The sequence below is a fragment of the Eschrichtius robustus genome, chromosome 14, assembly GCF_028021215.1.
Source record: "Eschrichtius robustus isolate mEscRob2 chromosome 14, mEscRob2.pri, whole genome shotgun sequence".
NCBI classification, from domain to species: Eukaryota; Metazoa; Chordata; class Mammalia; order Artiodactyla; family Eschrichtiidae; genus Eschrichtius; species Eschrichtius robustus.
In genome coordinates this window covers 70552628-70623433 of record NC_090837.1, presented here as the reverse complement: position 1 = coordinate 70623433, position 70806 = coordinate 70552628, and the positions used below count along the sequence as shown (strand labels likewise).

Here is a 70806-nt window from a genome sequence, read left to right as displayed (position 1 = left end):
GGCTCCAATGAATAGTTATTTTGCCTTTAAGATGACACTGCCCCTGCATTACTCTTTTCTTTTCTTAATTTTTAAAAAATCTGTTTAATTGAGATACAATTTGCATACAATGAAATGTACGCATTGTAATGGTTGAATGAGTTTTGAGACACGTAGCCACCCATGTAACCACCACAATCAAAATACAAAATATTTCCCTCACTCCAGAAAGTTCCCTTATGCCTCTTTGCAGTCAACTGCCTCCACACTCCTGGCCACAGGCAACCACAGGTATGCTTTTGGTCACTATCAATTAGTTTTGTCAGGTATTTGATTTTAATACTATATTTATTGTTTAAAGTCACCTCTTGTCTGTCCCCCTTCTTCCGTGATCCTCTACAGATAGAGCTTGGAAGCTGACCTCATTCTTCTTTTATGTATCTCATTTTCTTTCCTTCTTTTCTTTATTTTTTTTGACATGTATCAATAATTCATTTTTATTATTTTTTAAATTTTATTTATTTATTTATTTTTAAACATCTTTATTGCAGTATAACTGCTTTACAATGGGGTGTTAGTTTCTGCTGTATAACAAAGTGAATCAGCTATACATATACATTTATTCCCATTTCTCCACCTCTTGCATCTCCCTCCCACCCTCCCTATCCCACCCCTCTAGGTGGACACAAAGCACTGAGCTGATCTCCCAGCGCTATGTGGCTGCTTCCTACTAGCTATCTATTTTACATTTGGTAGTGTATATATGTCCACGCCACTCTCTCACTTCATCACAGCTTACCATTCCCCTTACCCATGTACTCAAGTCCATTCTCTACATCTGCGTCTTTATTCCTGTCCTGCCCTTAGGTTCTTCAGAACGATTTTTTTTTCTTAGATTCCATAAATAAGTGTTAGCATATGGTATTTGTTTTTCTCTTTCTGACTTACTTCACTCTGTATGACAGACTCTACGTCCATCCACCTCACTACAAATAACTCAATTTCATTTCTTGTTATGGCTGAGTAATATTTCATTGTATATATGTGCCAAATCTTCTTTATCCATTCATCTGTCAATGGACACTTAGGTTGCTTCCATGTCCTGGATATTGTAAATAGAGGTGCAATGAACATTCTGGTACATGACACTTTTTGAATTATGGTTTTCTCAGGGTATATGCCCAGTAGTGGGATTCCTGGATAATATGGTAGTGCTATTTTTAGGTTTTTCAGGAACCTCCATACTGTTCTCCATAGTGGCTTTACCAATTTACATTCCCACCAAAAGTGCAAGAGGGATCCCTTTTCTCCACACCCTCTCCAGCATTTATTGTTTGTAGATTTTTGATAATGGCCATTCTGACTGGTGTGAGGTGATACCTCATTGTAGTTTTGATTTGCATATCTCTAATGATTAGTGATTTTGAGCATCCTTTCATGTGTTTGTTGGCAATCTGTATATCTTCTTTGGAGAAATGTCTATATAGGTCTGCCCATTTTTGGATTGTTTGTTTTCTGATATTGACTGTATGAGCTGCTTGTAAACTTTGGAGATGAATCCTTTGTCAGTTGCTTTGTTTGCAAATATTTTCTCCCATTCTGAGGGCTGTCTTTTCATCCTGTTTATGGTTTCTTTTGCTGTGCAAAAGCTTTTAAGTTTCATTAGGTCCCAACTGTTTGTTTTTATTTCCATTTCTCTAGGAGGTGAGCCAAAAATGATATTGGTGTGATTTATGTCATAGTGTTCTGCCTAGGTTTTCCTCTAAGAATTTTATAATGTCTGGCCTTACATTTAGGTCTTTAATCAATTTTGAGTTTACTTTTGTGCATGGTGTTAGGGAATGTTCTAATTTCATGCTTTTACATATAGCTGTCCAATTTTCCTAGCACCTCTCATTAAAAAGGCTGTGTTTTCTCCATTGTATATTCTTGCCTTCTTTATCAAAGATAAGGTGACCATATGTGCATGGGTTTATTTCTGGGCTTTCTCTCCTGTTCCATTGATCCATATTACTGTTTTTGTGCCAGTACCATACTGTTTTGACTACTGTAGCTTTGTAGTATAGTCTGAAGTCAGGGAGCCTGATTCCTCCAGATCCATTTTCCTTTCCCAAGGTTGCTTTGGCTATTCAAGGTTTTTTCTTTTTCCATACAAATTGTGAAATTTTTTGTTCTAGTTCGGTGAAAATGCCATTGGTAGTTTGATAGGGATTGCATTGAATCTGTAGATTGCTTTGGGTAGTATAGTCATTTTCACATGTTGATTCTTCCAATCCACGAACATGGTATATCTCTCCATCTGTTTGTATCATTTTTAATTTCTTTCATCAGTATCTTTTAGTTTTCTGCATATAGTTCTTTTGTCTCCTAGGTAGGTTTATTCATAGGTCTTTTATTCTGTTTGTTGCAGTGGTAAATGGGAGTGTTTCCTTAATTTCTCTCTCAGAGTTTTCATCATTAGTGTATAGGAATGCAAGAGATTTCTCTGCATTAATTTTGCATTCTGCTACTTTACCAAATTCATTGTTTACCTCTAGTAGTTTTCTGGTAACCTCTTTAGGATTTTCCGTGTATAGTATCATGTCATCTGCAAACAGTGAAAGTTTTATTTCTTCCTTTCTGATTTGGATTCCTTTTATTTCTTATTCTTCTCTGATTACTGAGGCTACAATTTTGAAAACTATGTTGAATAATAGTGGTGAGAGTGAACAACATTGCTCCTGTTCTTAGTGGAAATGGTTTCAGTTTTTCACCATTGAGAACAATGTTGGCTCTGGGTTTGTCATATATGGCCTTTATTATGTTGAGGTAAGTTCCCTCTATGCCTACTTTCTGGAGAGTTTTTATCATAAACATGGGTTGAATACTGTCAAAACCTTTTTCTGCATCTATTGAGATGATCATATGGTTTTTCTGCTTCAGTTTTTTAATAAGGTGTATCGAATTGATTGATTTGCATATATTGAAGAATGCTTGCCTTCCTGGGATAAACTCCACTTGATCATGGTGTATGAAACTTTTAATGTGCTTTTGGATTCTTTTTGCTAGTATTTTGTTGAGGACTTTTGCATCTATGTTCATCAGTGATATTGGCCTGTGGTTTTCTTTTTTTGTGACATCTTTGTCTGGTTTTATTATCAGGGTGATAGTGGACTCATAGAATGAGTTTGGGAGTGTTCCTTCATCTGCTATATTTTGAAATAGTTGGAGAAGGATAGGTGTTATCTCTTCCCTAAATGTTTGATAGAATTCACGTGTGAAGCTGTCTGCTCCTGGGCTTCTGTTTGTTGGACGATTTTTAATAACAGTTTCAATTTCAGTGCTTGTGATTGGTCTGTTCATATTTTCTGTTTGTTCCTGGTTCAGTCTCAGAATGTTGTGCTTTTCTACAAATTTGTCCATTTCTTCCAGGTTGTCCCTTTTATTGGCATATAGTTGCTTGTAGTAATCTCTCATGATCCTTTGTCTTTCTGCAGTGTCAGTTGTTACTTCTCCTCTTTCATTTCTATTTCTATTGATTTGAGCCTTCTCCCTCTTTTTCTTGATGAGTCTGGCTTATGGTTTATCAATTTTCTTTTTATCTTCTCAAAGAACCAACTTTTAGTTTTACTGATTTTTGCTATTGTTTTCTTCATTTCTTTTTCATTTATTTCTGATCTGATCTTTATGATTTCTTTCCTTCTGCTAACTTTGGGTTTTTTTTTGTTGTTGTTGTTCTTCTTTCTCTAATTGCTTTAGGTGTAAGGTTAGGTTGTTTATTTGAGATTTTTCTTGTTTCCTGAGGTAGGATTTTATTGCTATAACCTTCTCTCTTAGACCAGCTTTTGTGACGTTCCATAAGTTTTGGGTCATTGTGTTTTCCTTGTCATTTGTTTCTAGGTTTTTTTTTTTTTTGATTTCCTCTTTGTTTTCTTCTGTGATCTCTTGGTTATTGAGTGACATATTGTTTACCCTCCATGTGTTTGTCTTTTTACAGTTTTTTTCCCTGTAATTGATATCTAGTCTCATAGTGTTTTGGTCAGAAAAGATACGTGATACAATTTCAATTTTCTTAAATTTACCAAGGCTTGATTTGGGATCCAAGATATGATCTATCCTGGAGTATGTTTCATGAGCACTTGAGAAGAAAGTGTATTCTGTTGTTTTGGGATGTAATGTCCTACAAATATCAGTTAAGTTCGTCTTGTTTAATGTGTCATTTAAAACTTGTGTTTCCTTATTTATTTTCAATTTGGGTGTCTGCCTGTTGGTGAAAGTGGGGTGTTAAAGTCTCCTACTATTGTGTTACTGTTGATTTCCCCTTTTATGGCTGTTAGCATATGCCTTTTGTATTGAGGTGCTCCTCTGTTGGGTGTATAAATATTTACAATTGTTATATCTTCTTCTTGGTTTGATCCATTGGTAATTATGTAGTGTCCTTCTTTGTCTCTTGTAATAGTCTTTATTTTAAACTCTATTTTGTCTGATATGAGAATTGCTACTCCAGCTATCTTTTGATTTCCATTTGCATGGAATATATTTTTGCATCCCCTCACTTTCAGTCTGTATGTGTCCCTAGGTCTAAAGTGGGTCTCTTTTAGACAGTATATATACAGGTCTTGTTTTTGTATCCATTCAGCCCGTCTATGTCTTTTGTTTGGAGCATTTAATCCATTTACATTTAAGGTAATTATTAATATGTATGGTCCAAGTACCATTTTCTTAATTTTTTTGGGTTTGTTTTTGTAGGTCTTTTCCTTCTCTTGTGTTTCCTGCCTAGAGAAGTTCCTTTAGCATTTGTAGTAAAGCTGATTTGGTGGTGCTGAATTGTCTTAACTTTTGCTTTTCTGTAACGGTTTTAGTTTCTCCTTCAAATCTGAATGAGATCCTTGCTGGGTATGGTAATATTGGTTTAAAAATTTTCCCTTTCATGACTTTAAATATGTCCTGTCACTACCTCTGTCTCGCAGAGTTTCTGCTGAAAGGTCAGCTGTTTACCTTATGGGGATTCTGTTGTATGTTATTTGTTGCTTTTCCCTTGCTGCTTTTAATATTTTTTCTTTGTATTTAATTTTTGATAGTTTGGTTAATATGTGTCTTGGCGTGTTTCTCCTTGGATTTATCCTGTATGGGATTCTCTGTGTTTCCTTGACTTGATTGAATATTTCCTTTCCCATGTTAGGGAAGTTTTCAAGTATAATCTCTTAAAATATTCTCTCAGACCCTTTCTTTTTCTCTTCTTCTTCTGGGACCCCTATATTTGAAATGTTGTTGTTTTCAATGTTGTCTCACATGTCTCTGAGACTGTCCTCAATTCTTTTCATTCTTTTTTCTTTATTCTGCTCTGTGACAGTTATTTCCACTATTTTATCTTCCAGGTCACTTATCCTTTCCCTGCCTCAATTATTCTGCTATTGGGGCTTTCTAGAATATTTTTAATATCATTTATTGTGTTGTTCATCATTGTTTGTTTGCTCTTTAGTTCTTGTAGGTCCTTGTTAAATGTTTCTTGTATTCTCCATTCTATTTTCAAGGTTTTGGATCATCATTACTATCATTATTCTGAATTCTTTTTCTGGTGGACCGCCTATTTAGTCTTCTTTGTTTGGTCTGGTGGGTTTTTGCCTTGCTCCTTCATCTGCTGCATATTTCTCTCTCTCCTCATTTTGCTTAAGTTACTGTGTTGGGTTCTCCTTTTCACAGGCTGCAGCTTGTAGTTCTCATTGTTTTTGGTGTCTGCCCCCAGTGGGTAAGGTCGGTTCAGTTGGTTGTAGGCTTCCTAGTGGAGGGGACTTGTGCCTGTGTTCTGGTGGATTAGGTTGGATCTTGTTTTTCTTGTGGGCCGATCTGGGAGGTCTCTGGTGGACCAATGTCCTAAACTCAGCTCTCCCACCTCAGAGGCTCAGGCATCACACCTGGCCATAGCACCAATGCCCTGTTTGCCACTGGCTCATAAGAAAAGGGAGAAAAGAAAGAAAGAAAGAAAGAAAGAAAGAAAGAAAGAAAGAAAGAAAGAAAGAAAGAATAAAACAAAATAAATTTATTAAAATAAAAAAATTATTAAAAATAAAAAAATGCAATAAGAAAAAGAAAGAAAGAAAGAAGAGAGCAGCCAAGCCAAAAACGAAATCCAATGATAACAAGCACTAAAAACTATACTAAAAAAGAAAAAAAGGACAGACAGAACCCTAGAACAAATGGTAATACCAAAGCTATACAGACAAAATCACACAAAGAAGCATACACATACACACTCACAAAAAGAGAAAAAGCGAAAAGAAAACATTAATAAATTAAAAAAGAATAGAACAATCAAATCAATAAACAAATCTACCAATGTTAATAAGCTCTAAATACTAAACTGAGATAAACATAAAACCAGAAATAAATTAAATGCAGGAAGCAAATCCGAAGTCTACATTTGCTCCCAAATTCCACCACTTCAATTTTGGGATGATTCATTGTCTAGTCATGTATTCCAGAGATTCAGGGTACATCTAATTAATTGTGGAGATTTATTCACTCCTCCTGAGGCTGCTGGGAGAAATTTCCCTTTCTCTTCTTTGTTTGCACAGCTCCTGGGGTTCAGCTTTGGATTTGGCCCCACCTCTGTGTGTAGGTTGCCTGAGGGCGTCTGTTCTTCACTCAGACAGGACAGGGTTAAAGTAGCAGCTGTTTAGGGGGCTCTGGCTCACTCAGGCCAAGGGGATGGAGGGGTATGGCATGTGGGGTGAGCCTGCAGTAGTAGAGGCTGGTGTGACATTGAAACAGCCTGAGTTATGTCCTGTGTTCTCCTGGGGAAGTTGTCCCTGGATCACTGGACCCCTGCAGTGGTGGGCTTCACAGGCTCCCGGGAGGGGAGGTGTGGATAGTGACCTGTGTTTGCACACAGGATTCTTGTTGGCTGCAGCAGGAGACTTAACATTTCATGCCCGTCTCTGGGGTCCACGCTAATAGCTGCAGCTGGCACCCATCTCTGGAGCTCATTTAGGGGGTCCTCTGAATCCCCTCTCTTTGTGCACCCCAAAACAATGGTCTCTTGCCTCTTAGGCAGTTCCTGGATTTTTCTCAGACTCCCTCCCAACTAGCTGTGGTGCACTAGCCCCCTTCAGCCTGTGTTCACACAGCTAACCTCAGTCCTCTCCCTGGGGTGTGACCTCCGAAGCCTGAGTCTCAGCTCTCAGCCCCCACCCACGCCCACAGGTGAGCAGACAAGCCTCTCAGGCTGGTGAGTGCAGGTTGGCACCAATCCTCTGTGCGGGAATTTCTCCCCATTGCCCTGTGAACCCCTGTTTCTGTGCTCTCCTACGTGACTCCAAAGTTTCCCCCGTCTCTGTCAGTGAAGGGGATTCCTAGTGTCTGGAAACTTTTCCTCCTTCACAGCTCCCTCCCAGAGGTGCAGGTCCCATCCCTATTCTTTTGTCTCTGTTTTTTCTTTTTTCTTTTGCCCTACCCAGGTACGCAGGGAGTTTCTTGCCCTTTGGGAAGTCTGAGGTCTTCTGCCAGCATTCAGTAGGTGTTCTGTAGGAGTTGTTCCACAAGTAGGTGTATTTCTGATGTATTTGTGGGGAGGAAGGTGATCTCCACGTCTTACTCCTCCGCCATCTTGAATGTCTCCCCCCTCCTGCATTACTCTTAAACTGTTCTGTGAATGTGTTCTATCCTCCACTGTATAATAGCTTATTTAATTTTTTAATTTTTTTTTAGTATTTATTTATTTATTTTGGTTGCACTGGGTCTTAGTTGCAGCACACGGGATCTTTTAGTTGCTGTATGTGGACTTCTTAGTTGCTGCATGCGGATTCCTAGTTGTGGCAGGCATGCAGCATCTAGTTCCCCAATCAGGGATTGAACTTGGGGCCCTGCATAAGGAGTGCAGAGTCTTACCCACTGGACCTCCAGGGAAGTCCCTATAATAGCTTTTTTAGCGCCAGAAATTTTATTTTAAAATTTTTATTTTCTCCTTGGACACTATAATATGTGAACACAGTTTGATACTTGGTAGTCAACCCTTTGCTTCCTGCCCTCTTTCATCATTTGATCACTGTGATCCTGAACTGGATGATAATTCTGTCTGGGTGACTGGTTTCCTGTCCCTTCTGATAGAGTCACTCTTTCTCATGCTGCTGTTTAACATGTTCTCCAGAGTTTTCTTTTTGACCTTTTCTTTTGTGCTTCAAATATCTCTTCCATGTAAATGACACCAATACCTTCCTCCTTTATTCTATTCCTATAACTACCTACATGCCTTCAGGAAAGCCATCATTTCACTTGGCTAAACCAACACCACATCCTTACTTCAACTAGTTATATCACCATGGAAAGGAGAGGCTGGATGTCAGAGACCTTGTTCAGGTAAAATGTCTAAGATTTGGTGCCTGAAGTGACTGTGGAGAGTAAGACAGAGGGAGAAGGCAAAAATAATTATAAGTTTCAAGTCTAGATGATTTGGAACATGGTAATATTAGCAACAGAAATGAATAACACTATGGATCAGTAAGAATGAGTCTGAACTTAAATCATTTTAGGATTTAAGATAAAACTAAAGATACTTTGAAACTTAGATTAAATTGGAAGTTGAGGCTAGGCCTGGGAATGTTACCACTTGAGCTTCTCTGGATATTTTTAAATCTCTCTGGTACTCCTTGATTTTATATTTTTAGCATCATCTACTTGATCAGGAGTAAATTTATCATGCTTTACCCTGACATTTTTAATAAGATAAATTTTATCATCTTCTAATCCCAATCTAGTCTGTCTACCATACCAGTGGATTCAATTAATTCATCCCCAGCTTCTCAACCTTTTCCCCAAATGAAAAGCTATATAAATGTACAAAATGTAAAACAGGTAAATAAGAACCTGCTTTGTTGAAGCTGAGATGGGTGTTCTCACCCCAAGTCTCAGAAGCTCTAAAGAGACACTATTACAACTATGGAGAAGGTTACCCTTCTGACTGACTAGAGAATAGGGCAAAAGCTCCCCAATATTTTTGGTTCTTGGTGGCCTTTGTATGTCAGCAATTTTTTTCATGGAGCTTCTAGGCCAAAGGAAACAGCTAAACATTCCATTTATTCAGTAGCTGGGTCCACGCAGCTTATAAGTACTTCTGTCCTAACAATTTAGTAGCCATTTGAATAGGTAGTATATATGTTGGAGAAAAATTATATTTTAATTTCTTTCTCAACCAACTACAATTACTTGCTGATGGAATAGGTATGCTTGTTGGGCCCTGTACAAATACTGAAATCTTGGATTCAGATTAGATGCCATCATCTTCATTTCCTGTTTCACACTGACTTTTGTGTGGCATTTGCTTTTAATCACAGGAATAGATGAAAACCAAGCTTCACTTCGATGTGATATCATCAAAAGGAATGCAACACAATCTAATTTTGAAATTGTGAACCACCTTGAGCTAGTAGTTTGTGTGGTTTCTGACCAATGTCAACTATTGTTTCCCTTAAAAATTAAAAATATCTGACAACAAACCTGTGAGATCACTGTGGCACTTTGATGCACCTTAGCTAATACAGTTAGGGAACCATGAGAACAGAGCAGAGTCAACTATCTGATTTATGACTCTAGCTCACTTAACTACCTCTGACCCTGGGCTGGTCATGTAAGAATTCTCCACTACAGCTTTCTTGCCATAATGGAGGATGTCGGGATTTGTTCATCCCTTGTGGTTTCTTCTTGCTTTCAGTGTCTGTGATTAAATGCATTCTTATTTCATCATACTGCTAAGGAAGCTTGGAAGGAATTTACTACCTTAAATAGAAAATAGTCATTTTTCTGGATCCTTGTTTTGAAAGTGAGGACAAACCTGGTCTTGAATTCAGCCACCTCTCCCTTACCACCACACTCCCAACCTCTGTTAGTTCTGCAAGCTCAAAATTCTTTCAGAGGAGCTATCTAAGGAATTCCACGCATGTTTAGTATCAGGCCTGAGACAGAAGGGGAAGAAATGAGCTTATATGTTCTGATGCTTTGAAACAAGTGAAATATCTCCATGCACACATTCTTGCTTAATGCATCAAGATACTCTCCAAGACTCCCTTTTCCGTTTTGGGCCTACTAGTTTGGGCCAGATTAAAAAGATAAGGTGTTTCCAGTCAACATCTAGAAAACTATGAAGAGCTTGGAGAGAATTAAGGCTGATTTGTTCATCAATTTTGAATAGAAAAATGAATGTGTGTTCTTTGGAATTTGGAGCAGGTCAAGTGAAAAGAAGTGATAATAATTTCTTACTCATTACCCAATGGTAAGTAGAAAAAATTACTTTGTCACTGGTAGTTTTCACTGAACAGAATCTCTTAATTATTTACAAATCATCCCTTTTTTGATGCTTTCAGGTTTTCTTTGAAAAGTGTTTCCTGGGTTACAATGTTACTTGTTCGTATTTCTTTGTTATAACCTTACATTTTATCTTTCACAAGTAGGTCTTTAATTTATCTATGGTCTATCTTTTTTTTTAAATTAATTAATTAATTGATTAATTTTAATTTTTTTTTGGCTGTGTTGGGTCTTCGTTTCGTGTGAGGGCTTTCTCTAGTTGCAGCAAGCGGGGGCCACTCTTCATCGTGGTGCGGGGGCCACTCTTCATCGCGGTGTGCAGGCCTTTCACTATCGCGGCCCCTCCCGTTGTGGGGCACAGGCTCCAGACGCTCAGGCTCACTAATTGTGGCTCACGGGCCCAGTTGCTCCGCGGCACGTGGGATCTTCCCAGACCAGGGCTCGAACCCGTGTCCCCTGCATTAGCAGGCAGACTCTCAACCACTGTGCCACCAGGGAAGCCCTATGGTCTATCCTTGAATGTGGTGTTAGATACCTAGTTACTTCTCTCTATATGCTGAGGTAGGTTTCCCACGTCCACTTGTTAAACAATCTCCCCTTTCTTCAATCTTTACAACACTTTCCTTATGGTATATTACATCTGTTTATATGCAGGGATCTGTCTATCGGATCTCTATTGATCTATTTTTCTGTTCTTGACCCTTAAATGTACTGTTTTATTTTATGGCTTTGTAGTATGTCTTAATATATAATAGTGTAAATCCCCATCCTTTAGTGTTCTTTTAAAAAGGTTGATTCAATCATTCCTGGACTTAGGGAGCAACAGAGAGCATTGGAGAGGTAAGAAGTGGTAGATGGACACAATAGAAATAATAGATTAGCTGCTCACAGTGTCATGAAGGTATCTTAAAAATAGAGTGAGGAAAAAGCAAGAAACAGAGTGAGATATATAATTTGATAACGTGCGTAGAAAGACATGTACTTATATAAAATATACCTAACTTTAAGAATACATAAAAACAAAAGAAACTCATTAAACACATTAGAAGGGTTACCCTTGTTGAGAGAATAATAGTTGAGGATTTTGAAAGGAAAATTGTAAAAAATCCAAAATGCATAAAATAACAATGGGTTTATAATAGAGCAAGCCACATTTGAGATAATAGTATAATGATAATTTTTGAAAACAAAATGCCATAAATTACCTGACTTTTCAAATTGGAATCAGGGAGAAAGCCAGTTTTTCCCATAGCATATTTTTTGGTGGATAATGAAAACAAAAACCACGGGCAGATCTCAGTTCAACTCTATCAGTCAATTCCTGTAAACAAGCACATCAGGGAGGAAAAGCTAGAAATTCTCACCAGGAGGAGGTGGAATCATTCAATCTTGTCTTTTATGAGTTATTGATATTGTGTGGGACCTGTTGGTAGGAAAATCTGTCCCAGAAAACTCCAGTCCTTGACTCTGGTAGGCCCTAAGCATAAACACACATAGATCCCTGCCTGAGTCACTCAGCACTCCACCCTGCTTCAAAGAAAAGAGCACTTTGTCCAGGAGCACAGTGCCCTGACCAAGAGCTAAAAGTGTCCTCTTTTCTAATTGTCAATTATCTCTATACTCCAAGATAAACATTTCTCTTTTAACATCAGACTGGCCTGGAAGATTCATTTAGGACAGGGCTATTTGAAGGGCTGGAGGAGGGGGAAAGGGGAGGAGGACAGAGAAAGCAAAGAGACAAAGTTTGAAAACAAGACATACAATCTACTTCTTATGATATGTCTCAAATACATTCCTAATTAGAGAATGGCTGTGCATTAGCCTGAGCCTTTAGGGAAACAGGAGGATGACACAAGAAAGTCTCCATTTTTAAGAACTTCTGTGGGATGGGAAGTTCTGAGAAGAAATTTTTTTCCCAACAAAGTCCCCTTTATTGGTTGGTAGACCAGAAGCATTTCATATCTCTATTTCTCTTTCTAGCTGCCTCTCTATCCACCCCTTCCTGTCTGTCTATCTATCTATCTATCTATCTATTATCTATCTATCTATCTCTCTCTCTCTCTCTCTCGCTCTCTCTCTCTCTCTATATATATATGTATATATCTATGCATATGTATATTTATGTATACATACATATTTATGTGAATTTGTGTGTATATATCTCTCTATACACACACACATACTTACACATAATTGTGTGCACATGTATACTTTTTAAAAAAGATGATAGCTTTCCATTTTTGCTATGAGAACAAAACTTAGCTCAGAAACTTTTCAAACAAAGACCTATTTTCTCTAGTTCATTTACATAATGGATAGGATTACAGTCGACTTGACTGCAGTTGACAGCAAAGTCAGAGATAATTTAATTCAGTACCTCCCCGAACCTGTTGTGTTTCCATGATTCAAAAGAAGAGGTAAAGAGATCTAGTAAGAATAGGAAGGTTTACTCCTGTGTAACAAATAAGTAAGGCTAAAACTGAAGGATTTTTCCTGAAGTTAATCCTCTGGGAGTATCTGCTTCAGAGGATAAAACAAGGTCATTCAAATTACTTTTGCCCATGTTCTCTCCCTTCCATTTTCTCCCGAGTGACCCTTTCCTCTCCCACCTCTCCCCTACCTTACATCTCCCTTTGCCTGACATACTTAAAATCCAGAAATCCATGTGCTAATTAGTGTGGTTATGATCTGCAACCTGTCCAACGATGCCAGGAAGTGAGACGCAACTTTTTCAAGTTCAGTAGCAACCAGCTAATGCGAGTCAAAACAGAGAGAAGTGTTCAGCTAATTTGGGGGAAGGGGTGGTTGGGATTTGTATATTCAAAGTTCAGTGATGACAGGTCACATTCAAGGGGGACAATCTGTGTGTTAAAATGAGCCAATAAAGTCAGAAACTTTCTAGGCTAAGCAGAGAGAAGAGAGATTTTTTTTTTGGAATGAGCTGTTAAAAGTGGAAACCCAAGAGAATCAGGAAACCTGTTTTCAATCAGACACAAAGATTATTTCTACTTCTTTCAGCTCTAGAAAGACTTTTTAAAAGGGTTTGGGGGAGTAATGAATACTTGGTTTTTCAATTATTAGCCTAGATAGACAGTTAGTTTGGGGATGGTTTTTTTTGTTGGTAAAGGAAGAAAGAAAATATGTGGATTTTTGTTCACCACTGGGTAAATTTTGTCTCTGGTGCTCCCGCCCTTTTGGCATGGTCCTTTGCCCTCTAATGCCCAGCTAGCATTCCATATGACTCTTTGGAGTTTGGACTGTCATTTACATGGGTGTAAATAAGGGCAAATTTCTTTGCTTATTCTGGCTTAGTGAAAAGGGAAGAACAGCTTTGCATGACTGGCAAGGACTAATATTAGGGTTAATAACTAAATGACAATGACATTTCAAGAAACAAAATCTTTGACCTTAAAACTCTAGTTACAGTTATGTTTCTGGGCTGTCACTTTGAACTATGATTATTCACTAGAAAGAAATATTTAGAGATATTTTCTGTATGATATATGATGTTTCTGAACAGTACATATATTATTACTGAATAATAAAGAGATAGTCCACCTTTCCTAATATAGGCTCTTAATATTGGGTAAGCTGCTGAATCTATCTGATGATATCCACAATGCAGGATTGTTAAGAAGATTAAATAAGATATGAAGTTCAGCTATCACAGAGTGTTTTCTTAATTACCATTCTTTTCCAGTTTCTTTATCCATAGACTGAAGTTCCTTCAAAGGGATGAACTATGTCTTAAATAGATTTTTATCCTGAATTTATAATACAACATCTGGTCTATGGAAGGAGCTTAAGAAATGTTTATAGAATTTTTCATACAATCCTGCAGGCTGTGAGTTCAGATTTTTCCATGAGTCTCTTGCATGCCCCATTCAGTTTTTGTATTTTCTGTTATTATATCAGGTGGATATCTAACTCCCCCCCCTTTTTTTTCTCACAGGATTTGATTCTATTCGTGCTCTCTGTTAAACTAACAGCAAACCTCTTCACTTGTCTCGATTTTGTCTTTACTAAACCTCTCGATTCTGAGACTCCATAATGACCACAAATTCTGGTATTGGCTTAATAGAGCAATGACCACTGGCCAACCTATCAATGTGATTGATATTGATGTAATAATAGTAGAAAACTAAAGTATTCCTTCACTTAAGAGCAGACTTCTGTAGGCTGTTCACCGCTTGATCCTGCTGTGGCTACATTGTTGGGAGTTCTAGCTCATGCCAGTCAGCAAAGGAAGAGTGAGAAGTAGACAAGACATTTCTTATGCTGCTTCTGTTTCTCCCAATACACACACATACACACATGCACACACACGTAGAGCTGGCCTTTGTTGCTAATTATGGCATAGTTTGGGTCTTGTGGAATAAAAACTGCCAGCCAGGTGAGTCATATTCTGATTTATTGAATAAACATTTTCCATGTGAGAAGCAGAGAAAAAAAAAAATGAAACTATTGCCTGTTCAAGCTGGAAAAGGCTAGTGTTTCCAAGATACTGAACTGCAGTTCTGAGCTGGGCTGGCTGCTGCAGGATCACCTGGAGAACTTTATAAAGAAACTGGCTTTCAAGTCCACCCTTGGAGATTTTCAGCCAAAGCTCTCTTGATGCTGCTTGGATTTGACTAGTTTCAGCGAACACGGCTTTTTCCCAATCTGTTAGTTTTATAACAGAGAACCTGAAAGCCCAGGAAAAAGTGATTTGTCCAAGTTTCCACAGGGGTAAGAGAAAGAGCTGAGAGGGAGAAGGAATGAATTTTTAGTGAATGTGAGAGTTTAATGGGAGCTGTATTCAGTGCTCTATACAGTTGGTTTCATGGACTTGGGAGAGAGGCATTGGCATTTCCATTTACAGAAGAGGCTCAGAAAGGCTAAATAATTTGCCCAGGCTCACACATCTAGAAAGTAGTGGAGATAGGCTAAAACAAATTTATCTTATTCTGCAGCCTCCCAGTTTGGATCTTGTCTCCTGAACCCTAATCCATGATAATACAATAGGAATTTACTTATTTTAAGATAACTGAACTGCTCAAACTGAGTAGATTATTATTATATTGGCATGCCATCATTTAGTTTCATGAACCTACTCAGAACCTGTGCTGATTCTGTTTGACTCCTTTTAGTTGACAGCATCAACCCCACCCTTTGCAACTAGATCCACTTCAAAATATATCTTCAAATATTTATTGAAAAACGACTATGTGCAATAGACAATGCTACGAACTTAGAGGTAAATATGAGGGATAAAATTTTGGTATTTATAGAGCCTATAGTATTTAGGAGGATATGAGAAATTAATATACAAATAAAATGTGATGAGAGTTACACCAAGGTAAGTAGAAGGTGCTTTGGGAATATGTAGCAGGGAAATTTAACCCAGACTCAGGGCCGAGGGAAGCCTCCCTGAAGCTGACAGGTAGAAGATGAACAGAAATTAACTAGGTGAAATGTGGTGGGGCAGGAGCATGGGGAGGTGGGGGCAGGGGCAGCGGTAGGGTAGGTATTTCAGAAGAGGAAATAGCATGTGTGAATTCCAGAAGTCTAGACATTGTGCGAAGAGTTTGCATTTGACCAGTTCAAGGAACTGACTGAAAGAAGCTTATTATTTCTGGAAAGAGAGGGAAGAGAGACTAGATGTTAGGGGAGGTAGGAACCTCCAGATGGAGAAAAGCCATGAAAACCCTATTAAGGTCTTTGGATTTTATTTTAAAACATGGCTAAGCTACTGAAGTTTCCCAATCCTGTAAAAATGATCTGGGGATTAAAACCAGGGTGTAATATTGGGTTGGCCAAAAACTTTGTTTGGGGGTTTCTGTACCATATTATGGAAAAACCCGAATGAACTTTTTGGCCAACCCAATATTAAACAGGTTTATAGTTTGGAGGATGATTTGATGGCACTGTTAGTGATGGATTGGGATGGATTGAGCTTGGAGGCAGGGAGGCCAGTTGGGAAGCAATTTAATTTAGAAACCAATGGTGTTTTATTCATCCTTGTAGTTTTAGCACCTAGCACATTACCAGGTACCTAATATGTACCGCATAAATTTTGCTGGAATGAATAAATGTGGAAATAAATATTGGTTAGGACAAACCATTCCCCCAATTTTTCGTGCTCATTTTGGCTTCTTATCTTTGTCCCAGCTTTTCCCCCTCTCCAGATATATGTATATTTTTCCTATCTATCTCGATAAATGCTAACCAATGCTAATGCTTCTAGGTTCAGCTTAACACTAGCTGCTTCCTTGACAATTCTCAGTTTCACTGATTTCCTATTCCTCTCAATTCCAATATGGCTTAGAGTCTGTTTAAAGCTTTGATATCTTGTCATGAATGATGTTGTTTCACATGGATGGGTCTTCCACTACTTTTAAATTTAGCTTAAGATTTAAAAAAATATATTAAGTCAACAACCTATCTATATGTATGTATATATGTATGTATGTGTGCATGTATGTATATATGAATCATTAAGGCTAGGAGGCTTGAAAGAGCTAGGCTCTTTCACATTCAATTGTGGGAGTATAAAATTTCTTCCTGAAAAATAAATATATATATATATCAACTCTCTTAAGATACTCATACTATTTGACTCCAATTTTTCTGCTGGAAATCTATGCTAAGCAAGTAGGCAGAAATGATGATAGAGATTCATGTTCAGATACATTTACCTCTGACTAGCAATTTTAAGAAATTAAAGGCAATATAATTATTTAAGCATGGGGGGAGGGAAAGGCTAAATAAGTATCATAATCATATGTAAAATATTATGTAGAAATATGATAGTTGGAAAAATTAATATGGAATGGTAATTGAAAAAGTTAAGTTATAACTCAGTAATAGAGATATTTTTATTTTTATATATTTAAAATTTTTTTACAATGATGATATAGTTAAACTCACAGTACAAATATTATGTCAAAGCACTGCAAAAATATTTAATTTTTTCCTGCTTCACATTGCCCAAGTTGGCCAATAGGGCTACCATTCAACATTCAGAAAAACTCTCACAGGCCTTCCTGGCAGCCAATGCAGAAGAAGAAGTAAGCTTCTAAGCTGGGTTCTTCTGATGAAAAGGAAGTGGCTTTCTCTTCCTCTATCCCTCTCCAGGACAGCCTCTGGAAGGTTGCCATCTTCACATTTTCATGAGCAACCCACCTGTCTAAGTATTGGGCTTTTCACTTCTGGTTTACCTCCTATAGATGTTCTGAGAAGTGAAACTCTGACACACTGTGGTAACAGCTGGATGACACAGCAACCTGGGAGTATCTCCTAACAGGATTCCAGAGCCCAGGCTTGCTACACGGTCTGTCTTTTCCATCCTGGCAATTGCTTATGCTCTAAAAGGAAGTATCGCAGGTCAGGCCAGTATCCTCTCTCCCTCTCTGGAGAATTATATTAGGCCTGGTTTTTATCCTGTTTAACAGCAGCAGGACATTCCCATGAAGCTCTACCCAGGGATAGCCTGGCCTACTTTGGTGGGAAACAAATGCTAGGGGAGTTGTTATCACATTTGTAAATATGTGGGATGAAAGGCTCTGAAGTGAAAGTGTAATATTGATTATATCTTTTTTTTAAAAATTAATTAATTAATTAATTAATTAATTAATTAATTAATTTGGCTGTGTTGGGTCTTCATTTCTGTGCAAGGGCTTTCTCTAGTTGTGGCAAGCGGGGGCCACTCTTCATCGCGGTGCGCGGGCCTCTCACTATCGCGGCCTCTCTTGTTGCGGAGCACAGTCTCCAGACGCGCAGGCTCAGTAGTTGTGGCTCATGGGCCCAGTTGCTCCGCGGCATGTGGGATCCTCCCAGACCAGGGCTCGAACCCGTGTGCCCTGCATTGGCAGGCAGATTCTCAACCACTGCGCCACCAGGGAAGCCCGAGTTTACCTTTTCTTGATATTAGTTTAACCAAATTTCATCTGGAATAAATACACTGGGGTTAGGGTGGGACTGGGGGAGAAGCACACAGTAAAATACTCCTCCCTACCCTGAGATATACTAGGGAATATTTAAGTCGAAGAATTTTTGGTTTTTATAGGGACAGTTATGCACATATATATGTAGCTAAACAATGTGGGGAAGCCTAACACTTTAAATGCCAAATGAGTACAGGTTATTATATGTTCTTTTGTAATTCCACAGAGTGGCTACTTGATATACAACTGATATCATTCATTGAGAAGCAGTTTTTCTTGGTGGAAGTAGAGAAATAAGAGTACATAATAAAATGGCTTAGTTTTGTTTTTAAATCACCTTGAAAAGGATTAGCTCATCCCTGAAGAAGGATAGATGCTTAGGAAAGATGACAACAACACAACACACCCTCAACTCTTTGTGGCTTAAAACAGCTAATGTTTAGTCATCACTCACTTGGCATTGCTGAAGCATCTGCTCAATCTTACCCTTACTCTGGGACCCAGGCTGATGGGGCCACCACTATCTGAAATATAGCCAATTGCAATCTCAGAGAGAAAGACAGAATAATTTTGCGGGGTCTAAAACTATCAATTAATGCCCTTCTCTGTGAGTGACATAAGTAACATATTCAAATGGCTTCAGATAGAACATGATCCTAGGAAGAGTAATTCTGTGTTTCATTGGAAGAGTAGAGAAATAGAAATATTTGGTGAATAACAGCACTAATTACTACCACAGATAGACAGCATTTAATCAAGGGAGATGAGAGGGGAAGGAGGGAGCACCTAAGACCTATTGAGACAGTCAATGAGAAAACTCAACTTGAAGAGAAATAAAATGAGCTATAATTGCAAAAGTGCTTGGAGCTAGATTGGGAGTCTTAAATCAGGGTAAGGAGTTTTGCCTTTTGCACATGAGCCATTGATACCCAAACTTGTTTTTGCCAATGGAGACAATTTGAAAGCAAATCCGTATAGATCCCAAATATGTAAAATAGAAAGAAAAGACGGGATTATCTTTGGTAGAAGAAGGGATGAGAGGACATGAAAACCTTTCCACTTGGCTTCCCACTCCCTCTCTCAATGGAACTGCCATGGCTCTTGGCAATAATTTAATAAAAATCAGAACTCTAGGAATTTAAAGCACTGTCTAGCACATTTAAATATTGTGGAAATGGGAAGTCTGCTGTCAAAACCATGGCTGGCAACTGTAGATTAAAAAGATAAAAAAATGGATTAAAGATAGATTGGAATGATGGAGAAACTCAGTAGAAAGTTCAATAAAGATGAATAAAATAATAAGATCTCTGAATCTGGGTGTTGACAAGGGTGGATATGTCTCAAAGAAATATTTGACAAACTGGTGACTGATTAGACTTGAGGGTTCATGGCGAGGGCAGAGTCAAAGAAAACGACTTGCATGAGGCTTGTGAACTGGGGGAATGATGTAGTAACGAATGTTAATATCAGGATCAGGAAGAATTTTAGGATTTAGCCAAAAAGTATTTGTATCGTGCCTATTGTAAGATATGGAGTACTTTGAAAAAATGTAAATTTAATGTTAAATATATTAGTTTTAGGTGGCAGAAAATTATCCTCAAATGCCTAATACACAGTTTGAAATGTGACATTTGTGCTGAGGAGGAGCCGTGGCTGAAGGTGCGGATTGGGAGATGTTCACATAGAAATTAGGTGTAGTTTATATAAAATTGATCATTATAAGCATAGGCTCATATATCTCTGGTTCATATAGAGATGCAATGAATGGTGTGAATCTTATCTTTAGAGTCACTGAACTATATGCTAATCTCTATAAAGTTTGGTATCAATGAGGACAGTGAGAAGGACTTCTCAAGCTCACAAACTCAAGTATACTGAAAAACTGTATTTTTTTCCTATGGGTAGTTTGGATGGCAAGTTTATCTTTATGGCATTGGATAAGTAATTCAGAATTCAAATGGCTTGATCTTATTCTTATTTGAGACAGTTCCCCACATTGGAGCAAAGGGTCCTATCTTGAAGCTCGAAGCAGAAGAGACAGTCCTCCTTGTATGTATTCAATATAGTTTTAGGACTTCAGTGGGATAATAAATTGGCAAATAATTGGGACCAAAGAGCCCAATTATATGTTCCCAGGGATTAAATTATCAAAGATCCTAAGGAACTATCAAAGGTTCCTAAGGAACCGTTCTTTCCTCTGAGAATGAGGAAAGAGTGTTCTCTTTCCTCTGCCTGTCAGCTCCTCAGCTTGGCTCAGGGCATATAATTCTTGGCACCTCAGTCATCTGATCCCATGAAAATGAACAGTGGAGGGACAGAGGCCTAATTTCTCTGGGGGCTTCTTCCATTTAAGATTCCTAACCCTTTGGATTCTAACCCAAGAACTTCTATTGACTCATCCAGGGTCATGGACTGATTAACCCATTGATATATGTCCTGGGTGTGTGATAGGGGATACACAGGGCTATCTCCACATGGTTCCATCATTTCACAGTGGTGAGCCTGATGGGATTAGAGATTTAAAAACCTCATTGTTAATACTATAAAAGATAATACACCAATAAGTAAATATCAAATAACTCATCCAAAGCATTGCTGAATGACCAGTGATTGCCTATGGGAAATAAAGGAAAGCATAATCTAGAACACACCCATCTTATCCTGAGTCAAATGATTAAATAGATTAAGCATCAGATGATAGGGTATTGGGAAATGAGAACTTACTTTTCATGGAAATCTTATTTTATAGAGTGGGTAGCAGAATTTGGGAACGTTTTTCCCTTGTGTAGGAACAAGCTATGTGGAATAAATCTATAGAGAAATCAGAGATGCTTAGTATGTGTATGTACCCCAACGTATGTGAGCATGATGCCAAAGAGAGAATAATAGTCTGAAATCAGAAGACTTATAGTCTTGTCTCTGAGACTTCTTAGTTGTGTATTCTTGAGCAAGTTATCCCCTCTTTGAATTATGGTTTACTCATGTATAATATAAGAGGTATGAATTAAGTATAATTATTTTCTAAATTATTATTGTTATTATTATTCCAAATTAATCTAATTTTCAGATCTGAATTTATACTATTAAGTACCTAATTTATGTTAAGAGTTTTACATATATTATCTCACTTAATCTTACAACAATATTCTGAAGATTGTATTAATTATCTCATTATAAAAATGAGAAAACTAAGCCTCAGAGAGAATAAGTGACAGACACAAGGTCACACAGCTAGTATGGGGGTAAGCTGGGATTTAAATTCAGTTTTGACTCCAAGTCTCATGCTCTTAACCTCCATGTAATGAAGATTCCCCTATGAGAATCTATGAATCTTTAGAAATCATAGCCATAAGCAGCATATTCCTTGGTTCTTGTTCCAGTCAGAGATTAGCTGAAGAGATTTTGTTCTTTTGAACCAGAATGTTCTTAATGGTGGAAAATTTGTCCTTTGAACTTACACCTATCCTTTGTATCATCACAATTTAGAATAACTCTTGACATATAGGCTCTTAGATTACCATACCACTCTGCTCCCCTTTTTTCCCCCCAAATTTTCCTCCAGTGAACATCCTAGCCACAGAAAGGCCATCATCTGGTCAACTTTAAAATTGCTCCCAGTCATTATTCAGTTTCTACAGCACCCAAAAGGAAGGTCAAGGGAGGCTGTTGCTGACACTCTTTTCCTATGCCCCCTAATCAGAAGGGGGTGATGTCTCCCAAAGAGCCTAATCTTCTCTTAAGGGCTTGTTATGAGCTTGCCAGCTGTGACTGCCTCTATACCTTTGTGTATAGCTATCTGTATCCCATAAACTGAGGCTTAGATGAGGTTTGGGTAAAATGATTTGCTAATCTGCATATTTGTTTGTCCTATAAACTATTCCCCTTAACTAAAAAACAGTACTATTTTACACCTTTAGCTATAGACCAGACACATCATAGCCTGCTTTACAAAATCACAAGTTGAAATGAGAACACTTGGTTTCCATTCACAGCCTAGTTAGGGTGTCCCTCACATTTCATAAGCCAAAGTCTCTCAGAATGATGGAATCTCGGTTTGGAAAAAGGCTTAAAGGTCTTCTACTCCAACTTTCCGTTGACTGAATATCTTCTACTTCAGAGGTACTCTTTTCCAGGATACTATAAATGGAACCTAACCCACCTGGTCCTCCCTAGGGGAACTGCTGGGTTTTGAGTTGGGCTGCTGTTTGGGTATTGGTGGCAGTGCCCACTAGTATACAATTTGGAAGGAAATGGATGTGATTCAGCTGTGAAAATTACAAATTAGATTTTGGCTTTCAGACCACTGTGTATTTTTAGAAACAGAGAAGAATATAACAAACACTATTTTAGGTCTAGTAAAGATTATTAATATTATGTTCAGCAGAATAAAAGCTTTTCTGGTGATTGGTTTTCTTCTCCTAAATATAAATTTTTCTAATAATGCTAATTTCCTCCAAGATAATATTATACATCATTTTTATTCATGATCTCTCTCTTTTTTAAAAAAGATTTCTTAGAGATTAGAAGCATGAATTTGATGAGCTCACTTTATAATAGCTACAGGCCCTAGTTTTGCTAACTGAAAGTTGCTTGAGAGTAGGAATATTTTTCTTCATGTTTACATCACCACCCATGTAGTAGAGTACCTGGAATCCAGTAGGAGCATAAGGCATGCTTGTAGAGTGAGTGGATAATCAGAAAATGTATGTACTGATAATGGAAGTTAATGACAGCTGCCTTCTTGATGTGTGCTCACATGGTCTTTCCTTGGTGTATGTGCAGGGAGAGGGAGAACTCTGGTGTCTTTTTGTCTTCTCATAAGGGCACTAATTCCATCATGAGTGTTCCATTCTCATGACTTCATAAACCTAAATATCTACCAAATGTGCCACCTTCAAATACTATCAATCATGTTGGTGGTCAGAGCCTCAGCATATGGATTTGGGGAGATATGAACATTCACCACATAACAGGTTAAATATCTCTCCCAAAATCACTCCTGTAGTATTTAGACAAGTAAAGGCTGAGGATTCAGGGCTTCCACTCACCACACCCAGGCTCCCAATAACACAATTCAGAACCTCCTGAGGGAGAGAAGGCTTCCCCTGTTTTACCTTCTTTTTTGGCTAATGGACATCCAATCAAAGGGAATGGGCTTGGGGGGGAAGATCCCCTTCATGTCTCTAGAGACTCTGACACCTGTTCACCTTCTTCCCATTGTCTCAGTTATTCCTCCATGTTCTGAGGTATCAGTGGTCAAAACAAAAGCTTAGGGTGATTCTTAAGTTCTTAAACTTTTGTTTCTAGTAGGAAATAGACTCATTATTAAAATGTTCCTCAATTAACTTGATCAAATAATTCCAAGTGGGAGATCATTTTCTTCTCTACAAAAATGTGTGGGGAAGGCTTGTTGATAACTATTATACTATTACACTATTGATAGTGCTTCCTTGAACATTTAATTATTGAGTTAGGGAAAAAGAATGATTAGTGCACCTCAGGACAATCATTTCTCATCAAACAGATATTCTGCTGGTTTCCTTTGTGGAAATCACCTCCTGGGCTTAATCCCATGTTACTTGATGTGTTTTGCCTCATGCCTAGGCCTTAATATTGTGAAAGTTTCTTTTAAACTAGAAAAATACCACAGAGTAATCTGTGGTTAAAAAACATAGCAAAAGTTGACTTTATTGAGACATTTTTGCCTTGGTCTGATAAGCCATGGTATCTAAGTAGTCCTAGCCAGAAGCAAAATGGGAATTAGGGTAATGTTATTCTTTCTTGTCAAGCTCCCATCGCTTTTTCCATTCATATTCCAGAAAACTTTAAATCTCATCAAAACTTCCCTGTCCCATGACATGAAGAAGTAAAATATGACCTCAAAAACACAAAATGTGGGGGAGAGTAAAAAAGATAGATCTTTTAGAATGTGTTTGAACTTAAATGATATCAGTTTAAAACAAATTCATATAGTTATAGGTCAACATATATGAACCCTATGGTAACCACAAATAAAAAACCTACAATCAACACCAAAAAACTAAAGAGAAAGGAAAACAAGCATACAACTAAAGAAAATTATCAAACCACAAGGGATGACACTAAGAGAAGAAAAAAAGAACAGAGAAAAACTACAAAAACCACCAGAAAACTAGTAACAAAATTACAATAAATACATACCTATCAATAATCACTTAAAGTCAATGGACTAAATGCTCCAATTAAAAGACATAGAGTGACTGATTGGATAAAAAAAAAAAAAAAACTCATTCATATGCTGACTACAAGAGATTCACTTCAGAGCTAAAAACACACAAAGACTGAAAGTAAGGGGATGGAAAAATATATTTCATGCAAATGAAAACCCATAGAAAGCTGGGGTAACTATACTTATATCACATAAAGTCTGTAACAAAAGACACAGGAGGGCAGTATATAATGACAAAGGGATCAATACAAGAAGAGGATGTAACATTCTTTAATATATATCCACCTAATACAGGAATACCTAAATATATAAAGCATATACTAACAGACATAAAGGGAAATTGACAATAATACAATAACAGTATGGGATTTTAACACCCCAGTTACATCAATGGACAATGGACTTACAACAATGGACAGATCATTCAGACAGAAAATCAATAAGGGAATAGTGTTCTTAAATGACACAAAAGACCAGTTGGACTTAATAGATATCTACAGGACAGTCCATCACAAATACACATTCTTTTCAACATTATCCATGAAACATTATCCAGGATAGAACAAATGCTAGGCCACAAAACAAGTTTCAACAAATTTAAAAGGACAGAAATTATATCAAGCATTTTTTCTGACCATCAATTACAGGAAGAAAAATGGGAAAAAACCACAAACACATGGAGACATATCAACATGCTACTAAAAAACCAATGAGTCAATGAAGAAATCAAAGAGGAAATCAGAAAATACCTCAAGACAAATGAAAATAAAAAACACAACTTTCCAAAATAACTGGGACACAGCAAAAGCAGTTCTAAGAGGGAAATTTACAGAGATACAGGCCTTCCTCAAGAAACAAGAAATATCTCAAATAAGCAACCTAAACTACCATCTAAAAGAGTTAGACAAAGAAGAACAAACAAAGCCCAAAGACAGTAGAAGGAAGGAAATAATTTAGATCAGAGAGGAAATAAATAAAATAGAGACAAAAAAAAGAAGAAAAATCAATGAAATCAAGAGCTGTTTTGTTTTTTATTTAAAGATAAGCAAAAGTGATAAGCTTTAGACAGACTCATAAAGAAAAAAAGAGGGGAGACCCAAATAAACAAAATAAGAAATGAAAGAGGAGAAACTACAACTAATATCACAGAGATACAAAAAAAAATCATAAAGGAATACTACAGTTTTATGAAAACAAATTGGACAACCTAGAAGAAATGCATAAATTTCTAGAAACATACAATGTTCCAAGATTGAATCTGGAAGATATAAGATAATCTGAACAGACCAATATCTAGTAGTGAAATTGAATAAGTAATTTAAAAACTTCCAGGATACAAAAGTCCAGGAGCAGACAGTTTCACAGGGTAATTCTATCAAACATATAAATAAGAGCTGATACCCATCCTTCCCAAACTCTTCCGAAAAATTGAAGAGGAGGAAATGCTCCCAAATTCACTCAATGAGGCCACCATTATCCTGATACTGAAACCAGAGAAAGACACTACAAAGATATAAAATTATAGGCCAATATGTCTGATGAATATAGATGCAAAAATTCTCAACAAATATTACTCAGCCATAAAAAGGAATGGAACTGAGTTATTTGTAATGAGGTGGATGGACCTAGAGTCTGTCATACAGAGTGAAGTAAGTCAGAAAGAGAAAAACAAATACTGTATGCTAATGCACATATATGGAATCTAAAATAACGGTACTGATGAACCTAGTGGCAGGGCAGGAATAAAGACGCAGACATAGAGAATGGACTTGAGGACACTGGGCAGGGAAGGGGAAGCTGGGACGAAGTGAGAGGCATTAACATATACACACTACTCAATGTAAAATAGATGGCGAGTGGGAAGCTGCTGCGTAGCACAGGGAGATCAGCTCGATGTTTTGTGATGACCTAGAGGGGTGGGATAGGGAGGGTAGGAGGGAGGCTCAAGAGGGAGGGGATATGGGGATATATGTATACTTATAGATGATTCACATTGTTGTACAGCAGAAACTAACACAACATTGTAAAGAAATTACACTCTAATAAAGATATTTAAAAAAACAAAAAACAAAAAACAAAAAAGCCCACAAATATTAGTAAACCAAATCTAACAACATATAAAAATGATCATACACCATGATCAACTGGGATTTATCCCCCAAGGATGCAAGGATGGTTCAAGTCCACAAATCAAAAAATGTGATACATGACATTAACAAAAGGAAGGATAAAAATCACATGATCATTTCAATAGAGATATAAAAAACATTTGAAAAAATTCAACATCCACTCATGAAAAAAACTCTCATCAAATTTGGCATAGGGTAAGTCCATTTATGACAAACCCACAGCTAACATCATACTCAATGGTGAAAAGCTGAAAGCCTTTCCTCTAAATTCAGGAACAAGACAAGGATGCCCACTCTTGCTACTTCTATTTAACATAATATTGGAAGTCCTAGCCACAGCAATCTGACAAGAAAAAGAAATAAAATGACTCCAAATTGGAAGGGAAGTAGTAAAAGTGTCACTATTTGTAGATGGCATGATAATATATATAGAAAACCCTAAAGTCTCCACCAAAAAACTATTAGAACTAATAAAAGAATTCAGTAAAGTGGCAGGATACAAGATTAATATATAGAAATCTGCTGCTTTTCTATATACTAATAATGAACTATCAGAAAGAGAAAGCAAAAAAAAAAAAAAAATCCCGTTTAAAATTGCATCAAAAAGAATAAAATACCTAGGAATAAACTTTAACCAAGGTGAAAGGGTTATACTCTGAAAACTATAAAACACTGATGAAGGAAATTAAAGATATGAAGAATGGAAAGGTATCCCATGGTCATGGTTTGGAGGAATTACTATTGCTAAAATGTACATACTACCCAAAGCAATCTATAGATTTAATGCAATCCCTATCGAAATACCCATATTAAAAAAACAAAAACACAAAATTTCCCTGTCCTAGGTCCAATTGCTTTAGAACCTTGGTGACTTTTAGGTGACAAAAACTGAGAATGAACAATTCAGACAGTTTTACTTGCTTAAGTTTTAGTTGTTTAAAGCGTTAATGCCTTTTCATCAAGGGATTTTTAGTATTTATTATTATTTGCACAGCATTGTGCCAGGGGCTTGGGGTGAAAGTGGGGGTTGAGCAAAAATATGAGAAAAGTAATCTCTGTCCTCAAAGTTTCTCTAGTTGCAAAGACAAAGCATACCTATAAGAAATTTAAGTTAATAGAAACTATAGTAAATGCTATGCTATAATGTACATCAATGTGTGATTAATAGCCAGATGAGAGGAAAAGTGATACTATGATTTTATCAAAAGTGTGCAAATCTCTCAGAGTCCTCAAGAAGTAATTTTAATGGTGGTTATGTCTATTTGATGGCTCCTTCAGAACTTGCTGCAGGTATGTACAAAAAGGTCTCTGTGATTTTGGTCAGAGTGGCCTTTTGGTGACCCTCTAATCTCATCAAACAGACTGATAGCTAAATCAACATTCAGGTAACATCTGCTGAGCTGAGAATGCTGGTTTGAGGGAGGTTTGTAGAAAAGTTCTCCATCCACAGTGTTGTCAGTAAGAAGGCAGGAGGGAAGCAACAGGCAATGAAGTAAATGGCAGCAATTAATGTCAGCACACAAAGGGAACCCCTAGTGGGCTAAGGGAGTTAATGCATTTTCCTGACTTGCTGTTAGTAAAACCTAATCAAATCAGATGCTACTATTTTAAACTCTTGGCTCATTTGGACTGGCCTGAGCTAAGTGTTGCTTCTACTCTAGTTATGAAAGAAAGGGTTTTCTAAGCAAATTACTGGGGTAAACAAGATTGCAGAGAATTAAAATGCTTTATAGAATAGTAGAGAGTGAATTTGCAAGAAAACAATCATTGTGCTAATTTTAAACTGTTTTTACCTGTTCATTAAAGCAGCTCATTAAAGACTTCTGCCTCTTAACACTTTGTTATGCTACTTTGAGTTGTTATGTTTACTAGATAGTAAACAGAAAATTTAATTCGGACTTCTCTAATTCATACTGGCCTCTTCATAGCCCAGTTAGTTTGAATTAATGAAATTTGTTTATGGTGAGGGCAACCTCAGAAAGTCATTCTGGGGAGATCATTAGACTTCATTGCTTTCTTTCTGAAGGTTAAATTGTGAGTTTGCAGTGGTCACATAATACTTTTAGCTGTACACAGATTTCTACATAGTTACATAAAGGGAAAATTCATGGCCATGATCTTCTGAATGGAGACAAGTAGTTAAGATCTATGACTGAGCATCACATTCATACATATTTTTGACTCCTTGATCCCTAGGAAGAGAATGAAAGGAAAGAGCAGGGTAGATCTCTGCTGAAGAAGTTTTAGGTTATTGTGAGAGAACCAGGAGCATCTACAGTTAGCACTTTTTAAAAGGACTCCAAGGAATTAAAGAGATCTGCAGATGATCTCTGGCATTTGCAGGTTCTTTATTGTATTTGTTTACTTTACATAAGTATATATATATATATATATATATATATATTTTCTATTTTAGTCTAATGATAATGATAATCTAAAGAAAAGACAAACACTCTGGATCTTTTGAATGACTACTTAATAACCTACCCTCAATTGTCATAGTTTTGTCTATTTGTGTTTCTTATGGCATTGATACAAAGGAGAACTATCTAATGCTTACCAGTAATAAGAAAATAGCAGAGATATAAGAAATATATAAATGGTGTGTTCCTGTCATGAGAAAGCATCACTGAGAGCTGTGCAAATTAAACATTCCTGGAATTTGAATAGAAAAAACTGGTGGGAGAATCAAATCACCTGTGGCACATTGTGCTAGATTTGTTGAACTACCCCAGAACAGAACATACCATATATGCATTTTGAGCAGTGATATAATTCCAGCAAAATAATTACATTTAAATTAATGTTAATTTTAAATTTATTAGTTTTCTTTGAAATTAGTTTGCACATTTGTTTGGGTTTTATAGTTTGCTAAGAGTCAGAGGTATAAGGGATTTATAGGTAGTTTTATGTTTATTCATATTTAAGTAACAATATAATAAATATAATTTAAACTAACACTAGGAATCCAAGAGGAATTTATTCTTTAAAAGGAGGTTAGAGAACTAATGATTGATAAAACCACAGATTATTGGAAATTGAGTACTCCTTAGAGATCATTGTGCAGTGTTTCTGAGACTGAGTTCCAGGGAACTCTGGTTTGGGAGGTGTTCATAGGTAAGCCAAGAAAAACAAAGGATGGAAGTTTCTGTGATCAATAAGCCCTGGAAAAGAATAGCTGCTATCACCTCTCCTGAAGACTCACAGCGCTCTTTCATGAAATAAAGCCTCAGCAAGAATTACCTGTCAAGTTTTGTTCAAAGCAGCATTTCCCAATCTTATCAGCACCCAGAGCCCCTTGCCTTAGATGACCTGCCTCCAGCCTCCAGAAAAATTCTCCAACAGAACTGTAGCATGAGAAGTACTGCTTAGCATCCAGGCCCTCATTTTGCAGACTGGGACATGAAGAGGCTATAGCGGGCTAAACAGTGTCCTCCCAAAACTCATGTCTACCTGGAATGCCAGAATGTAATCTTATTTGGAAGTAAGGTTTTTGCAGATGTAATAGGTTAAGATGAAGCTGTGATAGTTTATTTTAGGTGTCAACTTGACTGGGCCATGGAGTGCCCAGATATTTCATCAAACGTCAGTCTGCGTGTTTCGATGAGGGTGTTTTTGGATGGGTTTAACATTTAAATTGATAGAGTAAAGCAGGCTGGGCCTCATCCAATCAGTTGAATATCTTGAATAGAACAAAAAGACTCGCCCTTCCTCAAATAAGGGGGAATTCTTGATACCTGACTGCCTTCAACCTGGGGCATTGTTTTCTCCTGCCTCAGACTCAAACTGAGAGGTTGGTTTTTCCTGGATCTACAGCATGCTGGCATTTGGATTTAGAAGTAAGCATCAGCTTTCCGGGGTCCGGATCTTGAAACTTGTCAGCCTCCATAATCATATCAGCCAATTCCTTATAATAAATCTTTCTGCACTTATATGTATCCACTGGTTCTATTTCTCTGGAGAACCCTGAGTAGTACAGAGGTCACGGTGGATTAAGGTGGGTCCTAAATTGAACAACTGGTATCCTTATAAGAAGAGAAAACAGAGACACAGAAGAAACAAACAGGAAAAGGCCATGTAATGACAGAAGCAGAGACTGAAATGATACATCAACAAGACAAGGATAGCAAAGGATTGCTGACAACCACCAGAGGCTGTGAAGAGTCATGCAGAATATTCCCCTTCCAAGGTTCCAGAAGGAGCTAACATTGCTGACACCTTGATTTTGGACTTCTGCCATCCTGAACTGTAAGATAATAAATTTTTATCATTTGAAGATACACAGTTTGTGGTAATTTGATATGGCAGGCCTATTAAACTAATAGAGAGAGGAGGGAAAGGGAAAGGCAGAAGCAGCCAGAGAGAGAGAGAGGCAAAGAGAGAGAGAGAAGTGGCCTACTCCTACTCTTTTTTTTTTTTTTTTTTTAACATCTTTATTGGAGTATAATTGCTTTACAATGCTGTGTTAGTTTCTGCTTTATAACAAAGTGAATCAGTTATACATATACATATGTTCCCATATCTCTTCCCTCTTGCATCTCCCTCCCTCCCACCCTCCCTATCCCACCCTTCTAGGTGGTCACAAAGCACTGAGCTAATCTCCCTGTGTTATGCGGCTGCTTCCCACTAGCTATCTATTTTACATTTGGTAGTGTATATATGTCCATGCCACTCTCTCACTTTGTCACATCTTACCCCTCCCCCTCCCCATATCCTCAAGTCCATTCTCTAGTAGGTAGTAGGTCTGTGTCTTTATTCCCATCTTGCCACTAGGTTCTTCATGACCTTTTTTTTTTTTTTTTTTCCTTAGATTCCATATATATGTGTTAGCATACTGTATTTGTTTTTCTCTTTCTGACTTACTTCACTCTGTATGACAGACTCTAACTCCATCCACCTCACTACAAATACCTCCATTTCATTTCTTTTTATGGCTGAGTAATATTCCATTGTATATATGTACCACATCTTCTTTATCCATTCATCCGATGATGGACACTTAGGTTGCTTCCATGTCCTGGTTATTGTAAATAGCCTACTCCTACTCTTAGGCAAAGGCAGGACAGTAGACTGAGTCTCTGACTTGGAAGTCAATACTCTTTTCATTGCATTTATTCATTTTTTCCATCCCTATCTTGTTCCAGAATAAAATGTAAGCATATAATTTTTCTTCCACAAATAAATACAACAGAAACTAAAGGCAAAACACAGACAATATAAAAAACTAAACAAACCCATTTCTAGAAGCAGCATAGCACTAATTATCTATGTAACTGCTATTTATATTGCTATAAGAAAAGCTGGATTTCCCCAAGTGTAAGATAGTATCTTTCTATAGGATGTCAGAACTGAAAGGGACCTTTGAGAACATCTGAAACAATTACTTTATTTTAAAGATATAAACATTAGTACATTAGTGTCCTATTCCTGCTGTAATGAGGAATAGGAGTGTGGTTTGTTTTACCACAACCTTAGTGGTTTAAAAACAACACAAATTAATTTTCTTATAGTTCTGGAGGTCAGAAGTCAAAAATTAGATTCAGTAGGCTAAAATCAAGGTGTCAGCAGGACTGGCTATGTCTGTTCTGGAGGCTCTAGGGAAAAATCTGTTCCTTTGTCTTTTCCAGCTTCTAGAGGCTGTGCACAATCCTTGCCTCATAGCCCTGTATCACTCTGACTTCCACTTCTGTCATCATCTCCTTCACACCTCTGGCTCTCCTGCTTTCCTCTTATAAAGACCTTAATGATTACCTTGGGACCACCTGGATAATCCAGGATAATCTCCCTATCTCAAAATTCTTAGTGTTATCACGTGTGCAAAATTTAGTTTACGTGTAAGGTAACACACTCACAGGTTCTGGGGATTAGGATGTGAGCATCTTTAGGGAATCATTATTCAGCTTACCACAGCTTTCCAGTGTGATTAGAATTTAGACTGGCATACCCCCATGCCATTGCTTCATCCATAATTCCATAATGCATGGTATCATAAGAGTGACCTTGTAGTTCAGGGTTTTCTCAGACTTCCAGGGTGTATGAAGCACACATAGGAACAATATTAACAAATTGTATTTCAAATTATGCATAGTAATTAAAATATAGAAAACAGAGTTTATGAAATACATTATTGCAAATTGGGACTTGCTTCAATTCATAAATGACTACTGCTTTAGTCACTCGACAAAAGGATGGAGCTTGGTCCCACTGCCATAGCTCTATGATGCCCCTGGCCACTCAGCAGTCGCAGTGGTGACTGCCTCTTTAGAATCCTTGTGAATTTGAGAAGGAACTCAATCCCAGGTTGCTCCTTAAAAATGGAATACGGATATTTTTGTTTGCTCATAAAGTTGTGCAAGGATAATAATGCCTCATGCTTATGTAGAAATATTTACAGGTCACTAAGCATGTTAATGTAGGATATCTCAGGTAATTTTGCAATAAGCCAGAAGGGTAGGCAGGAGTAACAACTTTATCCCATTTTAGATATGGGCAAACTGAGGCTCAGAGGAGCTGTGTGAATTGCCCAAGGTTACACCTTTATAAGTCAGTGGGTCTGGGACTCAGACCCAGATTTCCTGACTCCAGCTCTCAGGTTGTTCTGAGACCAATAGCTAGGTAAGGCAAACAGAGATCAACCAAAAAACCAATCAATCAGGTCCATCAAAAGGGGATAATGAATAATAAGGCAAATTACTTTCTAAGTTGAATTAAGAGACTGTTATAGAATGGCAACTTTGTGTTTTGACTCTTAAAATTTAAAAAATAGGTTAATAGCATGAAACTCTTTTAAATGTAACAGGAATTTCTGACTAGACTCAGAACTATATTATATGAAAACTCAAAGCTCAAATAAATTCAGCCTCTCACTTAACTTCTGTTGAATATCGGAAACTAAGTGGAATTTAAGGTTTTAGAAAATATGTTTCTATTAAAAATCCTTATGTTTCATGCCTCCACCTTTTCTTATTTTGGCCACATTTTACAGGACAATAGTATGTATACTTTTTTGCTAGCAGAAACTGAAACTGTGCAAGGTCTAATTTATTATTAGAAATAAATGTGACATATAATATACAAGAAAAAATTCAAGTTTTTTTTTACCAGTTAGGAGAACGCACAATTTTGTGATGGCCTGATTCTTCTGACATAGGTTAAATTCTAAATGGAATTTTATTGTGAAAGAGTCTGTTTAAAACAAGTGGGGCAGGTGGTGAACTTTCTGTAAAAAAATACAAATAATGTGGATTTGATGAGAAATCCTGATCAATTTAGATTAGAAAAGACTGGCTCCATTTGCCAGCTAAGAGAACAACTCCCTTCTTCCTCCCTCCCTCCCTTCCTTCCTTCCTTCCTTCTTTCTTTCCTTCCTTCCTTCCTTCCTTCCTTCCTTCCTTCCTTCCTTCCTTCCTTCTTTCCTTCCATTACCATGTGTCAAGAACAATGCTAGACCTTGAAGTTGCAGAAATGAGTCATTTCTTCATGAAATCAACCACTTTAATTTGTATAGCCCCATGTATTAGAAAGTTCTTTCTTATATGCAGCAAAATGGGTATGTCCACAGTTTCTAACAAGTGAACTTAGTTAGGTCATTCGGAGTCACAGACAACATCTCTTTTTTTCTCTTCTTTACAAGACCCATTTTATTATTTCTATCCTCCAGTCTAGAAATCCCTCTTTGTATAAGGCGGGTCTCATTTGACAAGATCTTTAGACATTTTGTTGTCTTGTTCGGGCAATTAAAACAAGGCATCCTGAACTCTACCCTTACTCCAGATATGCCCAGTCATCACAGTAGTCAGTTTAGATTGTCTCATGATTTTGGCTTCATAGACATGTAAACGTGACTGACCTAATTTTGTGTTAGCTTTTTAAACACCTTCAGCTTGTGGTCAGATAATACTGTCACATCTTTTGCAGGTGAGTATTACCAAAACAAGCACCATATTGTTTGTAAAATTGGTGTTTTGATCTTAAGTGTATGACTTTATTCTGCTGAAATGCATCTTGTTGGCTTTGGCCCCAGTGACAAGGTCACTATTAGCCCACCCTACAGTTAGCCACCTATGCAGAGTAAATTTTAAGAAACTTAAAGCTACCCAAGATGCTTTCAAAAACAAACTTTCTCTCCTACTGGCTTTCCAGCAGCCTATATTTACCAGTTTTATAACTTTTAAGAATATCAAGATTAAATATACTCTTAAGGGTAAGATATCCAGAATTTGCTAGTTTAACATGGAAATATTTAATCACAAAGGAGTGTTCTATTAAAACACTAGTCTGAAAAGTTATCTTACTAGCTAAATACTGGACCCTATGGGGATGGCAAAGGAGAAAGTTACCTTATAATAGAAGAATGGAATTAAAAAGGTTTAGGGCAAGAGACTTTCTTGGGGAAGACAGGTCTGTTTTCCTAGGGAAAAAACTGAGCCGTTATTTTAGATGAAAGCCTATTAATACTTAGGTTAAAAATACATACATATATAGCCAAAATTGATGTGTAAAAATGTTGCCACTACAATGTACAAAATGTAGAGTAGGCAGTGTTATTACAATTTTACAGATGAAGAAACTGGGACTTAGAGAATGTAATTTGTCCAAAATTTCAGGATCAGTAAGTGACAGAGACAGTGTCTGAGATCAGGCATTCTTGCCCCTTCCTATTCTTTTACAAAACTCAAATTCAGCATGTGCATCTTCTGAAGGATGCATTATAATTGATTTAAGGATATTCTAGTTAGAAAAAAGGGAATGAAAGATTGTTAATAAAATTATTTGTCAGGGACTGGGTATATTTTACAATTCTGTGATTATTAAGCTTTCCATTCCACTTCAGTACACGTCTAAGAACATGACTCAGTAATTGGCTACCAATATAGCCTTGGAATGGGGATTTTGGAATAGCACTAGACAGGTGAGGTTGATCTAATGATAAATATCCTCAGGAGGGGAAAGTTCATTAAATTTAACTTTGTAGTGTCATGTTGGAGAAATGTTCACATTACCTTGGATCCTGTACATGAGAGAGAGGCCAACTTGTGGCTAACACCAGGGTGTCAGCAAGGTGCAAAAGATCAATTCACCTCTGGAATGAATGAAGCAGAAAATGGTTTATTCATTTGCTTAATTATTCTTCACACAGTTAAGGCACACACTGAGCTAAATCAGCTGAGGATATCAAGAAGAATAAGCTGAGAACTATACTCTCACATGACTTGCAGTCTCATAAAGAAGCCACAAAAATTGTTAATGTTATTCAGAATATTATAAATGTCTCCACAGCCAGGCTCAAGTTCTCAGCCTGGCTTTCTGGGCTCTTCATAGTTTGAGCCGACACTGCTCATTTGTTCTAATACCCTCTGCTCAACACAGATGCACATTGTTCTCATTAGTCAGGTCTCTTCACCATTCCGCAAACATGCCTGGCTCACTTTTGCTTGCTTCCTTTCTACCTTTTCTCCTTTCCTCCCTCCTTCCTTTCTTTTTAAATGTTTTTGAGCATCTGCAATGTGACAGCCTCTGTGCTAACTACCAGGGTTCCATCAGATCAGATGTCCATATTTCCTACCCTCCTGGGCTGAAAGTCAGTATTTAGGATTTAGCTCAGGCCACATTTTCCTTTCTGAAGTCTTTTCTTGATTATTTTTGTCCTGAATGGTCACTGACTCTTCTGCCATTGGGTAGTTCTTATATAGTGAGTACCTTGCAACTAGGACTGTATTAATTTTCAGAGAGGAGAGTATTGCCAGAGTTTAAGGCATGAAGAGTGTCAAGGCCTGGGACAGCCTGGAGAAGCTTTGTGGAGGAGGTGAGACTTGAGATGGGCCATGAGGAAGGGACAATTGAACTTGATAACTGAGATTGAGTAAAGATTTCAGACAGGGGCTAGCATGGAGAAAGAAAGAGAGTAAGCCCAAGAAAGGAAATCCTTTCTTCAAAACGGACTACCATAACTTGAAGAAAGGATTTCCTTTCTTGGGCTTACTCTCTTTCTTTCTCCATTGCTAGCCCCTGTCTGAAATCTTTTACTCAATCTCAGTCTATCAAGATGTCTCACTTGTCCCTTCCTCATGGCCCATCTCAAGTCTCACCTCCTCCACAAAGCTTCTCCAGGGCTGTCAAAGCCCCTTGAAACCAAACCAGACTCTGGCCTTAAACTCACGCAATACTCTCCTCTCTGAAAATTAATACAGTCCTAGTTGCAAGGTACACACTATATAAGAACTACCCAATTGCAGAAGAGTCAGTGACCATTCAGAACAAAAATAATCAAGAAAAGACTTCAGAAAGCACAGAAGCCTTTCTGTGTCCCCTGTTTCTTGTTTTTAGGAAATAGGCGTCAGCCTCCATGAACTTCCCTGAGTTCCAAAGGGCAGGTTCAAACAGTTGCTAATCAGGGAAGGGAGGTGATATAGAAACAAGGAAGGAGCAGCCAAGAAAGAATAGTGCAGCCTTGAGGCAGGGTCCTGGTTCCACCTCAAGGGATACACATAACAATATTGTTGAGCTCTTCTGTAGAACTAAATCCCCCAACAAATGGAAGATGTTAAGTACTTGATGAAGCATTCTTCATTCCAGAGAGAAGGTCACAGTTTGATAACCCTGAAAACCACAAAATCTCATCAGGAGACAACCTGAGGCCAGATTAAAGAAATGCAGGCCCTGACACACTCTGAACCTTATCAGCAACCCTGCCCTTGAAACCTTGCTGTAAATCTCCTCATCAAATCCCCTAGATTGGAGACACAGTTTTTGAGTTCATGAGCCTGCTGTGTCCCCATTTGCCTGGCCAAGCAATAAAACTCTTATTTTCTACTTTACCCAAAACTCTGTCTCCGAGATTCGATTTGTCACCAGTACACAGAGGCCATGTTTTTGGCACCACAACCTCTGTTTGAACAATAACTTCTGCTTGCTATACTCATAAAATAGCTAGTTCCACTCACTGGACCACTCCAATGAATACAAAATTCTTTCCCACATTAAGCTAAAATCTGGCTCTTGATATTTTTCAGCCATTGAGCCTGTTTTTTCCTGGTAAAGCCATGCAGAAGAGTAAGCTTGATTTCTCAACACAAGGGTTTATTAAATATTTGTAAAAATAGTATTGTGCACTTGGAAAGTAACTTGAGTGATTCATTCCTTGAGTGATTCATTCATTCAAGGTGGGTTGAAATTGTAGCTTAAGACAATGAAACAATCTGGCAAAACACAGGAAAGCAATATGGCAGGGTGTTAAAAGTTCAGGCTCTAGTCTTGATTTTAATCTTTGCTCCTCCACGTGCTGGCTCCTCCCCCAGCCTCAGGTTTTTAACCTATTCAGTGAGGATTACAATAGCACCTACTTTATCATGCTGATGAGAGAGTTAAATTAGGTAATACACAAAAAGCACAGTGTGAAGTCTCTGGCTCATAATAAGTGTTGAATGAAAGCTGAGAGAAAAATGGCTGTATAGTAAATGCGAACACTTGGGCAAAACACACTGTTATTTAAAACTTGGCTGACTGAAGACATCAGGGATGACTAGGCCCTATAGGAACAATTGTGCCCAAGCTAAAGAGCAGATAAGACAAACCAACAGACAAAGCCCACCAAGAACACCTTTGCTTGCTTTCCATGCTGCTGGTAGATCACCTCATGTGTTGCATTAATAAGTGCTCTCTCTGGTGTGAACTTAAGTGATGTAAGCAGTAGAGTAGTAAATATGTCCCTTCAGAGAATATTTTGTGGTTTACAAAATAACTCTTTAAAAGTACACCCCCCACCACCTACTTAAAATTTCCCATACTTCTTTCCATTCTTCTTAGTTCTAACCTGTTGATTGACCTTAAATGATGTGTGTCTCTCTTTAAATTCCAGGTCTGTTTCTGGAGTCATTTTTGGGCACTCTTGCTGAAGACTGTCGAAATGGTGACACAGTGAGAAGGAAATGTTACATACTCAAACCCCAGAACAAGTGGTATTTCCATGGTATATACTTTCAAAAACACTTTCCCATACGTTATCTCATTTGATCTTATAAAGTAATCTATAGTAGGTAGGTAGAGTATCTAAGGCTATTTCCATTCTCTAGATGAGGAAATTGATGCTCATAATGATGGAGGGCCTGGGCCTACAGTGGGGTGCAGTGTGAACAGTAGGAAAATCTGGGGATTCAGAATGGTTGAGCACTGGTTTTGTTGTACTTCTTTGGACTTTCATATTCTTATCTCTAAAATAAGCAGTTTGAACATGATGATGGTCCCTTTAGCTCTAATATTCCATGATGATTACAAGTTCAACATTGTACAGCAGTTTAGAGTCCAAAGCAGGACTAGAGCACAAGTGTCCCATGCCTAAACTCATGATGCCAAGCTGTTTTATGATGTCCTATTATTCCCAGCCTTCCCACCTACTCATCACCCTGTTTCTACTTTGGCAATCATGAAGTAATCTCCCAGAATGATTGAGGATGTTGATAGGAAATTATTTCTCTTCCTTTCCCGTGTGTTCTGGCACATGGATATGTTAGGGCAATTGTCCCTGTGGTGATCATTATGCACTTAGCTATTTTTGTTCTAGTGCCCGGAAGGCTGTGGGGCATTGATGCCTAGTCAAAGAATTTACAGCCAATTTAGTCCACCTCAGTTAAGTTACACACTCAGCCAAATTGCAGAAAGCTGGTTTCTGTTTCCCTAAAATTTGTCACTCCTGGGAATTACCTTGGGCCATTGTGAGATCATACAGCAGACATGGAAAAGAAAACCACTTACACTGAAACCAGGGTTCAAGGGGTTTCACCCATGATTTAGTAGTATTAAACTAGATTTAAAACTCTGGACTGCTACTTACTAGATGTTGAGACTTGGATAGATTATTCACCTCTCTGTGTTTCAGTTGCCTTATCTGCAAGATGGGTTTAACAATATGACCAATCTCATAAAAGGAATGGATGAGATAATACATGTTAAGTGTTAGAACAGTATAGTACATTGTAGGTGTTCCATATGTACTAGCTATTATTATCATTTTAAGTCATTTTATTTTTCTTATTTTAAAATGATAAAAGATGAGATCCCAAATGATCTCTTTCCCATGATCATGCCAGATTCAATAATGCAGTCTCAGTTAAAACTTAGCCATCCTAGGACTTCCCTGGTGGTGCAGTGGTTAAGAATCCACTTGCCAATGCAGGAGACATGGGTTCGAGCCCTGGTCTAGGAAGATTCCACATGCCTCAGAGCAACAAAGCCCGTGCACCACAACTACTGAGCCTGCGTGCCACAACTACTGAAGCCCGTGTGCCTAGAGCCTGTGCTCCACAACAAAAGAAGCCACCGCATTGCGCATCGCAACAAAGAGTAGCCCCCGCTTGCCACAACCAGAGAAAGCCTGCATGCAACAACAAAGACCCAACGCAGCCATAAATAAATAAATAAATAAAAAAAAAACATAACAAAACTCAGCCATCCTTGCTAATTTCTTTCCACTCCAGGTTTCCTTACACCATTTTAAAAATAGCATCTTCCCATTTGGAGTTCAGGAAGTGTTTTTAAGCACTGTAACATATAGATAAACCACTGTTAGCATAAGACATCCATCTATTTTTAAGGAAAGCATGTTCAGTTAGTCACTTCCAAGGATCCTCCAGAAATTCTGTGTGCCACATTCCAGGTACAACTCTATTTCTGTTGCTCACTGTGATAATTGTGCCCACTTTGTCTCTGTCGGTTAAGGGCTGCCATGTGGAACCTGTCTTTCTGAGATACCATCATTCCAAGTGAAATTAGGGAGCCTGTGTCAATCGCAACATATCTCATCATCATCCCTGGCCTTCAAAGGACAAATATCACATAACTTTTTCAGAGTGGCAGTGTCCCCTTTCTTATACATTACTCTATGTCTCCTCTGGACCCTCCTGAGCACGTAGTTAGTGGAGGACGTGTGTTCAGATAGTGTATGATGTAAAACTTTTACTTACTGGCCATATAACTTTGGACTCTACTGATTTAGAGTCCTTGGTTCTCAACAGAGGGATGCTTTCACCAGGGGAATCAATAATTTGATTGAACTGAAAGTTGAGGCTGACACACTTTTGGCACAGAACAAACAAAGAACAAAGCTTATTTTACTGGTTAATTTGATTGATCCTGATTACGAAGAGGAAAAATAATTGCTTCTCTACAATAGGACAGAACAGAATCTATCTGAAACTCAGGGATCTCTTAATGTTTTCAAGTCAAATGTTAATGGAGACCTCAACAACCAAATATAGTTAGATTCAGATCACTCAGGAGTGCCAGCTTGGTTTACCCCCAAATAAAGGATCCCCATGAATTGTGGGGCTGGTTGAGGCTAAGAAAAACAGGAAATAGTAATGATTAATGGAAGTTGTAATATCAAGTATGGCTGCATGACTAGTTACAGTTAAACATAATCTCTTACCCGCTTGTTCCTTAACACTGTTACATGACAACAAGACATTAAATATTTTCCCTTCTCCCATCTCACTATTTTACATAGGAATCATTGATTGTGGTTAAGTTTTAAATTTAGACTGTAGGTTGCAAAACTTAGAATTGTGATTTAACTATAAATAGAATTAACATCACCTGAAGATAAGAACAGTAAATTTCAGAGTTTTGTGTCAACCTTTTTTTGAGATGGTGAGAATATCGTGATTTGTATAAAGGATGGTTGCATCCTGTATGGTGTAAACATGATGTTATTGTCACTGTTTAGAAGATTAAATATGTGTAGAAGTGTATGAGTAACCAAAAAGGATGGACTGTGCTAGTTTTTAAACTGCTGTTTCTCAGTCAAAATTTACCCTTCTATATTCTGCTATGTACTATTAGGGCTAAGAGTCTGCAAACCACATTTCCCGATCTCCATTGCTAGCCAGGTTCCTATTAGGTTTTCCAATAGGAGGGACTGGTGGGGAGATCAAAAAGTAGAGAAATAGAAAAGTTTCATAGAACAGTTGTTGGCATTAATATTTCTGTTTACCTTATTCATTTCTGTCTTGGGGCTTACCTTTGCATTAGCTGTTCCCTTGGTTTGGATTATTAGTCCCTTCAGTCTTCAGATGGTTGCTATCTTCTTGTCATTCAGATCTCAGTTTCAGTATCATCCCCTCAGAAAACCTTTGCTTGATCCCTTAATCCAAAATAGTCATTCTTTTTGATGACAGACATTCTGACCTCTGTGAGGTGATATCTCATTGTGGTTTTGATTTGCATTTTCCCTGATGATTAGCAATAATGAGCATCTTTTCATCAGCCTGTTGGCCACCTGCATTTCCTCTTTGGAAAAATGGTTATTCAGTTCTTCTGCCCAGCTTTTAATTGAGTTGTCTGTTTTTTTGATGTTGAGGTGTATGGGCTATTTACATATGTTGGATAGTAACTCCTTATCGGTCATACCCTTTGCAAATTATCTTCTCCCATTCAGCAGGATGTCTTTTCATTTTGTTGATGGTTTACTTTGCTGTGCAAAAGCTTTTAAGCTTAATTAGATCCCTTTTGTTTAGTTTTGCTTTTATTTCCTTTGCTTTAGGAGACAGATCCAAAAAAATATATATCGCAGCGATTTATGTCAGAGTGTTCTGCCTATGTTTTTCTCTAGGAGTTTTATAGTATCTGGTCTTACATTTAGGTCTTCAATCCACTTTGAGTTTATTTTTCTATATGGTGTTAGAGAATGTTCAAATTTCATTCTTTTACATCTAGCTTTCCAGTTTTCCCAGCACCACTTATTGAAGAGATTTTTCTCCATTTTATGTTCTTGCCTCCTTTGTCATAGATTAATTGACTAAGTGTGCAGATTTAATTCTGAGATCTCTATTCTGTTCCATTGATCTATGTGAATAAAAGAACACAAATAACAAATGTTTGTGAGGACGTGAAGAAAAGGGAACCCTTGTACACTCTTGATGGGGTTGTAAATTAGTGCCTCCACTGTGCAAAACAGTATAGAGATTTCTCAAAAAGCTAAAAATAGAACTACCATATGACCAGCAATTCCACTCCTGAGTATATATCTGAAAACAAAACAAAACAAAACACTAATTTGACAAGATATATGCACCTCAATGTTCATACAGAATTATTTTCAATTGCCAAGGTATGAAAGCAACCTAAGCGTCTGTCAACAGATGAGTGGGTAAAGAAGATGTGATACACACACATACACACACACACACACACACACACACACAGTGGAATACTACTCAGCCATTAAAAAAAGAAATTTTTCCTATTGCAGCAACATGGATGGACTTGGATGGCACTATGCTAAGTGAAATAAGTCAGACAGAGAAAGACAAATACTGTATATCACTTATATGTGGAATCTAAGAAATACACAAACTAGTGAATAAAACAAACAAACAAAAAGAAGCAGACTCTCAGATATAGAAAAAAAACTAGTAGTTACTAGTTTAGAAAGAAGCAGACTCTCAGATATAGAAAAAAAACTAATAGTTACTAGTAACGGGGACAAGGAAGTGGGGGGCAATATATGGGTAGGGGAGAAAAAAAAGTGTTATCATGGGATTATATGAAATCACCTGTGTGAAACTTTTGAAAATTATAAAGCACTATAGAATTTACAAGAACCTTTCATTCAATAAAAAAAATTAAATTTCAAAGAACAAGTAGAAAAATATTTCTCTTTACACAAGAAGTCAGCATTAATATTTCTTTCAACTTTTTGTCTCTGAATATTTTTCACAGTTGTAACATGGTGTATATAAAAATTTCTCTTGTGACATTTTCACTCAAAATTGTAATGCCAGTATATTCTCTGCCATGAAATGTTGTAAACATTTTATTGGCTGTATAATTTTCCATATAATAAATAAGCTTGATTTTATATTACTATTTATCTATTGCTGACCATTTATATTGTTTCCAATATTTTCAGGACTATACAGAGCTCTGAGATTAAAATAAATAGATAAATAAAATGTTTTTGAAAACTTTCCTAAGCATTTAAAAAAAAAGTAGTCATTTTTTTTTTTAACATCTTTATTGGAGTATAATTGCTTTACAATGCTGTGTTAGTTTCTGCTTTATAACAAAGTGAATCAGTTATACATATACATATGTTCCCATATCTCTTCCCTCTTGCATCTCCCTCCCTCCCACACTCCCTATCCCACCCCTCTAGGTGGTCACAATGCACAGAGCTGATCTCCCTGTGCTATGCGGTTGCTTCCAACTAGCTATCTATTTTACGTTTAGTAGTGTATATATGTCCATGCCACTCTCTCACTTTGTCACAGCTTACCCTTCCCCCTCCCCATATCCTCAAGTCCATTCTCTAGTAGGTCTGTGTCTTTATTCCCATCTTGCCACTAGGTTCTTCGTGACTTTTTTTTTTTTTTCCTTAGATTACATATATATGTGTTAGCATACTGTATTTGTTTTTCTCTTTCTGACTTACTTCACTCTGTATGACAGACTCTAACTCCATCCACCTCACTATAAATAACTCAATTTCATTTCTTTTTATGGCTGAGTAATATTTCATTGTATATATGTGCCACATCTTCTTTATCCATTCATCCGATGATGGACACTTAGGTTGCTTCCATGTCCTGGCTATTGTAAATAGAGCTGCAATGAACATTTTGGTACATGACCCTTTTTGAATTATGGTTTGCTCAGGGTATAAGCTCAGTAGTGGGATTGCTGGGTCGTATGGTAGTTCTATTTTTAGTATTTTAAGGAACCTCCATACTGTTCTCCATAGTGGCTGTATGAATTTACATTCCCACTAACAGTGCAAGAGTGTTCCCTTTTCTCCACACCCTCTCCAGCATTTATTGTTTCTAGATTTTTTGATAATGGCCATTCTGACTGGTGTGAGATGATATCTATTTGTAGTTTTGATTTGCATTTCTCTAATGACTAATGACGTTGAGCATTCTTTCATGTGTTTGTTGGCAATCTGTATATCTTCTTTGGAGAAATGTGTATTTAAGTCTTCTGCCCATTTTTGGATTGGGCTGTTTGTTGTTTTGTTATTGAGCTGCATGAGCAGCTTGTAAATTTTTGAGATTAATGCTTTGTCAGTTGCTTCATTTGCAAATATTTTCTCCCATTCTGAGGGTTGTCTTTTGGTCTTGTTTATGGTTTCCTTTGCTGTGCAAAAGCTTTTAAGTTTCATTAGGTCCCATTTGTTTATTTTTGTTTTTATTTCCATTTCTCTAGGAGCTGGGTCAAAAAGGATCTTGCTGTGATTTATGTCATAGAGTGTTCTGCCTATGTTTTCCTCTAAGAGTTTGATAGTGTCTGGCCTTACATTTAGGTCTTTAATCCATTTTGAGTTTATTTTTGTGTATGGTGTTAGGGAGTGTTCTAATTTCATACTTTTACATGTACCTGTCCGGTTTTCCCAGCACCACTTATTGAAGACGCTGTCTTTTCTCCACTGTATATGCTTGCCTCCTTTATCAAAGATAAGGTGATCATATGTGCGTGGGTTTATCTCTGGGCTTTCTATCCTGTGCCATTGATCTATGTTTCTGTTTCTGTGCCTGTACAAAACTGTCTTGATTACTATAGCTTTGTAGTATAGTCTGAAGTCAGGGAGCCTGATTACTCCAGCTCCATTTTTCGTTCTCAAGATTGCTTTGGCTATTCGGGGTCTTTTGCGTTTCCATACAAATTGTGAAATTTTTTGTTCTAGTTCTGTGAAAAATGCCAGTGGTAGTTTGATAGGGATTGCATTGAATCTGTAGATTGCTTTGGGTAGTAGAGTCCTTTTCACAGTGTTGATTCTTCCAATCCAAGAACATGGTATATCTCTCCATCTATTTGTATCATCTTTAATTTCTTTCATCAGTGTCTTATAATTTTCTGCATACAGGTCTTTTGTCTCCTTAGGTAGGTTTATTCCTAGATATTTTATTCTTTTTGTTGCAGTGGTAAACGGGAGTGCTTTCTTAATTTCACTTTCAGATTTTTCGTCATTTGTGTATAGAAATGCAAGAGATTTCTGTGCATTAATTTTGTATCCTGCTACTTTACCAAGTTCATTGATTAGTTCTAGTTTTCTAGTAGAAACTAGTTCTAGTTTTCTGGTAGCATCTTTAGGATTCTCTATGTATACAATCATGTTGTCTGCAAACAGTGACAGCTTTACTTCTTCTTTTCCGATTTGGATTCCTTTTATTTCTTTGTCTTCTCTGATTGCTGTGGCTAAAACTTCCAAAACTATGCTGAATAATAGTGGTGAGAGTGGGCAACCTTGTCTTCTTCCTGATCTTAGGGGAAATGGTTTTAGTTTTTCACCATTGAGAACAATGTTGGCTGTGGGTTTGTCATATATGACCTTTATTATGTTGAGGAAAGTTCCCTCTATGCCTACTTTCTGCAGGGCTTTTATCATAAATGGGTGTTGAATTTTGTCGAAAGCTTTCTCTGCATCTATTGAGATGATCATATGGTTTTTCTCCTTAAATTTGTTAATATGGTGTATCACGTTGATTGATTTGCATATTTTGAAGAATCCTTGCATTCCTGGAACAAACCCCACTTGATCATGGCGTATGATCCTTTTAATGTGTTGTTGGATTCTGTTTGCTACTATTTTGTTGAGGATTTTTGCATCTATGTTCATCAGTGGTATTGGCCTGTAGTTTTCTTTCTTTGTGACATCTTTGTCTGGTTTTGGTATCAGGGTGATGGTGGCCTCGTAGAATGAGTTGAGGAGTGTTCCTCCCTCTGCAAAATTTTGGAAGAGTTTGAGAAGGATAGGTGTTAGCTCTTCTCTAAATGTTTGATAGAATTCGCCAGTGAAGCCATCTGGTCCTGGGCTTTTGTTTGTTGGAAGATTTTTAATCACAGTTTCAATTTCAGTGCTTGTGATTGGTCTGTTCATATTTTCTGTTTCTTCCTGGTTCAGTCCTGGCAGGTTGTGCATTTCTAAGAATTTGTCCATTTCTTCCAGGTTGTCCATTTTATTGGCATAGAGTTGCTTGTAGTAATCTCTCATGATCGTTTGTATTTCTGCAGTGTCAGTTGTTACTTCTCCTTTTTCATTACTAATTCTATTGATTTGAGTCTTCTCCCTTTTTTTCTTGATGAATCTGGCTAATGGTTTATCAATTTTGTTTGTCTTCTCAAAGAACCAGCTTTTAGTTTTATTGATCTTTGCTGTCGTTTCCTTCCTTTCTTTTTCATTTATTTCTGATCTGATCTTTATGATTTCTTTCTTTCTGCTAATTTTGGGGTTTTTTTGTTCTTCATTCTCTAATTGCTTTAGGTGCAAGGTTAGGTTGTTTATTCGAGATGTTTCCTGTTTCTTGAGGTAGGATTGTATTGCTATAAACTTCCCTCTTAGAACTGCTTTTGCCCCATCCCATAGGTTTTGGGTCGTTGTGTCTCCATTGTCATTTGTTTCTAGGTATTTTTTGATTTCCCCTTTGATTTCTTCAGTGATCAATTCGTTATTAAGCAGTGTATTGTGTAGTCTCCATGTGTTGTATTTTTTACAGATCTTTTCCTGTAATTGATATCTAGTCTCATAGCGTTGTGGTCAGAAAAGATACTTGATACGATTTCAATTTTCTTAAATTTACCAAGGCTTGATTTGTGACCCAAGATATCCTGGAGAATGTTCCATGAGCACTTGAGAAAAATGTGTATTCTGTTGTTTTTTGGTGGAATGTCCTATAAATATCAATTAAGTCCATCTTGTTTAATGTATCATTTAAAGCTTGTGTTTCCTTATTTATTTTCACTTTGGATGATCTGTCCATTGGTGAAAGTGGGGCGTTAACGTCCCCTATTATGATTGTGTTACTGTTGATTTCCCCTTTTATGGCTGTTAGTATTTGCCTTATGTATTGAGGTGCTCCTATGTTGGGTGCATAGATATTTCCAAGTGTTTTATCTTCTTCTCAGATTGATCCCTTGATCATTATGTAGTGTCCTTCTTTGTCTCTTGTAATAGTCTTTATTTTAAAGTCTATTTTGTCTGATATGAGAATTGCTACTCCAGCTTTCTTTTGAATTCCATTTGCATGCAATACAATTTTCCATCCCGTCACGTTCAGTCTGTATGTGTCCCTAGGTCTGAAGTGGGTCTCTTCTAGACAGCATATATACAGGTCTTGTTTTTGTATCCATTCAGCCAGTCTGTGTCTTTTGTTTGGAGCATTTAATCCATTTACATTTAAGGTAATTATCGATATGTATGTTCCTATTCCCATTTTCTTAAATGTTTTGGGTTTGTTATTGTAGGTGTTTTCCTTTTCTTGTGTTTCTTGCCTAGAGAAGTTCCTTTAGCATTTGTTGTAAAGCTGGTTTGGTGGTGCTGAACTCTCTCAGCTTTTGCTTGTCTGTAAAGGTTTTAATTTCTCCATCAAATCTGAATGAGATCCTTGCTGGGTAGATTAATCTTGGTTGTAGGTTTTTCTCCTTCATCACTTTAAATATGTCCTGCCACTCCCTTCTAGCTTGCAGAGTTTCTGTTGAAAGATCAGCTGTTAACCTTATGGGGATTCCCTTGTGTGTTATTTGTTGTTTATCCCTTGCTGCTTTTAATATGTTTTCTTTAGATTTAATTTTTGATAGTTTGATTAATATGTGTCTTGGCGTGTTTCTCCTTGAATTTATCCTGTATGGGACTATCTGTGCTTCCAGGACTTGGTTAACTATTTCCTTTCTCATATTAGGGAAGTTTTCAACTATAATCTCTTCAACTATTTTCTCAGTCCCTCTCTTTTTCTCTTCTTCTTCTGGGACCCCTATAGTTCGAATGTTGGTGCATTTAATGTTGTACCATAGGTCTCTGAGACTGTCCTCAGTTCTTTTCATTCTTTTTTCTTTATTCTGCTCTGCAGTATTTATTTCCACTATTTTATCTTCCAGGTCACTTATCCGTTTTTCTGTCTCAGTTATTCTGCTATTGATCCCTTGTAGAGTATTTTTAATTTCATTTATTGTGTTGTTCATCATTGCTTGGTTACTCTTTAGTTCTTCTAGGTCCTTGTTAAATGTTTCTTGCATTTTGTCTATTCTATTTCCAAGATTTTGGATCATCTTTACTATCAGTATTCTGAATTCTTTTTCAGGTAGACTGCCTATTTCCCCTTCATTTGTTAGGTCTGGTCAGTTTTTACCTTGCTCCTTCATCTGCTGTGTGTTTTTCTGTCTTCTCATTTTGCTTATCTTACTGTGTTTTGGGTCTCCTTTTCACAGGCTACAGGTTCGTAGTTCCCATTGTTTTTGGTGTCTGTCCCCAGTGGCTAAGGTTGGTTCAGTGGCTTGTGTAGGCTTCCTGGTGGAGGGGACTAGTGCCTGTGTTCTGGTGGATGACGCTGTATCTTGTCTTTGTGGTGGGCAGGTCCATGTCTGGTGGTGTGTTTAGGGGTGTCTGTGGCTTTATTATGATTTTAGGCAGTCTCTCTGCTAATGGATGGGATTGTGTTCCTGTCTTGCTAGTTGTTTGGCATAGGGTGTCCAGCACTGTAGCTTGCTGGTCATTGAGTGATGCTGGGTCTTGGTGTTGAGATGGAGATCTCTGGGAGATTTTTGCCATTTGGTATTACATGGAGCTGGGAGGTCTCTTGTGGACCAGTGTCCTGAAGTTGGTTCTCCCACCTCAGAGGCTCAGCCCTGATGCCTGGCTGGAGCACCAAAAGCCTTTCATCCACACGGCTCAGAATAAAAGGGAGAAAAAATGGAAAGAAAGAAAGAAGGAGGATAAAATAAAATAAAGATAAAATAAAATAAAATAATTAATATTAAAAATAATTAGTAAGAAAAAACAATTTTTTTAAGTAAAAAACAACAACAAAAAACCAGACAGACAGAACCGTAAGACAAATGGTGAAAGCAAAGCTATACAGACAAAATCTCATACAGAAGCATACACATACACACTCACAAAAAGAGGAAAAGGGGAAAAAATAATATATCATTCCTCCCAAAGTCCACCTCCTCAATTTGTGATGATTCGTTGTCTATTCAGGTATTCCACAGATGCAGGGTACATCAAGTTGATTGTGGAGTTTTAATCCGCTGCTTCTGAGGCTGCTGGGAGAAATTTCCCTTTCTCTTCTTTGTTTGCACAGCTCCCGCGTTTCAGCTTTGTATTTGGACCCGCCTCTGCGTGTAGGTCGCCTGAGGGCATCTGTTCTTCGCTCAGACAGGACGGGGTTAATGGAGCAGCTGATTCGGGGCTCAGGCTCACTCAGGCAGGGGGAGAGAGGGGTACAGATGCGTGGAGAGCCTGCGGCAGCAGAGGTCAGCATGACGTTGCAGCAGCCTGAGGCGCGCCGTGCATTCTCCCGGGGAAGTTGTCCCTGGATCACGGGACCCTGGCAGTGGTGGGCTGCACAGCCTCCCGGGAGGGGAGGTGTGGATAGTGACCTGTGCTCGCACACAGGATTCTTGGTGGCAGCAGCAGCAGCCTTAGCGTCTCATGCCCATCTCTGGGGTCCGTGCTGATAGCTGCGGCTCGCGCCCGTCTCTGGAGCTCGTTTAGGTGGCACTATGAATCCCCTCTCCTAGCGCACCAGGAAACAAAGAGGCAAGAAAAAGTCTCTTGCCTGTTTGGCAGCTCCAGACCTTTTCCCGGACTCCCTCCTGTCTAGTTGTGGTGTGCTAACCCCTTCAGGCTGTGTTCACGCCGCCAACCCCAGTCCTCTCCCTGCAATCCGACCGAAGCCAGAGCCTCAGCTCCCAGCCGCAGCCCACCCTGGTGGATGAGCAGACAAGGCTCTCGGGCTGGTGAGTGCTGGTCAGCACTGATCCTCTGTGTGGGAATCTCTCTACTTTGCCCTCTGCACCCCTGTTGCTGCGCTCTCCTCTGTGGAGGTGAAGCTTCCCCTCTCCGCCACCCGCAGTCTCCACCTGCGAAGGGGTTTCCTAGTATGTGGAAGCCTTTCCTCCTTCACAGCTCCCTCCCACTGGCGCAGGTCCCATCCCTATTCTTTTGTCTCTGTTTTTTCCTTTTTCTTTTGCCCTACCCAGGTACGTGGGGAGTTTCTTGCCTTTTGGGAGGTCTGAGGTCTTCTGGTAGTGTTCAGTGGGTGTTCTATAAGAGCAGTTCCACGTGTAGATGTATTTCTGATGTATCTGTGGGGAAGAAGGTGATCTCCACGTCTTACTCTTCCGCCATCTTCTCCTGGGTACTCAGTCATTTTTTATCTTATTTTAATCTCTGCAAGGTGTTACCCAAAAACTGGGTTCACCTCTTGGTGGGTGTTGAGCAAATAGACACAACCAAGCCAAAACGTGGGAGAAGGAAGGATTTATTATTACTTGTAGCAAGTAAGGAGAACACTGGAATCTTTCCCAAAGCAGTGTCTTCCTGAACAACAAAACTGGGGAAGCTTTAAGCTAAGGGTATTTGCACATTCATGAGAGGACTTGAGCAGAGGGGATTTCAGCATAGAATTGGGGCAAAAGTCAACGGAGTCCAAGCTGTAGTTGACTGAAGTCAGAAGGGTCAACATCATAATTCCATCCTCCACCTGGGTGTGGGCCTTAGTTCCTGAAGAACTCAAAGATATATTATTATGTATGTTCCTTGAGGAACCAGGACCCTGCCCCAAAGCTGCACTATTGTTTCTTGACTGCTCCTCCCTTGTTTCTGCATCCCCTCCTTTAAATCATTAATTAGTGAGACCTGTTCAAGGGCAAGCATTGTGGCCAGGCTTAGGTCACAAAATGGCTTAGGCTAAATTGGGTTCTCTTATGTCAAGAAAGCCATTCCTGGTTCTCTTTCTCTGGGGACCCCCCTAAATGGTCTGCTTACAAAGGCAGTTATCATTATCTGATAAATTTTTACTTACATATCAATCCATTTAAATTCATTAGAATAAAAACTCCATGTGAATAGGGAGTTCCTTCCCACTTCCCTCCTGCCCTTCCTCCCTCCCCCTTTCTCTCTTTCTTTCCTTCCTTCCTTCCTTCTTTCTTTCTTCCTTCCTTCCTTCGTTCTTTCTTTCTTTCTTTCTTTTCTTTCTTTCTTTCTTTCTTTCTTTCTTTCTTTCTTTCTTTCTTTCTTTCTTCTTTCTCTTTCTTTCTTTCTGAACAATGCCTCATACAAACTGTGTACTCAGTGAAGATTTAGTGAGTAAGTTACTAAAATAATTAATAATTTTCCTTTCCTATTACTTTCCATTTCTCCAGGTTAAATTAACTTCAAATATTCCTTAGGGCAGCAAGGCAAAAATTATCATTTTCTTTGTTATAGGATTCAAAAAGTAGGAAACACTTCTACTTCTGCCTATGATGGTATAGATGGTACCAAAAGAACCTTCCACCAAGAAATTTATGAGTTAGAATTGGGGGTTGGGAGAAGAAAATCAGTTCTTTGAAAACATTAGAAAGCATCTAAGGCAACCAGGCATTAAGGTCCAAGATCCTGAGGAGAAATGGATTTCATTGAAGTGAGTTTGGCATTTATGGCTGCATTTTCCTCCTCAGGGCCTTTGCTGATTCACAGATTATGGCACCAAAGCCAAACAGAAAATGGCAGTCTAGCACTTTTGGCAGCCTCACAGGGTTAGAGAGACAGAGTTCAGAGCAATCAAGACAGTCATTATTTGAAGGGAAAGATCTCATAGAAAAGGAAATAACAGAGGTGAACCTGAATCTTTTTTGGAAAATTTTCCAAGACATTTGTTTTCTCCAAAATAGTGCTTGTAGGGGGCAACACTCTCAAAAATTATGCAAAATTCTGCTGCTAAGAGGTCAAAAATTTAGCAGAGATTTTGCAGTCTCATGGTACTAGGGTGTCAAGGTTTAGCATTCAGAGCCAATCAAGGAAGAGCCATCCTTATGAACACCCCAGGCTTTGTGTTGAGATATATTGAAGTGTTACACCCAAGAAGTAAAGGTTAATCTGAAATAGGAAAGCCCCAACTGGATCAAGCTTATAGCCAACACTGTCTATTTGAAGAAAGACAGCATCATATAGAGAGTCACTATAATTTTTTATAAGAAATACCCAGTATTTGGGGGCTTCCCTGGTGGCGCAGTGGTTGAGAATCTGCCTGCCAATGCAGGGGACACGGGTTCGAGCCCTGGTCTGGGAAGATCCCACATGCCGTGGAGCAACTGGGCCCGTGCGCCACAACTACTGAGCCTGTGCGTCTGGAGCCTGTGCTCCACAACAAGAGAGGCCGCGATAGTGAGAGGCCCGCGCACCGCGATGAAGAGTGGCCCCCACTTGCCACAACTAGAGAAAGCCCTTGCACAGAAACGAAGACCCAACACAGCCAAAAATAAATATAAAAAATAAATAAATAAATAAATAAATAAAAATGCAATAAAAAAAATAAAAAAAAAGAAATACCCAGTATTCAATCAAAAGTTACCAAGTAAGCCAAGAAACAAGGCTGAATGACTGAAAACCAAAAGCATAAATGGAAAATAGATATTCACAATTTAGAAAGATCAGATATGGTCTTTAAAATAATTATAATTAATACATGTAAGATAAAACTATAGATAATGTAATCAAAGAATTGGGATCTATAAAACGGAATGAAATGAAAATTAGAAGTGAAAAGTACAATAACTAGATTTAAGAATTTAATAAATTGATGTGTTTTACTAACAGGGAAACAGACTAGAGAATTAGTGAACAAGAAATAGATATTAGAACAAACCTAGACGAAGCACACAGAGAAGAAAAGAAAAGAAAATACAGAAAGTATTGTAAGAGACATATGTGCTATGGTGAAGAGGTCTAACATATACTGTTATTTCAGAAGGAGAGAAAAGAGAGTAGGATAGAAGGAATATGTGAAGAGATAATGTCCAAAAATTTCTCCAAATTTGCTAAAGACATCAAATCCTACATTCCAAAGTGCTCTAGTCCTCAGGTAGGATAACTGCTTTGTGCTAATGGTGCAATGACATTTCAGACCAGCATAATAGGCAAGAAAAATGTAGAGAAAACCATACCTTGTGTATTAGTTTCCAAGGGCTGCTGTAACACAGTACCACAAACGGAGTGGCTTAAGACAATGGAAACTTACTGTCTTACAGTTCTGGGAGCCATAAGTCTGAAATCAAGGTGTTGGAAGGGAAGGATCTGTTTCATGCCTCTCTCCAGTTTTCTGGTAGCTTCAGGTACTCTTTGGCAGGTTGATGCATTTTTCTAACACTCCTTCGTCACGTGGAGTTCTCCCTATGTGTCTTCACATCACCCACCCTCTGTGTGTCTGTCTCTGTGCTCAAATCTCCTCTTTTTGTAAGGACACCAGTCATATTGGATTAAGACCCTAAAGATCTCATTTTAGGAAATGTAAAGTAAAGTAAAGACTGTACCCAAATGAAATCATGTTCTGAGTTATTAGGGATTAGGCCATGAGCATATCTTTATTGGGGGATACAATTCAACCCATAATACTTGATATATAATAGTAAAACTGCAGAAAACTAAAGACAAGAGAAAAATTTCAAAGCAGCCAGAGATTAACACAGATTACTTTCAAAGTAGTAAGAATAAGACAGAAGCCATCCTCAGAAAAACAGTGGAATGACATCAGAAAGAAAATAACTCTCAACTTAAAACTTTAAACCCATCAAAAACCCTTCAAAAATAAATGTGAAATAAAAATTCTTTTAGACAAATAGGCTTGAGACATCTATTACTAGCAGATTGGTATGAAAAGAAATATTAAACAGGGTTTTTGAAACAGAGGAAAATGCTTGTACAGAGAAAGAAAGAACATTGGAAAGGGTAAATATGTGGGTAATTCTAATAAATATTTAGTGTTTAAAATAATATGTTATGAGGTTTGAAATATACATGAATGGAAAATTCATGAAAACATTAACACAGGAGAGGGAGAAGAGTATATTTAGTTAATATCTTGTAAGTTTTTAACATATTATACACTTAAATACACTAAGCAGGGAATGGTGCATGTTTTAATACCTAGGATAACCACTAAATTATTTTATTTATTATTAAAATGGAACAAATTGGGATGTCAATAGTTATATTTAATGTAAATAGAATAAATAGTCCAACAAAAGATTAAGACTTGCAGACTAGATTAAAAACAAATTAGTGTAAAAAACCTATAAGTAACAACAACAATACCTAGCAGCAAATTATGGCTTCCAGTTCCATTCTCTACTGAAGGGAACCAGGACGCTTTGGGAAAATGGCTGATCCCACGACCAGGGAAGGAAAGTATGATAAACCTGAAACATCTTGCTGTGTAAGAAAGTAAAGAAGTGCTTAAGAAATAATGGTGACATATCAAATGGACACAGAGCCAACTTGAGGAGCTCCTACTGGTCAAATCTGGGACAATTTAAGCTCAAAATTAATAACGATGGTGAACTATAACCAATTGAATGAAATAATGAAATTGGGTTATTTGTAGAGATGTGGATGGACCTAGAGTCTGTCATACAGAGTGAAGTAAACCAGAAAGAGAAGAACAAATATCGTATATTAACGCATATATGTGGAATCTAGAAAAATGGTACAGATGAACCTATTTGTAAGGCAGGAATAGAGATGTAGATGTAGAGAATGGACATGTGGGCACGGTGGGGGAAGGGGAGGGTGAGACTAATTGGGAGATTAGGTTTGACATAAATACACTACCATGTGTAAAATAGATAGCTATTGGGAACCTGCTGTATAACACAGGGAGATCAGCTCAGTGCTCTGTGATGACCAGGGGTGGGATGGGGGGGTGTAAGGGAGGTCCAAGAGGGAGGAGATATAGGTATACATATAGCTGATTCACTTCACTGTACAACAGAAACTACACAACATTGCAAAGCAATTTTACTCCAATAAAAAAAAATCATTAAAAAAAAAGATTCTGTAAGTCCACACTGCTGTAAAAAACAAACAAATAAAATGATGAAGCTCTTCTTCACTGTAGAAGGCCAATAATTAAATATAGAAGAAAAGATAGAAGTAGGAAATCACTATTTGGCAACCATCATCATAAAATTGATTGAAGCCAGAATCATTGACAAATGAGTAAAATAGTGGGTTAAATATTGAGGATTCACAGGATTCCCCAATAGTTCAAAATTCATTAATATATTTATTAATTAACAAATGGAAAGATAACTCTACAGTGGCAAAATCTGGCAGACAACGCCTTAGGCAAGTGATGATTGAAATTGAACTCACTAGTAACATCTTTGACTGCATAATATTATGTACTGAAAAGAACACAATATCACTTCTGGAGTATTCCTGCCAAAAAGCATAACAAAAATTTAATCAAGAAGAAACCTCAGAAAACCCAAATTGCAGGTGTTTAGTTCTGCAATCTTCAAAAGCATGATGAAAAAACAAAGACTAGTGAGATATCAGGAGATAAAGATTTCTTCTATTAACATTTTGATTCAACATTCTGCTGACAGTTCTAGCCAGTGTGATAAGGAAAGAAAAAAAATAAAGGTGTGAAGACTGGAAAAGAAGATATGAAACTGTCCTTATTTGCAGATGCCATGATGTTGTATGTTTAATATAATGATTGAATTATCATCTGCTCTGCTGGAACTCTGCTAGTGCTATAGCCCTCTGGCTATTGGGAACTGTGATTAAAAGCTCTCTCCACAACTTAGACCTAGAATGAAAACATGTGAGCAAATATTGACAGACCAAGGTGCTCAAAACTTGTTGCATTCAACAGAATCTATCTTCACTGATTACTATGGACAGCATGAATAAAGAAGCAGCATTGTAGTGGAGATACCTGAATATGAATAATTTAAATAATAGGTTGTATTATTTACTAGGAAGTTATTCCAAGGCATCTTATTTCAGGGGTCCCCAAACCCCAGCCCGTAGCCTGTGAGGAACCGGGCTTCACAGCAGGAGGTGAGTGGCAGGCAAGTGAGCAAAGCTTCATCTGCCGATCCCCATCACTCCCCATCACTCACATTACTGCCTGAACCATCCCCCCACTCCCATCCATGGAAAAATTGTCTTCCATTAAACTGGTCCCTGGTCCCAAAAAGGTTGGGGACCACTGTCTTATTTGAGTCTCATAGAAACCTTATAAGGTGGATAAGAAAAATACTGCTATTCTCCTTTTTTTGAATTTTATTTATTTGTTTTTTATACAGCAGGTTCTTATTAGTTATCTATTTTATACATATTAGTGTATATATGTCAATCCTAATCTCCCAATTCATCCCACCACCACCACCCCACCCCCTCTGCTTTCCCTCCTTGGTGTCCATACGTTTGTTCTCTACATTGTGTCTTTATTTCTGCTTTGCAAACTGGTTCATCTGTACCATTTTTCTAGATTCCATATATATGCATTAATATACGATATTTGTTTTTCTCTTTTTGACTTACTGCACTCTGTATGACTGTCTCTATTCTCCTTTTCAGATAAAAAATTGCCACTCAAAGAGCTTGAGGTGTTTTCCTTAAATCACACTGTTAATAGGTTGTACAATTGGTAGCAGAACACAATACTATGGGTCAAGAATTTTTTCTCTATTCTTCACTTATTTGCTGTATGAATCAGTACCAGTTTTCCCAAACACCTTCTGAAATATGAAAGTTTACTAGATAATGAGTACAAAGGAAGACTTTTTGCTGAAATTGTTTTATGTCTAGTTAAATTGCCTTTTGTAGGACCCAACGGAATGTTGTTTGTGGAGACATAAAAGCTTAGAAATAAAATATAAAATTATAAAAGTCACCCAAAGAATATTTAGTCTTCTTTTTTTTTAATGTATATCTAAGACTCAATATTCTCTATTACCTTTGAAAAATAACTTCAGTTTCCTAAAGCTATCTGGGGAGCATTTGTGTAATTCACTGTACCAAAATTGAGAATTTTATAAGTATTTTAAATCAATCCTACATTTCTAAACTAATCAACTGGCTTTATATCTAGAAGACATATAAAAATAAAAACAATTGCTTGTTTTTAATTTTCTTCACAGCTTTCAAGTTTTTAAAAGTTTTACTCTACATCCTTACAATTTTCAAAAAATTTTATGCATGTTTTATATATAAGATGCTTAGCAACTGTTTGAACATGCTTCTTGATCAAAAGCCGAGCTGGGAGAATCTGACCCAGGGGTGAAACATTATGTTTCTGTTATGAGGATGCAGTGGTCTAGCTCTTGACCAAAACTTAACTCAGAGTATGTTGCTGTCAGACACAGATATGAAGGTGCCTTGTTGGGTACTGGGGGCAGAGAGGCTCTTTACTTGAGGAATAGGACACTGGGCTGACTGAGCTGCCTTAGAGCCAAGAGTCCAAGGCACCCAGGAGGGACACAGAGGCTACCAGCTCTGCTGTGTTGGGTTCTGATCTTGGTTTTTGACTGACTCATCTTGGAGTTTGTGTGATCTGACTTCTATTTTCCATGTATTTGAGTAATTTCCGGTGAGTGAGGTTTCCTTAATGTTAGTGTCGACAAATGTAAAACCACTTTTCATATTTTAACCCAAATGATTTAATACTCTTGAAAATTTACACAAAGAGAATTGAGGTATTACCACAACATTGTGTGCATTTAGTAAACATTTGACCAGGCTTAAGTTGTACAGATGATGGTTGTTATTGTAATTGTAGACAGCACAGCTGGAGCTAGGATGCTGACATTAAGTTACAAATTATATATATATATATATATATATATATATATATATATATATATATATATATATATATATATATATATATATATATATGTATATATATGTATTTTATAGCTCCTGGATAAAGGGCAAGATATTTGGAAGAATATCCTATTTGCACTCAGCTGTGAGATAAATGTTGTATTTTCTGGCACTAAAGCATACTGTTAAAGCTTGAACGGTAATAAAGAGATGAATTCAATGGCAAAGAAAATACTAAACTGGAATTCAGTGAATCTCTGGATTATTGTAAGCTCTGGGGATATGCATGAGCCCAATAAATAAGTGAAATAAAGAACATTTGGCAAAAGAGTGAGGAATTAACTTGACAGGGAGATTCGTGTTCTCAATACTTCAGGAAGGAAGGGGACAAGGAGTCAAGAAGTAGAAACAAGGTGAGTGAATGTGAGGCAAATTTGGGAAAATATCAAGAAGGGTTTTGCTGGCAACATAGACTCACAAAATGATACCTGGTTATTATTTTGTGCTTGTGATGGAAAGCTCTCTAAACAAACACTTTAACTGCATACACAATTGAGTGAAGCTGATGTTTAAGGCTGGGATAAGGTTAAAATGTGGACAGCCTGAGGGTACTAACAAGATACTATGTCAGACTCTTGGAAGAACAAATATTTTGGAACAAAATATGTCAGGAGAAAATGTAAACACCATCCAGAAACTCCTGACTTCCTCTTCTTTCCTCACATGTGCAGATAAACTGGCTTTCAACAAGAAACATAAAAGAAGAGGCTGCCTTGTTTGATGTGTGAAGGAAATTATTTAGAACAAATTGAAGGGAAGCCCTCAGTATGAGGTACCATCCTTTGTATGCAAAGAACAACATTCATTGGGACACCCACTTCACTCATTTTTCAGAATAGTATGATATGGAGCCATCCATTGTCAGACATTTATTGGCTGACTGGGGTTAGGTGTTTAATCTCTGGCAAAATAATCTTTTCTACATACAGTCACTGAACTCATGATTTTGCCTGTCACTCGTCAGGTGACAGTTAAGGTGAGGAGAAATAAACAACACATCTGTAATATATTGGAGCAGTCTGGCTGCTGAGGGGAGTATAAGGCAAGATATTGCCCTCAAGATCTTAGAAAGGATGACAAAATGATAAATATATCTGAAATGGGCAATGCATGTTAATTATTAACTGATACTAATTCCAACACCATGCCAGTCACTGAAGTTACAAATCAGGTAAACTCATTTCTTCTTGCTGCCTAGAATCTACTGGAGAATACAATGAAGAACCTGAAATTCATGGTAATGTGGGAAAAAAACACAAGTTTGTGCTTTGGAATCAGACTCACCTGGGGCTGATTCCCTGTTCTTCTGTTGGTTTTGAAGTTGGCCAAGAGATTTAACCTTCTCTAGCCTCGTTCATCTCATCTCTTCACTTGAGTGTGCGTGTTTGAAAATCAAAGATGATCCTATGAAGTGTTTAAAAAAGTGTCCAACACAAAGTGGATCTTCAGAGAGGATAAGCGAGGTAAGGTTTCAGGTATGTATGAAAACACTCCAGTGGTGGGAACTCCACAGAGGTGGTGGATCTCTTCCTTCATCTCGTGTGACAGTTAGAATATGGATAGGTGTGATGGCAGCATGTTTGTTTCTCTGCAGTATCCCAGACCCATTCTTTTCACACATGGGCTATTTAGGAAGGAAACATACTTCGTTTAGGTTGAATAGGCTTTGCCAATAATGAGAGAGAAGAACTTCTCGGAATGGAACTCAAGATTAGTAGTCTCTGAAGAAGTGCAGTGGGAACAGAAAAGCCTAGTAAGTGTCACTGGAAACATGCCAGTGGGAAGGGACAGGATGTCTAGCTCTTTGGGCTTCCTCAACAGGAAGTACATGCATTAATCTCCCCAAAGCTTCTAGGAGCATCATTAAAGAAAGGAAAAGGAGGAGTAAAAAGAAATTTTATCTCACAAATTTATTGGTCCTAAGCCTAAGCCCCACTATCATTATTATTAATAGAAGTAATAATTATAACAATATAACTTTGAATAGCTATCATTTTATCCCTTTAAAGAATTTTCACTCTCTGGATTGCTCTAGTTTCTCACAGATTTCTGTTGAGGTGGAACTGAACAGAACTCTCTGCCACCCCACCCCCCCACCCTAAATACAAATGTTCCTCCAGGTCCTCTGCCTCTTGTTTGTAGAAAAGCTGAAGTCTCCCAGCCGTCCCAAAATGCAGGTTCAAGTAGTTAATGATTAAGACAATAAAGTCACAGATTCAGTATCTGATGCACATTTCTGAGTATTTTACAGGTACTATAAAGGGCACCAGAAGGGAAAAGCTAACTGCATGATGACCAGACTGCAACCATGACATAAGCTGCCATCTTGAGCAGTACTGAATATAAGGCTAGCACAATTCCAAGAACTGGCCTTGAGAGAATGGGATTAACACTATTGCTCATAATAACCTACATATTTGTGGGCATCAAAATAATTGTAGCTTGTTCTGCCCTTATGTGTAAATGAGCAACTGAAGCTGTCGGCAGAGAGATTCTTCAAACCCATGTCGATATTGCTCACTCTAAGATCTCAATGCTCTTTCTCAACATGAAGTTACAGAAGGTGGACCTTTGTCCCTAATCCCATAGAAATGAAATGATGTCTGACAGGGGGCTCGGGGGGTGGGGGCAGTTGTAAGCAATTCTTTGCAGGAAGCCGTCCTTAGCAGAAAATCTCTTTTCTTGTCAATTTAGCAAAACTACATTGTAACTCACTTTTAAATCAGGTGCCCGCATGCTCTACTCATTTTCGACCCTAGCATACTTTTCAAATCTTTTGATCAAACAATATCTTGCCTAACCTGTTGGTTCTTTCCGTAGATTAAAGAAGTAGAAATGAAGAATAAGTAATTAACAGATGACCAGATCTCTTCCTTAGCTTCCCCTTCAGTAATCTGGCAAACAAACTGTGTGATAAAACTGGTGAACAAGATAGCACCTAAAGAAATGTCACAAGAAGGCGACAAGCCTGCATGCAGTGGGAGACAGGGACGAGTCTGATCCCCTAACTCAATGATTAACTGAAATTACTTTCCTTTTACCTTTAAAAACTTTCATGGTCAAGCAGAATCTTCGGAGTTGAATTTTGGGGACACCAAGTCCACCACCTCTCCAGATTGCTGGCATTCTGATTAAAAGAAACTTTCCTTTCTACCAACACTTGCCTCTCTCTTGGGTATTGATTTTCAAGTGGTGAGCAGCTGGACCTGAGTTCGGTAACAGAAGAGAAAGACAACCCAGGAATCATTACTTCCATTTTACAGATGTAGGCACAGGCTGCTGAGTCTCTATTAAAAATTTTTTACCACCTGGTGCCATGTGATCTGGGGAAACACATTTAAGCCTACAGAACCTTAGTTCTCTTATCTTCTAATATGGAAATCAAATAATCTCTTAGAATACTTCTAGGTTGAAGATCCTATTATCTATTTTAATAGCTGTAATTAACTGCTTCTTAAACAGTCTCCCATGATCCTGGCCTCCTGATATTCTCATTCTTCTATAATCTGCTTCCCTTGTGTGTGAGCTGGACTTAGTGACTCACTTCTAGCAAATAGAATACACCAAAGGCAAGAGGATGCTGTTTCCGAGATTAGGTTATAACTACTGTGACTTCCCTCTTGCTTGTTCTCTCTCTTTGGCTCTTCTCATGTACTTGTTATAATGAAGCAAGTTGCAGAGACCCACATGGTGAAGACCTGGGGACAGAATTTGGTCAATAACCAGTGAGAAACAGGCCTTCAGTGTGACAACCCGAAGAGAACTGAATTCTGCCAATGGTACTGTGAGTGAACATGGAAGCAGATTCTCCCCTGGGGTAACCTTCAGATGACTGAGATCCTGACTAACAACTTGCAGCCTTCTGAGAGACCCTGACCCAAACCCTTAGCTTCCAACTAAGCCACTCCTGAATTTCTGACCCACACAGGAACTGTGAGATGATAAATGTTGTTTTAAGTCTCTAACTGTTGAAATAATTTGTTACACAGCAAAAGATGATTAAAGTCAAATATCAATGCCAGAACTGATCACAGGATTTCTTTTCCCTGAATTTTTGTTTCAGCATTTTCTAACATATTCATAACACATTAGTGAAATGAAATGCTCTGTGTGAGAAGGGTTCTATGGTCAAAGTACATTTAACAAATGTTTCACAGTCTATCTTTCTCTTGTGATTACATAATGTATATTGTATATTAAAGATTCAGTGGTAAAGAAACTTAATTTTGTTAAACCCAGCATTTCTCAAACTTTTTGACCACATAACACTATTAACATGAAGCACCTATTAATAAATATTCCAAGGAAGATATACATCATAGATCACAATGAACAGACTTTAGGAAACACTGACAGGGCTATTTTATTATCTTCTGAACATGTTTCTGGGAGCTGTCCCTACAACCAAGAAAATGAAGCAGAATGGAGAAATCTGTGGTGTGTACAGTTTGTGTACTATCAGGAGAAAAATACACCTGGAGGTACTTCTGGTGGCATGAATATGAATACTTTTTATTCCCTTCTCTGTACCTTTCTATGTTTTCCATAGTGCACATATATTACTATTTAGATCTGACAAATTTTATACAGTAGGCTTAGTAGCATTTTTCTCCCCATCTTGTTTTGGTAAGATTTGAGACTGTGTTTTTATGTATGCACATGTGTATACGAGGGGGTGGAGGTACTGGGGTGAGGCATAAGGCTGAGATAACTCTGGCTGCATGTATTACCTCTGTCTACATGGGTGGGTGCCTGATTACCTACTCTGGATGAGTTTCAAGCTCTTCTACAGGTTACTCTTTACACCTGCCCAGAGAACCTATGAATGGCATAGCTGTACTGCTGACATTTCTTTATGGGAGGCTGGTCATTAGGTCTGACTGTCTCTGCCAGAGCCGAGTTGTTACACCATTGTGTTTATGGGCTCCCCCAGGCCTGAACTAGATCCCTGCTCTTCTTCCTCCTTGCTGCAGCAAGAAAGGCTTTGCTATATATGTCCCAAATTTGGGGGCCAAAGAGAAGAAGGGAAAGGTGAGGAATGAAGTTGTTTCCCTGCCCAAGTGCAAAATGCAGCCCTTTAGGAGAGATTCTAGACCGTGGGGAAACCAGTTATGGCAAAGTTGTGTGGCAAGGTACAAGAGCAGGGGCCTAGAGTGTTTCTTTTGAGGTGGGCGCTCCGAGGGTAGGTTAGAGGAGTTTCTGCGACTGTAGGGGCATGATCTGGACCACTATTGAGCAAGAATTGGGATTATAAGCCAGTGAATGTGGAGCCAAGCCGTGACCACAGGACAGTTAGTCTCAAGAGCTTTCTGCCTTCCTGTTCACACTTGCTCCCCTCCTCTCACCCTGCCAACCACTGCTGAACTGCCTTGCACCCTTCTTCATTTTTAAAAAAAATTAATTAATTAATTTTTTTCAGTTTTTTGTTTTAACATCTTTATTGGAGTATAATTGCTTTACAATGGTGTGTTAGTTTCTGCTTCATAACAAAGTGAATCAGTTGTACATATACATATATCCCCATATCTCTTCCCTCTTGCATCTCCCTCCCTCCCACCCTCCATATCCCACCCCTCTAGGTGGTCAAAAAGCACCGAGCTGATCTCCCTGTGCTATGAGGCTGCTTCCCACTAGCTATCTCTTTTTACATTTGGTAGTGTATATATGTCCATGCCACTCTCTCACTTTGTCCCAGCTTACCCTTCCTCCTCCCCATGTCCTCAAGTCCATTCTTTAGTAGGTCTGCGTCTTTATTCCCGTCTTGCCCCTAGGTTCTTCATGACCATTTTTTTGTTTGTTTTTTGTTTTTAGATTTCATATGTATGTGTTAGCATATGGTATTTGTTTTTCTCTTTCTGACTTACTTCACTCTGTATGACAGACTCTAACTCCATCCACCTCACTACAAATAACTCAATTTCATTTCTTTTTATGGCTGAGTAATATTTCATTGTATATATGTGACAAATCATCTTTATCCGTTCATCTGTCGATGGACACTTAGGTTACTTCCATGTCCTGGCTATTGTAAATAGAGCTGCAATGAACATTGTGGTACATGACTCTTTTTGAGTTATGGTTTTCTCAGGGTATATGCCCAGTAGTGGGATTGCTGGGTCGTATGGTAGTTCTATTTTTAGTTTTTTAAGGAACCTCCATACTGTTCTCCATAGTGGCTGTATCAATTTACATTCCTACCAGCAGTGCAAGAGGGTTCCCTTTCCTCCACACTGTCTCCAGCATTTATTGTTTGTAGATTTTTTGATGATGGGCATTCTGACCGGTGTGAGATGATATCTCATTGTAGTTTTTATTTGCATTTCTCTAATGATTAATGATGTTGAGCATACTTTCATGTGTTTGTTGGCAATCTGTATATCTTTGGAGAAATGTCTATTTAGGTCTCTGCCCATTTTTGGACTGGGTTGTTTGTTTTTTTGATATTGAGCTTCATGAGCTGCTTGTAAATTTTTGAGATTAATCCTTTGTCAGTTGTTTCATTTGCAAATATTTTCTCCCACTTTGAGAGTTGTCTTTTCATCTTGTTTATGGTTTCCTTTGCTGTGCAAAAGCTTTTAAGTATCAGTAGGTCCCATTTGTTTATTTTTGTTTTTATTTCCATTTCTCTAGGAGGTGGGTCAAAAAGGTTGTTGCTGTGATTTATGTCATAGAGTGTTCTGTCTATGTTTTCCTCTAAGAGTTTGATAGTATCTGGCCTTACATTTAGGTCTTTAATCCATTTTGAGGTTTTTTTTGTGTATGGTGTTAGGGAGTTAGGCAGCACCCTTCTTCTTATCCTGGGTCTTTTCATCACTTTAAAGTGTTTTGTATCAATGACCTAATCGAGCATGTGATGAAAGCTGAGGGCTTTTCTTCAGAAAAGTACACCTACATGCATTTAAATGTTTCCTATCACTTCTCAAAGAAACAAGAATAAGGAGTCTGATGTTGAAATGGAAGCTTTGTTTCTACATCCAGAGTTCACAGATCCTGAAAGTTCATCATCAGCTTACTAAGGGTTCATGAGTTCCTGAGTTATAAAGTCTACCATAAAGCCCTGCTCCCATCTGAAGGTTTAGATTGAAAATGGTCTATTGAACGTATGGAACAGACATAGCTTCAGATTTCACCTGGGCCATCTTAATAGAGAAATGGTGGGCTTTAAAATTCAAGACAATTAAACTTGAGTAGTGCGGTTCCAGGCTTTGAGGCATGCAGTTGGGGAAAGAAGTCTTAGGGGCCCGTTTGGCAACCCCTGAATCACAGATTAAACTCCTTGTGTGGATAAGCCTGGGTGGCTCTTAGAATATTCAGTTGCTTATCTGGAGAGCTAATATATGCCTAAGTCCATGGCAAGGAATCCGGAGTCAGACTGAAATTGTGTGGCATTGAGTCTGGAGTCCTTCAGTGGCCCTTTATCTGGAGCATGGAAGTCTTCAGTGACCTTAGTTATCATTATAATGGGGTTCACTGATATCAATATTAAGAGTGAAATTTCTTAGTTTTTACAAAAAAAATATTATTTTAGACAAGATGCTTTTCTTTCATAGAAATCATTAAAAAGAAATCATATATTCCTTGTTGTGCTTAAGGAGTACAAGTCAAATTTCATAGGTGTCTTCCACCAAATATCTCCCATCCCACCTGCAAAATCTCTATTTCTATCATTCTTTGATTTAAATCTTTGAAGGTTGCTAAGAAAAATGCAAATGCTATTGGAGGAGTTTAGCTTTCTATGGCTATTATCATTCAGGAGTTTCTTAATCTAGATTAGTTTATTAGATTGACTACAGACAGGGACAGGAGACACAAGTCAAAAAGCTAGGAGGCTGGAAGAAAAAGGAAAAGAAAATTCACAAACCATATCATTTTTCTGAGGTTTTGAAGTGTGGGAGGTTAGGGCTAAAAAGACTTGCAAGGACATCTGAATTTAGACTAGAGCTCTGCCTCAGCAGTGTATGTACATGGGAGAATAGTGGGGAGGTATCGAGTGGAAGTTCTCAGTAAATGGAGCAAGTAGGCTTAAGGGAGAGTTTGGGAAATCAGCTTAGTACTACTTGTTGTCTCACAGGCATGTCAAGGATTCTCCTGGGGCTGGTGATCAGAAGGGGAAGTTTATTCTCATTGCCACTTAAAGATTCTTCTTTGACTTTGGCATTATTGTTTTAATTTTCTGCGTGAAGCTTCAGGCTTGGGGAAGTTTGATGCCTTTGACTAGCTGTCATTTTAATTTTTAGCAGTGTCAGAAATGGAAATGAATTAAGGGTACAGACCACTGTGTATATGTTCTTTTCTATTTAAATTGCTTTCCTCCCCCCACACCCCCAAATAGTTATTTTTTAGATTGAATTTTCCTCAGTTTTGTTGAGAAATAATTGATATACATCATTGTATAAGTTTAAGGTGTGCAGCACGATGGCTTGATTTACATATATTGTAAAATGATTACCACAATGTACTCAGTTAACATCCATCATTTCATATAGACAATAAAAAGAAAAGGAACAAATAATTTCTCCCTGTGCTGAGAACTCTTAGGATTTACTCTCTTATATTAACTGTAGTCATTATGATGTATGTTACATCCTTAGTACTAATTTGTCTTACAACTGGAAGTTTGTACATTTTGTCCACCTTCCTTCAAATTCCCCTCGTCCTAAACCCCTGCCTCTGGTAACCACAAAACCAATCTCTTTATCTATGAGCTTGGTTGCTTCTTATTTTGTTTTGTTTTAGACTCCACATATAAGTGAGATCATATTGTATTTGTCTTCCTCTGTCTGACTTATTTCATTTAGCATATAATGCCCTCAGGGTCCATCCATGTTGTTGCAAATGGTAGAATTTCCTTGTTTTTTTTTTTTTGTTTTTTTTTTTTTAATGGCTGAATAGTGTTCCATTGTGTAATTATACCACATTTTCTTCATCCAGTCATCCATCAGTAGACACTTAGTTGTTTCTGTGTCTTAGCTATTGTAAATAATGCTGCTATAAACAAGGGGGTGCAGCTATTTTTTCAAGTTAGTGTTTTTATTTCCTTAGGATATATTCCCAGAAGTGGAATCACTGGATCATACGGTAGTTCTATTTTTAGTTTTTTGAGGAACTTCCATACTGTTTTCCACAGTGGCTGTACCAATTTACAATCCCACCAACAGTGCACAAGGACTCCTTTTTCTCCAGTTGATGCAAGCATTTGTTATCTCTTGTGATGATGGTCATTCTAACAGGCATGAGGTGATACCTCACTGTGGTTTTAATTTATACTTCTCTGATGAGTAGTGATATTGAGCATATTTTCATGTACATGTTGGCCATTCATACATCTTCTTTGGAAAAATGTCTATTCAAGTCCTTTGCTCATTTTAATTGGATTATTTGTTATTTTGCTATTGAGTGATATGAATTCTTTATATATTTTGAATATTAACCCCTTATCAGATATATGATTTACAAATATTTTTCCCAGTCTATAGGTTGTCTTTTCACTTTGTTGGTGGTTTCTTTTCCTGGGCAGAAACTTTTTAGGTTTATATAGTTCCACTTGTTTATTTTTGATTTTGTTGCTTTTGTTTCAGATGTGATGTCCAAAAAATCATTACCAAGATCTATGTCAAGGAGATTTTTTCCTATGTTTTCTTCTCAGAGTTTCATGTTTTCAGATCTTAGGTTTAAGTCACTTAATTCATTCATTTAATTCATTTGGAGTTAATTTTTGTGAGTGGTATAAGATATGAATCAAGTTTTATTATTGTATATGTGAATATCCAATATTCCCAGCACTATTTACTGAAGAGACTGTCTTTTCTCCATTGAGTATTCTTGGGTCTGCTGTCAAATATTAGTTGACTGTATATGCTTGAGTTTAATTTTGGGTTCTTGATTCTGTTCCATTGCTCTATTTATTTTTATTCCAGTACCATACTATTTTAATTACTATAGCTTTATAGTATAGCTTAAAAACAATACCTCCCATGTTGTTCTTCTTTCTCAGGATTTCTTTGGTTATTTGGGGTATTTTGTGGTTCCATATAAATTTTAGGAGTGTTTTTTTCTAATTCTGTAAAAAATACCTTGGAATCTTGATAGGAGTTGCACTGAATCTATAGATGGTTTTTGGTACTATTGACATTTTAGCAGTATTCTTCCAATCCATGAACACAGGATACCTTTCTATTTATTTGTGCCTTCTTCAATTTTTTTCATCAATGTCTTGTAGTTTTCATCAATGTCTTGTAGTTTCACCTTCTTGTATAAATGTATTCCTTGTTTATATTTTTTCCTTTTTCTTTGATGCTGTTATAAATGAGATTGATTTCTTTATTTCTTTTTCAGAAAATTTGTTCTTAGTATATGGAGACACTACTGATATTTATATGTTAATTTTGTATCCTGCAACTTTACTGAATTCATTGGTTAGTTCCAACAGTTCTTTGGTTGAAATTTTGGTTAAAAATTCCTGAGTAAGAGATGAAATAAATAATGCCAATTTATTATCTTAAATTGGGTCCAGGTTTTTGTAGATATGAAGAGTAGGAGGAAGAAGCACAAAATGAGATGCTAGGCCTAGATCTTGATAATCCTAAACCATGTGTCTGGTCCAGGATGGACCATGTTTTTGTGTTTATTATATTTATATGTGGTAGATTATTTTCAAAGATAACTGCAGAAATTCCTCCTATGTGCCTTTGCAGCATGATTTTGCCACTCCTCAAATCAGAAGGTAGAGCATATTTTCCCTCTCCCTTGAGCCTGGACTGATCTTATGATTTGCTTTGACCAGTAAATTGAATGTGGCACAGTAACGCTATGTGACCTCTAAGGCTACATTTTAAGAGACCTCACAATTTTTGCTTTCACTCTTGGAACATTAAGAGCTCCATGTTCTGAAGAGGTCTAGTCTATCCTACTGAAGGATGAGAAGTCTTGCAAAGGCGGCATGACAGATGACAGCCAACACCAACTTTCAGACAAGCTATCAGAAACTGTAGCCATATGATGATTATGACCAGCAAAAATAAAACCATCCAGATTGACAACCCACAGAATTGAGAGTGGTACTAAGTATTGGTTTGCATGTCTAAATTTTGGGGTGGTTTGTTGCACAACAATAAAGAACAAAAACATCATACAGTATTTATATAGCAATACTATGAGTGAACATTTATATAATGTTTTATAGTTGGCACAGGTTTTTCACATAAAATCTTATTTCACTGGATCCACAGACAACCTTGTTTTCCAACTCTCTAGAGTAGCTGTGGGAGTTTCCTGTTCTGTTTCAAGTTTTAAATATTATATAAAATGTGCATAATATTCACCCATATTATAGATGAAGAGGCTGAGGTGTAGAAAGAGTCCAGGATTCATCCACAATCATAGAGATGATAAGTGAGCAGGAGAGGCTCAAGTAGAAGTTGCCTCCCTTCAGATCTGCTCTTTGCTTTATACTGGGTTGTATACATTATATTTTCTCTCTTGAGAAGACACATGGATGGCTGGTAAAAGCCAGGGGAATGATCCCAGCTCTGACAGTTCCCAGAACACATTACAGTGATAGCGGCTATGGAGCAAGGAAAGCAGCTTTGCCAGTGATGTCAGCCACTAAATGGATGAGGAATCCTCTGTGAGCACAGAAATCTCTCTTTGACTGCCATGCCAACAGATCTCCTATAGCCTCTAATAAAATCTCAGCCCAGCCTGCAGGGGTTCATTAATTGGTGTGCAGCTATGACATGTTTTTGTAATTGTTAGTTTAAAAAATAAAGTATACCCTAACTTACCACAATTCTAAATTAACACAGGAGAACTGCACCGCCCTGTGGAAATGAAGGGGGGCGGAGCTCTTGTCCATTATTTCTCAGGTAATAACCACGCCAACTAAAATAATTATTTTTCCACACCCACCTCACTGTCTTTCAGTTTAGGTCCTCATTTCTCACCTAGATTGCTGTGACAGCTTCCCAGCTGGTATTCATGCTTTAACACAAATCTCTTTCCCCTTCCAACCACATTGCACATTGGCACCAATTTTGTGTCCTGGAGCCATCAAACTTCTAGGCTTATGAATGTAAACTCCATTGTAAGAGTATATGTCATTACTTAAAGTCTTGAAGAATTGTAGAACTTATCATTTGTTGAATTAATATGAAAGCCACCATACCATAAGCACTAATTATCTGATTCTAAATTTTGCCTCATCTCCCAGTTTATGCTCAAGGTAAATTGAGCAACATCTACTTCTATGGAAGGAAGCATTGAAATTTCTTTTATTCTCCATGCCTTTGCTCATAATTCTGCCTTTGTCTGAAACTTTCCCCTTTATTGTCTACTTCTTTACCAGTCTAACTTCTACCCATAGTCTAATATGAAGCTTACATGGCAACTCCATTGGGAAACCTTGCCTGTTATCTTCATTTCTCTGAGTAGAATCTCTCTCATAATATATTATGAGTCTATAATAGAGATGCGTCTCAAGTAGTTACATATGTAAAGGCTATATAAGCAAGGATTCTGTATGAGGAAGGCCAGTATGGGTATAAAGACCAAATTTGAAGTCTACTGATTTAAACTTTTCATTTACATTTATATAACATTGAGCTGGAAGTAAAAGGTGAGGTTGAGTACATGGTGGAGAGAAGAGGT

At 37.7% G+C, this 70806-nt stretch overlaps 1 long non-coding RNA gene across 1 annotated transcript; it reads left to right on the top strand.

Moving 5' to 3' along the window:
- The first annotated feature begins 10139 nt into the window (after nt 1-10139).
- On the top strand, nt 10140-39827 carry LOC137776276 (uncharacterized). The gene is made up of 3 exons (XR_011076192.1): nt 10140-10222; nt 38374-38484; nt 39688-39827. It is a non-coding gene; the product is annotated as an uncharacterized lncRNA (long non-coding RNA).
- Nucleotides 39828-70806: the final 30979 nt, after the last annotated feature.